Source organism: Cervus elaphus, chromosome 8, assembly GCF_910594005.1.
Source record: "Cervus elaphus chromosome 8, mCerEla1.1, whole genome shotgun sequence".
Lineage (NCBI taxonomy): Eukaryota > Metazoa > Chordata > Mammalia > Artiodactyla > Cervidae > Cervus > Cervus elaphus.
The window spans coordinates 36,134,566-36,206,654 of record NC_057822.1 but is presented as its reverse complement, the minus strand read 5'-3'; the positions used below and the strand labels follow the sequence as shown (position 1 = coordinate 36,206,654).

At 40.3% G+C, this 72,089-nt stretch overlaps 1 protein-coding gene across 3 annotated transcripts; it reads right to left on the bottom strand.

Moving 5' to 3' along the window:
• Positions 1–14,755: 14,755 nt before the first annotated feature.
• LANCL1 (LanC like 1) lies at positions 14,756–62,319 on the bottom strand. 3 transcript variants are annotated; one of them, XM_043910160.1, is made up of 10 exons: positions 62,275–62,319; positions 61,866–61,962; positions 58,315–58,432; positions 40,580–40,787; positions 29,854–29,989; positions 29,179–29,325; positions 25,903–26,085; positions 18,921–19,097; positions 18,401–18,473; positions 14,756–17,793 (listed from the first exon to the last, which is right to left on the bottom strand). In XM_043910160.1, the coding sequence occupies exons 2-10, from the start codon at positions 61,947–61,949 to the stop codon at positions 17,717–17,719; spliced, it is 1,203 nt and encodes a 400-aa protein (XP_043766095.1). In that variant the 5' UTR covers positions 61,950–61,962; positions 62,275–62,319; the 3' UTR covers positions 14,756–17,716. The 3 variants fall into 3 exon arrangements, with proteins under 3 accessions (XP_043766095.1, XP_043766096.1, XP_043766097.1); XM_043910161.1 differs by having other exon boundaries at positions 62,137–62,276; XM_043910162.1 differs by lacking the exon at positions 62,275–62,319 and adding an exon at positions 62,171–62,270.
• Positions 62,320–72,089: the final 9,770 nt, after the last annotated feature.

Genomic DNA, 72,089 nt, shown 5'->3' with positions numbered 1-72,089 from the left:
TGTATAATAATACAAAGGATACAATAATTTTTCCTTGTGATGGCTTTATAAGTCTCTTTTGGGTTTGATGAATTTCCCTTCAATTAAAAAAATGATATTTTGGGCTCCCTTTTACCTTGTCCTCTCTCCTTTTAAGTAAAGTCATGGAAAAACCTTTGGATTTCTAAAAGTATAAGAGTATGGCTTAATATTACTCTCAAGAAAGAAGAACGATCCAAATAAGTGAAAGTGAAAGTCAGTTGCTCAGTCGTGTCCCACTCTTTGTGATCCCATGGACTATACAGTCCATGGAATTCTCCAGGCCAGAATACTGGAGTGGGTAGCCCCCTTCTCCAGGGGATCTTCCCAACCCAGGGATTGAACCCAGGTCTCCCACATTACATGTGGTTTTTTACCAGCTGAGCTATGAGGGAAGCTCAAGAACACTGGAGTGGGCAGCCTATTCCTTCTCCAGCAGAAGTGAAATAAAGTCTGATCTATAGAGCCTTAACCAGCATCATAACCCACATTATATAATCTCCTATATACAGCCCTGCACTCCCTCACCTCTCACAATTTTGGCTGTGCTTAACAATAAGTTAATGCCCAATTTAAACTGCTTTGAACTTTGAAGTGGAAGAAATTCAACACTGAGGCAGTATTTGTTTTAAAGTCAATACTTGCAGCATTTTCAAGATGCCTGAATGGTTGTATGGGTTTTTTGATGTAAAAGTCATCTCCTCAAATGTCAACAGAAAAAATGCTACTCTGGCTGCAAGTATTTTCTCCCTCCCATCATCTTCATTAATTTTTCAAGTTCATTAACAAGTGAAATTATTAAACTGAGCTCTACTGACATCTGCTGGACAAAATCTGTTTTTCATTATATTAGCAACTCATTACTGCTTACTATTTAATAGTTATTAATAGATGATTGCTTGTGCTTAGTCGCTCACTTGTGTCTGACTCTTTGTGACCCTATGGACTGTAGCCTGCCAGGCTCCTCTGTCCATGGGATTCTCTAGGCAGGAATATTGGAGTGGGTTGCAGTGCCTTCCACCAGGATATCTTCCCAACCCAAGGATCAAACTCACGTCTCTTTTGTCTCCTGCATTGGTGGGTGGGTTCTTTACCACTGGGAAGCCCAACTAGATGGTTACTACCAATCAAACAAAGCTGTATTAAACAAAATAGAAAAGAGAACTCAGCTAAACATAAATCATTCATCAACAAGCAGTAAATCCAAGTAAAGTTTTCTAAATCCATTTCTCCAGTTGGTTGAGCCATGTTCAGTTTGGTGGTTTAATACACACTTTCTGAGGGCCCTCTATGCATTGCCCTCTCTATATACACAGTGGGTTCAGTACTTGGACAGAGCCTTTTGCAAGAAGTGGAGAGTCTGGTGGGGAAAAACATATCTAAACAGATGATTTCAGAATGTGTTATATCCAGAAGGCTTCCTTTTTTAGCAGCAGGGCAATCACATGGTACACATTATTCCAAGACCATCTTTGCAGAAAGAATAAACCAGAGCAGTCTTATTTTTCCCATTAGGCAATACATAGTTCCTTGGGCCTAGGTATTCCCCCCCCCCTTTTTTTTGTGCCCCTTTCACCTGGGCCTTTTTATTTTTTTTATTAATTTATTTTAATCGGCTGCTAATTATAATATTGTGGTGGTTTTTGCCCACTTTGACGTGAATCAGTCACGGGTATACATGTGTCTCCCTGTCCCAAACCCCTCTTCCACCTGCCTCCCCATTCCATCTCTCTGGATTGTCCCAGTGCACAGGCTTTGAGTGCCTTTTCATGCATCGAACTTGAACTGGTCATCTATTTCACATACGGTAATATACATGTTTCAATGCTATTCTCTCAAATCATCCCACCCTTGCCTTCTCCCACAGAGTCCAAAAGTCTGTTCTTTACTCTGTGTCTCTTTTGCTGTCTTGCATGTAGGGTCGTGGTTACCATCTTCCTAAATTCCATATATATATGTGTTAATATACTGTATTTGGTGTTTTTCTTTCTGACTTACTTCACTGTGTGTAATAGGCTCCAGTTTCATCCATCTCATTAGAACTGACTCAAATGCGTTCTTATTTATAGCTGAGTAATATTCCATTGTGTATATGTAACACAGCTTTCTTATCCATTCATCTGCCGATGGACATCTTGGTTGCTTCCATGTCCTAGCTATTGTAAACGTGCTGCAATGAACACTGGGGTACACGTGTCTCTTTCAATTCTGGTTTCCTTGGTGTGTATGCCCAGCAGTGGGATTGCTGGGTCATATGACAGTTCTATTTCCAGTTTTTAAAGGAATCTCCACACTGTTTTCCATAGTGGCTGTACTAGTTTGCATTCCCACCAACAGTGTAAGAGGGTTCCCTTTTCTCCACACCCTCTCCGGTATTGTTTGTAGACTTTTGGATAGCAGCCATTCTGACTGGCATGAGATGGTACCTCATTGTGGTTTTGATTTGCATTTCTCTGATAATGAGTGATGTTGAGCATCTTTTCATGTGTTTGTTAGCCATATATATGTCTTCTTTGGAGAAATGTCTGTTTAGTTCTTTGGCCCATTTTTTGATTTGGTCATTTATTTTTCTGGTATTGAGCTGCATGAGCTGCTTGTATATTTTTGAGATTCTTTGTCAGTTGTTTGTTTGCTATTATTTTCTCCCATACTGAAGACTGTCTTTTCACCTTGCTTACAGTTCTCTTTGTTGTGCAAAGGCTTTCAAGTTTAACTAGGTCCTATTTGTTTATTTTTGCTTTTACTTCCATTACTCTGGGAGATGGGTTATAGAGGATCTTGCTGTGATTTATGTCAGTGAGTGTTCTGCCTATGTTTTCCTCTAAGAGTTTTATAGTTTCTGGTCTTACATTTAGATTTTTAATCCAATTTGAGTTTATTTTTATGTATGGTGTTAGAAAGTGTTCTAGTTTCATTCTTTTACAGGGAGTTGACCAGTTCTCCCAGCACCATTTGTTAAAGAGATTGTCTTTTCTCCACTGTATATTTTTGCCTCCTTTGTCAAAGATAAGGTGTCCACAGGTGTGTGGATTCATCTCTGGGCTTTCTATTTTGTTCCATTGATCTATATTTCTGTCTTTGTGCCAGTACCATACAGTCCTGATGACTGTAGCTTTGTAGTATAGTCTGAAGACAGGCAGGTTGGTTCCTCCAGTTCCATTCTTCTTTCTCAGGATTGCTTTGGCTATTCAAAGTTTTTTGTGTTTCCATACAAATTGTGAAATCATTTGTTCTAGTTCTGTGCAAAAATACCATTGGTAGCTTGATAGGGATTGCATTGAATCTATAGATTGCTTTGGATAGTATACTCATTTTCACTATATTGATTCTGCCAATCCATGAACATGGAATATTTCTCCATCTATTTGTGTCATCTTTGATTTCTTTTTATCAGTGTTTTATAGTTTTCTATATATAGGTCTTTTGTTTCTTTAGGTAAATTTATTCCTAAGTATTTTATTCTTTTCATTGCAATGGTGAATGGTATTATTTCCTTAATTTCTATTTCTGTTTTCTCATTGTTAGTGTAGCAGAATGCAAGGGATTTCTGTGTATTAATTTTATATCCTGCAACTTCACTATGTTCATTGATTCGCTCTAGTAATTTTCTGGTGGTGTCTTTAGGGTTTTCTCTGTAAAGAATCATGTCATCTGCAAACAGTGAGAGTTTTACTTTTTTTTCCTATCTGGATTCCTATTATTTCTTTTTCTTCTCTGATTGCTGTGGTTAAACTTCCAAAACTATGTTGAATAGTAGTGGTGAGAGTGGGCATCCTTGTCTTGTTCCTGGCTTTAGGGAAAATGCTTTCAATTTTTTACCATTGAGGATAATGTTTGCTGTGGTTTTATTGTAGATGACTTTCATTATGTTGAGGTATGTTCCTTCTATGCTGACTTTCTGGAGATTTTTTTTTTTTTTAATCATAAATGGGTATTGAATTTTGTCAAAGGCTTTCTCTGCATCTACTGAGATAATCATATGGTTTTTATCTTTCTATTTGTTAATGTGGTGTGTCACATTGATTGATTTGAGAATACTGAAGAACCTTGCCTCCCTGGGATAAAGCCTACTTGGTTATTATGTATGATCTTTTAAATATATTGTTGGATTCTGTTTGCTAGAATTGTGTTGAGTATTTTTGCATCTATGTTCATCATTGATATTGGCCTGTAGTTTTCTTTTCTTGTGGCACCTTTCTTTGGCTTTTGTATTAGGGTGATGGTGGCCTCATAGAATGAATTTGGGAGTTTACCTTCCTCTGCAATTTTCTGGAAGAGTTTGAGTAGGATAAGTGTTAGCTCTTCTCTAAAGTTTTGGTAAAATTCATCTTTGAAGACATCTGGTCCTGGGCTTTCGTTTGTTGGAAGATTTTTGATTACGGTTCCAATTTCCATGCTTGTGATGGGTCTGTTAAGATTTTCTATTTCTTCCTGGTTCAGTTTTGGAAGGTTATGCTTTTCAAAGAATTCATCCATTTCTTCCAAGTTGTCCATTTTATTGGCATATAGTTGCTGATAGTAGTCTCTTATGATTCTTTGTATTTCAGTGTTGTTTTTTCATTTTCATTTCTAATTTTATTGATTTGATTCGTCTCCCTTTTTTTCCTTGATGAGTCTGGCTAGTGGTTTGTCTATTTCATTTATCTTCTCAAAGAACCAGCTTTTAGTTTTGTTGGCTTTTGCTATAGTCTCCTTTGTTTCTTTTTTATTTATTTCTGCTCTGATTTTTACAATTTCTTTCCTTCTACTAACTTTGGGGTTCTTCACTTCTTCTTTTTCTAGTTGCTTTAGATGTAAGGTTTGGTTATTTATTTGACGCTTCTCTTGTTTCTTGAGGTAAGCTTGTATTGCTGTGAACCTTCTCTTAGCACTGCTTTTACTGAATCCCATAGGTTTTGGGTTGTTGTGTTTCATTTTCATTTGTTCCTATGCATATTTTTATTTCCTTTTTGATTTCTTCAGTGATCTGCTGGTTATTCAGAAGCATGTTATTTAGCCTCCATATGTTTGTATTTTCGACAGTTCCCCACCCCCCATAGTTGACATCTAATCTTACTGCATTGTGATCAGAAAAGTTGCTTGAAATGATTTCAATTTTTTTGAACTTACCAAGGCTAGATTTGTGGCCTGGGATGTGATCTATCCTGGAGAATGTTCTGTGTGGACTTGAGAAAAAGGCGAAATTCAATGTTTTGGGGTGAAATGTCCTATAGATATCAGTTAGGTCTAACTGGCCCATTGTATCATTTAAAGTTTGTGTTTCCTTGCTAATTTTCTGTTTGACTGATCTAACCATTGGTGTGAGCAGGTATTATTATTGTGTTACTGTTAATTTCCCCTTTCATACTTGTTAGCATTTGCCTATGTATTGAAATGCTCCTATGTTGGCTGCATATATATTTATAATTGTTATATCTTCTTCTTGGATTGATCCTTTGACCATTATGTAGTGTTCTTTGTCTCTTTTTCACGGTCTTTATTTCAAAGTCTATTTTGTCTGAGTATTGCTACTCCTGATTTCTTTTGGTCTCCATTTGCATGAAATATCTTTTTCCAGCCCTTGCATCTGTATATGTCCCTTGGTTTGAGGTGGGTCTCTTATAGACAGCATATATAGGAGTCTTATTTTTGTATGCATTCAGTCAGTCTTTGTCTTTTGGTGGGGGCACTCAACCCATTTACATTTAAGGTAATTATTGATAAGTATGATCTGATTGCCATTTACTTCATTATTTTGGGTTCAATTTTATAAACGTTTTCTGTGTTTCCTGTCTAGAGAAGATCCTTTAGCATTTGTTGAAGAGCTGGTTTGGTGGTGCTGAATTCTCTCAGCTTTTGTTTATCTGTAAAACTTTTGATTTCTCCTTCATATCTGAATGAGATCCTTTCTGGGTACAATATTCTTGGTTGTAGGTTTTTCTCTTTCATCACTTCAAGTATGTCCAGCCATTCCCTTCTGGCCTGAAGAGCTTCTATTGAAAGATCAGCTGCTATTCTTATGGGGATCTGCTTGTGTGTTATTTGTTGCTTTTCACTGGCTGCTTTTAATATTTGCTCTTTGTGTTTGATCTTCATTAGTTTGATTAATATGTGTCTTGGGTGTTTTGACACCTGATGATGACAGAGGATGAGATGGTTGGATGGCATCACTGACTCAATGGACGTGAGTTTGAGTAAGCTCAAGGGGTTGGTGATGGACAGGGAAGCCTGGCTTGCTGCAGTCCATGGGGTCACAAAGAGTTGGACATGACTGAGCAACTGAACTGAAATGAACTGGGGTTTTTGTCTTGGTTTTATCCTGTTTGGGACTCTCTGGGTTTCTTGGACTTGGGTGGCTATTTCCTTCCCCATTTTAGGGAAGTTTTCAACTATTATCTCCTCAAGTATTTTCTCATGCCCTTTCTTTTAATCTTCTTCTTCTGGGACACCTATGATTTGAATATAGAGGTGTTAAACATTGTCCCAGAAGTCTCAGAGATTGTCCTTATTTTATTTTTTATTTTTTTTATTTTTTGCCTCTCTGCTTCATTTATTTCCACCATTCTATCTTCCACCTCATTTATCCTCTCTTCTGCCTGGCTTATTCTACTGTTGGTTCCATCTAGAGTGCTTTTGATCTCAATTTTTCCATTATTCATTATTGATTGACTTTTCTTTATTTGTTCTAGGTCCTTGTTAAACATTTGTTGCATATTCTCAGTCCTTGTCTCTATCTGTAGCTCCATTTTGTTTTCAAGATTTTGGGTCATCTTTACTATAATTATTCTGAATTCTTTTTCAGGAAGACTTCTTATCTCCTCCTCTTTTCTTTGGTTTGGTGGGTATTTAAAATGTTCCTTTACCTACTGAATACTTCTCTGCCTTTTCATTTTGTTTATATTGCTGTGTTTGGGGTATCCTTTCTGTAGGCTGGATGTTCATGGTTCCTCTTTACTGTGGAGTCTGCTCCCTATGGATGGGGTTGGATTGGTGGCTTGTCAAGATTTCCTGGTTGGGGGAGCTTGTTTCTCTGTTCTAGTGGGTGGAGCTGGATCTCTTCTTTCTGGAGTGCAATGAAGTGTCCAGTAGTGAGTTTTGGGGTTTCTATGGGTTTGGCATGGCTTTGGGCAGCCTGTCTTTTAATGTTCAGGGTTGTGTTTCTGCTTTGCTGGAGAATTAGCATGGTATGTCTTGCTCTGGAACTTGTTGGCTCTTGGGTGGAGCTTGGTTTCAGTGTAGATATGAAGATTTTTGGGTGAACTCTTGTCTATTGATGTTCCCTGGAGTCAGGGGTTCTCTGATGTTCTCAAGTTTTGGAGTTAAGCCTCCTGCTTCTGGCTTTCAGTACTTCTCTTTCAGTAGCCTCAAGACTTCTCCCATCCACACAGCACAGATGATAAAACATCTAGGTTAATGGTGAAATAATTCCCCACAGCAAGGGACACCCAGAGAGATTCATGGAGTTACATAGAGAAGAGAAGAGGGAGGAGAGAGATAGAGGTGACCAGGAGGAGAAGAGGGGGAGTCAAAAGGGGAGAGAGCAATCTAGCCAGTAATCAATTCCCTAAGTGCTCTCCACATCCTGGAACACCCAGAGAGATTTGTAGAGTTACACAGAGAAGAGAAGAGGGGGAAAGGAGATAGAAGTGACCCGGGGGAAAATCAGTTGAGTCACTCAGTCATGTCCTGACTCTTTGTGACCCCATGGACTGCAGCATGCCAGGCCTCTCTGTCCGACACCAACTCCTGGAGTTTATTCAAACTCATGTCCATTGAGTCAGTGATGCTATCGAACCATCTCATCCTCTATCATCCCCTTCTCCCACCTTCAATTTTCCCAGCATCATGGTCTTTTCAAATGAGTCAGTTCTTCACATCAGGTGGCCAAAGTATTTGAGTTTCAGCTTCAACATCAGTCCTTCCAATGAATATTCAGGACTGACTTCCTTTAGAATTGACTGGTTGGATCTCCTTGCAGTCCAAGGGACTCTTAAGAGTCTTCTCCAACACCACAGTTCAAAAGCATCAGTTCTTTGGTACTCAGCTTTCTTTATAGTCCAACTCTCACATCCATACATGACTACTGGAAAAAACATAGCTTTGACTAGACGGACCTTTGTTGGCAAAGTAATGTCTCTGCTTTTTAATATGCTGTCTAGGTTGATCATAACTTTTCTTTCAAGGAGCGTCTTAATTTCATGGGTGCAGTCACCATCTGCAGTGATTTTGGAGCCCAAAATAATATTTGTCACTGCTTCCATTGTTTCCCCATCTATTTGCCATGAAGTGATGGGACCAGATGCCATGATCTTAGTTTTCTGAATGTTGAGCTTTAAGCCAACTTTTTCACTCTCCTCTTTCACTCTCATCAAGAGGCTCTTTAGCTTTTCTTCACTTTCTGCCATAAGGGTGGTGTCATCTGCATATCTGAGGTTATTGATATTTCTCCCAGCAATCTTGATTCCAGCTTCTGCTTCATCCAGCCCAGGGTTTCTCATGATGTACTCTGCATAGAAGTTAAATAAGCAGGGTGATGATATACAGCCTTGACGTACTCCTCTCACAGTCTATTGTTCCATGTCCCGTTCTAATTGTTGCTTCCTGACCTGCATACAGATTTCTCTAGAGGTAAGTCAGGTGATCTGGTATTCCCATCTCTTTAAGAATTTTCCACAGTTTGTTGTGAGCCACACAATCAAAGGCTTTGACATAGTCAATAAAGCAAAAGTAGATTTTTTTTGGAACTCTCTTGCTTTTTTGATGATCCAACTGATGTAGGGAGAGAAAAGGGAGAGTCAAAAGGGGAGAGAGCACTCAAGCCAGTAATCAAATCCCTAAGTGAAAAATGGATACTTGAAGATTATATTTTTAAAAGTTTAAAATTGATAACAAATATCAAAAAGCAAAGATTAAAAAGCTAGAATAGAGTTTAGACTTTCAAAAATACAATATAAAAATACAAAACAAAATCAATCACAAAAATTAAAAAAAAATATATATATATGAAATTTGCTTTAAAAATAGGGTCTTTTTTGGCAAGGCAATAGTAGGTTATAAAAATGAAAATTGAAGGAGTAATAAAGAACTTAAATTTTTTAAAAAAAAATTTAAAAGTGACAATGGTAAAAACATATCTAGGATTTGCTCTGGAGCTGTTGTGGGCAGTGTGGTGTCAGTTCAGTTTCAGATAGTTCCTTGTTCCAACCTGTACTTGTTCTCAAGGACTATAGGCCCCCTGCATTGCACAGTCAGTATCAACTACAGGATTTTAGTCTGTTGCACCTGTTGCTTCCAGAGCAGTTCCTTCTTCTTTATTTTGGCTTCCTCTGTCTGCCAGTCTCTTCAGTGTCAGATTTCTGCCCTGACACAAGGGGGCGAAGGTGGTCACTTATTTAGCATCAGTTTTGTTGTGGGGAGGGAGGGGCACTGCAAACAAATGTTGCTGCCGTGTGTGGGGAGTGCTTGCAGTGTATGGACCACACTGGGTTTGTTTGCCCCATGCCAAGGCGGCGTGTGCTTCCCACGTCTACACTGCTCAGGCTTCAGGGTGCTCTGCAAGGGCACTGTCGCAAGTGGGCCCTGCATTTTGTGCCCTTCCCAGGTCGAAGCCACTCAGGGTCTTGGGTACTCTGCAAGGGCTCAGACGCGGTTGGGGTGTGCATTTTGTGCCCTTCCCAGGTCTGAGCAGCTCAGGTGACTGGGTGCTTGGCAAGTGCACTGCCCCAGGTAGGCCATGCGTCTCAATCACCTCCCTGGTCCAGCCGCTTGGTTTCCCGAGTGCGCCATGAGAGCTGTCTCAGGTGTGCCGCGTGTCTCCTCTGGGGAGCTGATCTCAGGCTGCGACCCTCCTGGCAGATGTCAACCGTCCAGGATCCCAGGAAGACATGGTTGGCAACTGGGAGCCTGCTCACTGTTTGGTGGAGGACGGCTTTTCTGGGGCCGAGATTGCAGCAGCCCTTGTCTTCTGGTGCTGGCTTTCGCAAGCCTGTCTCTCTGCCTCTAGCTGGGGAGGGGCCTATATGCAGCCAGCTAGCTCTCTTTTGGTATTTGCTCAATCCTTTGTTCTGTGAGCAGGCCAGGCTGCGCCTTAGAGCCTTTCGTGGCAAAGTTTTTTTTTTTTCTCTCTGGATCCCATGCTTTGGGTTGCTGTCTCACGTTAGCTCCCTCAGATTGTCCTCAGGGAGGTCAGGCCCAGGTCTTACCCTAGGGACTGATGCTACAACCCCCGCCTCCCTGCCTAGCCCCTGCTCATTGGTGGGGGACATGGGCCTCTGGGCTACTTCTCTGCTGGCAGTTGCGATTAGGCATGTATTCTGTGGGCTTTTTTTTTTTCTCCTGGTTATGTTGACCTCTGAGATTCCAAAACTACCCCCAGACCCACCTGTCAAAGGGTTTCCTATTGTGGAAACTTCTCCTCCTTCACAACTCCCTCCCCAAGACGGGTCTCCATCCCTGACTTTTGTCTCTCTCTCTCTTTTTTTTTTTTTTCCTATTTTGTCCTACTTCCTTTTGAAGAGAATGGGCTGCCTTTCTGGGTGCCTGGTGTCCTCTGCCAGCATTGTTTTGTGGAAGTTGCTCAACATTCAAATGAGCTTTTGATGAATTTGTGGGGGAGAAAGTGGTTCCCTGTCCTATTCCTCCACCATCTTGGGACCACCCCACAGGCCTAGGTATTTTTCATGGGCCAACAGATTGGTGTGTGTTTTGTAAAATACAACAAGAAAACAGAAAATTGAAAACACTAAAGTTTAAATTACATTGCTACAGAATATGTAATGTTAACCTCATTATTTTAAAATTTTTCTCAAGCTTGATCAGAATCATCTGGGGTTGTTAAAGCAGATTGCTTTCTATGCCAGCATGTCTGACTTAGTTTGTCTTGGTTGGGTCCTAGAGTTTGCATTTCTAACAAGTTCCAGGTAATGCTAATTAACCTTGTTGGGCCAGAGACTGCACTTTGAGAACCAACAATCTGAGAAGTTAATTCACGTTTTTTGGCTTGAGCACCTACGTAGGTAGTAAGTGAATTAGGAAATCATTAAGTGAATTAGGAAACTCAGCAAAAAGGGCAGTTTGAAGTGACTGGTAGAAAGATGATGAATTTGGCTTTTTCAAGGAAACAGAAGAAAACACCATCAAAATAAGATCTACAGAGAGTCATTAATATATTTCAGTAATATGCAAATGAAGCTAATTCTTAACTGGACAGGTGAGAACTGGTGAAAGGTAAAATACAACATGCTGTTCTTTCACTATAGTAAGTGGTAGACAATGCATTGGCTATGTGTCATCTAATCTTACATCAATTCCTAGTACAGAACATCCCCTGCAGGAGGAAACTGGCAACCCACTCCCGTATCCTTGCCTGGAAATAATCCCATGGACAGAGGAGCTTGGTGGGCCACAGTCAATGGGGTCACAACGAGTTGGACATGACTGAGTGACTAAGCATGATCACGAGCCTACGTACAGAACGTGCAGGGAACACACTAATGTGAATAAGAGTGTCTGCCCAGGCTCACTTGTATCAGTGTTTCAATTTAGAAGTTAAAAATGAATGAGTTTTTCCGACTTCTAGTGACATTTCCAAGCTTCCTGGTTCAGCCCTGTTCTCATGCACTTAAGTGTCTCTGGATAAATGATCTCTGTGACACTACAGATCACTTTATGAAATTCTCATTTAGGAAACGTGGCAAGTGACAGGTGGTGGCAAATAAAGTGTAAATGACATCTCCGGTGTACATTTACTACTCAGAATGTGCTAAGAAAAAAAAAAAACCTGAAGAAAGGGACATGATTGATCATTTTTTGTATTTAAATACCTTTAACAATTAGTTGACTAATCGTGGCTCCTTATAAATTCTAAACAATGGCAAGGGTCTAATTTTCCTCATACAAATCTTGATTCCAGATGACTCAAATTAATTATTTAGTATAGATTATCTTCCATATGATTCTCATATTACCAGAAGCTTAGGACTCTGAACTGAGATTCCAAACCCTTGGCAATTTTTCCATTAAAATTATAAATACATATTTGTTCCAAGTCCATTCCTTTACCTTGCTACAATCACTATCACAGACAATTGATCTCTTCTAGGCTGTACCCTTTGCTTTGACATTGTTTGGAATTGTGTCACATCAGTAATCAGACTCCAATCATCCCAGCTCTTTGATGCTCTTGCTATTAGTGCATGTGCTCTTTGATCACAACATCAATCAGTTCTCTCAATTCATCAGCCAACTCCTGACCTTCTTTCCTTCTTCTCTAGAGTCAGAATTCTGTGATGCATTATCTAGTCCTGCGGTACTCAAATGTTCTGTGGCCATCGTCTGGGAGCTTGTTAGACATGCAGACTCTGAGGGCTCACTAGACTGGTATTTTAGAATCTTTTTTTTTTTTTTTTAGAATCATCTTAACAAGATTCCTAATGATTTGTATGCAGATAAGGTGGGTTTCCCTGGTGATTTAGACAGTAAAGAATCTGCCTGCAATGTGGGAGACCCAAGTTGGGTCCCTGGATCTGCAAGATCCCCTGGAGAAGAAAATGGCTACCCACTCCAGTATTCGACCCTGGAGAATCCCATAGACAGAGGAGCCTGGCAGACTGCAGTCCATGGGGTCACAAAGATTTAGTGACTAAAAACAACTCTGGAGGAGTACTGAACTCAGTTATCTAAATACAGATAGAAACCATGGGTCACAGGAGAAACTTGGACACACTTGAAATTTGTGGTATAAGGGAAAGACTAGTTGGAAGGTGAACAGGAATATTTGAAAATGTTTCCTTGTAATCAGTTGTCTCCTCCCCCATCTTCTTCACCAGGCTGAGTTGCCAGGGTGGGGACGTGTGTCTCATGCACACAGAATCCTCCGCCAGGCATCTTGCTTATAACATACATGCTTAATGAATTTGGGGAATAAAATGGTTTTAAAGCATTTCTCAGGCATGATTAAATAAAATGGCAGTCTGAAGCATATGAATATTGCCAGCAGTTCAGATAATACCAGCAAGGGGGTGATGTTAATACCTGAATGCCAGATACTCAATCAAAATTAACCATCAACTTTCACCATGAGCCGTTATCAGTGTTTCTCTGGTTACAGATAACTTTCTTAATACCCCAGCTCCATTAGAGAAGAGAAATTATGCAACTACTTTATAAACTGATTTATCAAGAGTCCTGCTTTTCCCTGCATAATGACTAAGTGCCTCACAAATACTTTCTCTGCCACTTACTTGTAGAGTGACAGAACATTAGCTGCAGATTTAATGTCACCATGGTTGTGATTTGCATGTGGATGAAAAGTTAACATAATGTAGAACTGTGAAATTAAACTGGTCGACTATGAGCAGCAGTCCTGCTAAGATCCATTCATCTATCCTCATTATTTCACCTTGTGGCTTATTGTGTTTGCTGCTTTCTTTCATTACTCACAAAATTGTCAAATAAGTCCCAGAGGACGCACTGGCACACAGCTTCTTCTGGAAAACAGTGTTTGCAAAGCTTACATAATGGGACCAACGAAGCCAATATGTGAAAAAGCCCAATGTTCTCTTGCCTTGTTAACTGACCTGTGGCTTCAGAAGGAAGAGGGTGAATCTGGATAAGAAACAGAATGAGAAAGCAAATTATCAGGGGACTGACTTGTAGTTTTTTTACTTTAAATGATGGCCGTAAGAATCGAGAATACATGAGACTTTATGACACCGTCCACAGTGGGGAACTATCTTGGGGAAAAAGAAATGACACAAACTGAGTATTCTAGTCAGAGAATATGGGAAGCAGCGGGGCAAAGGCTTTTTCTAATGCGAAGTGTAGGAAAAAATAAACTACTGTGGCTAAGTTGCAGGAGATGAATTACTTCTTCAAGCTTTGTTTGCTCATGAGGTTACAACTGTGGTGCAACTGAAAGCGCTTGTCACTGTTTTTCTTCTGTAGGAAGATGAGCCAGGAACCAGCTCACCAGAGAACAAAGCTAGCTGCCTTACCAACTGAAATGTAATCTTGTGACAAGGTAGGGGGAATGCTCCACACAACACTTTGGAGTCTCTGGGTGGCCTCTGCAAAGCACTGTCCTCTCCACAGCCCTGAAGATGGGGTGCCCTCATTTCTACTTTCATTTGATCAAAGGAGCAAAATAAAAATAACTGAATTTAGCCTTAGTAATATAAGTCATTCAAACGATAGACAAAGGGAATGAAGGGCATTTTAATCAGAGGTACAGGGAACAAAATATAACTTGGGGATGGAAACAAGTGTTTTATAATCTGGTAAATTCTGGTGTGCCAAGTGACACTAAATGGCTGAGTCACGAAAGGAAGTAGTACAGTCATGCCAGGTGACTGAGCAGAACTGTCCAACCTCTGTACATACATTTTATAATTATGCCTCATTTAATCTCCCCCCTCCATTCAAAGTTCCCTTCAGAACTGGTCAGCAGGGAAATCAATTTCTACAACGAGACTTTTATTAACCACAGAGTGGATTCTCATATGTACGGGATGGTTAATATACTGCTCTGCTTGAAGCCTAGTAGATTCTTCCTAATTCTCTTAATGATCAGATTTTAAAATGTTTTCCTCTAATAAATCTTTATATTCATAAAGTATTTCCAATCTTGTTTGACTCGACAATGAACAAAATGTCAGCAGCAAGTCCTAGAGAATGAGTATAAAGAAAAAGCCATCATTTACCACTGAAAGAAAATATTTCTTAAGTTTAAACTAGAGCGAACAAGAAGCAGATGACAATGTATGATCGTCATAAAATTTTATTGAGAACCAGTATGTTAAATCCTTTATAGAACATAGAAATACATACAATTCCAGCCCTTTCCAATAAATGGCAATGTAACATTGGCGTAGGATTCCTGAATATCCCAAACGCTTTGTTTTGTACCTGTAGGAGAGAAACAGTTCTTCTACAGCTTAACAACACAGAAGTGGGGTGCTCTGACCTATTTAGGGTGGGCAGCACTGGAGACAGAATTCAGCATGAATAAAGAAGGACTACAAATGAGTTCAAGTGGCTGAAGCAGTAGATGAATAAATGTTCGCTCTTCTCATTTTGTATTTCAAACTCAGTCAAGAGAAGGCAAGGCATTATAAAATCAGACACAAATTAACTCGAGGACATATGAGCAAAGCATATCTTTCAATTAAGTTATGCAGGGACGCTATAATAAAAGAGAGAAAATGGCCACTTTTACCTAAAACTCTACCTACCGTGAAGGCTTTTGATGCCAAATAATTGGAACTGACATCAAAGATGAAAAGGGAGTCAAATGACTGTAAGGATTAAAGACTGACTTCTTGATGGGACCACAGATCAATAGGATTGATGTAAATAATTGATGTGACATTCACAGAAACACACGAGAGGATAAATGAATACTGCCTGACACAATTTTAAGGTTTTACTACCTAGTTTTTACATAGAGATAAAAGATACTACTGAGTTTTCTGGAAAGCAATTTTTGAGAAGTTTTTCATTTTGTTTTGCTTTTTTAACAAAGAAAAATATCTGAGGGAAAAATGATATAGCAGAAACAGAACTGAAATGATGCCTCTTCCTTTCAAAACTAAGAAAACTAGTATAAAATTTCAGTTTCTACCATGGTGTTAGGTTATTAGTCTGAGTTTTATACCCTTTGCCTGAGTTTAAAATCCTATCAAACTTTCTGAGCTCGTAAACATAAATGAAACAAACAATGGCACAAGCATAAAATCTTGCCTGTTTAATCACTGATAACTTAATCATGTCAGTAGTGATAAATTTGCTAACGGATGGCAGTAGCTAAGCTGCAATCCAAATACAAACAAGAATCTTATTCAAAATGTTCTACTCCCTGCCTTGATGTCTTCCTGGAGTTAAAACTAATTAAGATGTTTGATGAAGCACTGTGATCAGTGTCCTCTGGTTAGTAGAAAGTGTTTTTTGTTCTTTTTCCCTTGGTTAGTAAATATAGTAGCTAAAAGTGCAGGTAGAGTATAGTAAGACATTTAACTAAACCATACAGGCTCTACTCTTTCAAGTTGGACACCCATCCAAAGGCAAATTAGCTTTACAGTGAATGCTGACACCTTTGATGTGAAATGCTCACACTCAGGAGAAAGGCAAGGCTGGCACACAGCTTACCAGCAGCACTTCAAAATCTGAGAAGCACAAGCTTGTCCTGACTAACACAAGTCACAGAATAAGCTAATCCTGGGAACTGAGCCAGTGGGCTGTGTCTTAGATCCCACTGTCATTAGCCTTTAAAGGGTCAGGCAGTTTCCAATAATATTAGCTATTTTGGTGCTACCTGGAAAATAATAGGGGATTTCTACCCACAGGAACCAACATACACTCAGTGGGATTTGGTTCAAAGTTCCAGTTAAAAATAGCATATTTCTGTGACCAAGAGAGCCGTGAAATAGGCACATTTAAAATTCTTAGACCCTGTTTTTTAAAGCGGCGAAATGTTTCAAAATCAGTCAATATACATAGAAAAGATGAAACAAGCCTGGGAAAATCAGCAATGGAAGGAGGAGGAATGGGAGCTCATAAGTCATAACATTGGTATGGAATTTAAAGCACCAGGAATTCTTCACCTACCATATAAATAACCAATCCTGAGGGCTCAGAAATTGATGAGTGTTAAAGCCTAGAGTATGCAAAGAGACAAAAGCCATTTGTTCTAAGAATGATCACTGGGTAATACTGTCTCAATAAACAGCATTTCTATCAAAAGCTTAGCGATTCTGCCATATAGCATCCCTCCCCCTCTTTAAACAAGTAGAATGCTCTACTATTTAGTGAAAAGACCAACATCTAGATAGATAAGAAGGAAAATATCTTATGGCTTGTACCAAGCAGGCAACACTTCATAAAGCGTAGTCTTTGCAAGATAAGTAAAACACAAGTTAAAGTTTAGAAAGTCAGTCAGAAAGGGTGGATTCAAATCCTGGGTCGTAATACATTCACACATAAAAATCTCATTTCCTGATCTTACTAATTCCAAAGGAGAAACACATTTATATTAATTCTAAAACATATTAGCTTATCTGGAAAAAACAAACTTTTTTTTAGCTTATCTTGAAATAACCATCCAATCAGAATTTTCCTATAACAACCATCCCATTTTAGAAGTTTTTGATAAAGGCATTTGATTATACAGCCTGAATGCTCTCCTAAAAGGGGCAAATTTGAAAATATGTTTATCTCTAGTTTAGATAAAGATTGTGAATTTGAAAAATAGTGTTTAGTTGACAACTTTTTCAAATTTTGTCCCCTTTCATAATCAACCACTTAGAGAAAAGCAAAGTCATAAAACTGTTATTAAAATACTAAAGAGAAGAGGTGGAGGGCAATATCAAACAAGAAGCATGTCTTTATCTACATCTAGTTTCTTTTAAATATTTTTAGAACAGTAACAGATGATTATATTCATAAGCTTAAGTAAGAATACAATTGCCCCTAAGTTCTGAAATATATACATATATGCCCTCAAAATATTATACATATCACCTACCCTCCTTTAGGAGAAACTGAAGTTACTTAAGATTTCCTTGGATGTTTTAAAATAAAAGTCAATAACAAAAAGGAACTGAAGACATATTCTGAAAAAAAAACAGTCAACTAAATTACATACAGAGCTTGACTCTATTGTTGCTTTAGCCAAGGTTTGGTAACAGAGGTTCATGCAGTGAGCTGCAGAGGGGGAGCTTTCCTTTTACAGTTCAAACGCAGGGAACCTGGCTTTTGTGGGCACTAGGAGGTCAGCCAAGAAATATATTGTTCCAGCCATCCCTGAAGGAAAAGAAAGAGTCAAAAGTGATTATACCAAAAGATGATATTTTTTATAGAGTGGCTTCATTTTGCAGCATAAACAACATGATGATATAATTTATATGATTTAAATGAAGTAGGTGTCTGTTTTTATATGTTGCAGCTCATTAGAGGGGATCACTAGTAAGGTGGCCAGCCTCTTTATGCAGGTAGAAGACAGGAGGGAGGAGGGAGAGTGGAGGCAGGCTGGTTTAAGGCACAGCCTGACCATCGACCATATGTGAGCTCCTTCATCATGGCCCCACTTACCTGTCTGAGCCTCAGAGATCTCACCTATGACATGAGGATAATAATAATATGTATTTCTGATGAGATGATTTATGATTACATCTACAAAATGCCTAGCATGTGCCTGGCTCCATAAATAGCAGTCAGCATAATTACTACTATTGGATCCACGGTGGTCTGGGTGCTAATGGATTTTTAATACTGAGTTATCATATCAGTAAATAAAGAAGTAGTTTAAGAAGTAACTATAAAATTAATTTGTTGATAAAATGCAACATATTACTAAGCAGAGAAGTGGATGCTGATATTATAAGGCAAATAAGTAATGTGTGGAAAATACCTTCAAAGAGGGAGAAGGGGGTGTCCGGTGTTCGGCATCCGTGTTCTCCATAATCTAAGCACCATTCAGCAAACTGAAAATGAGACCAAGTTAAATTATTGAAATGATTTCTTCTAGAGACTCCTAAATGTTGACAGAGGGGTTGTCTCCAAGATTTACTCAGAAAAGTCAAAAACTATTCTAAAGGCAGAGAAATGGATGGTCTAAAAAGAAAGTACAAAGCATGGCAGGAATTCAATGAGCTTCTGAGTCACGTCTCCAGGGCTATCAAAGAAGAAAGGAACAAAACCACCTTACAGCTCCCAGCAACACAACATCACCTGCCAAGGCTGTTGAGTAGAATTATATCCTTTTAAAAAAACAAAAACAAACACTTAATTCAGTTGAATGACTTTTCTTAAACTGTGTTTGTTCTATAGACTTATGGTTTAAAAAAAATAAACAAATTAAGTCAGATTAGCCAGAGCCACTTCTAGGACCTCCTGGGCAAAGGCTGCTGTCTGGCGGCCCTGAATCCCACCTTACAGGCCCTGTACAGGTACTTCGCGTCCTGCGTGAGGTTGTAGAGCGACAGGAAGGCGTAGGCATTCCCCGCGGTGCCGTGGCACAGCCCATACCCCTTCTTCAGCAAGCCGTACTGCCAGATCACGTCGGCACACTGATAGGCATCACTGAGATACCGTTCCTCTTTGAACACCTGCAGAGTCAAGGGAGAGTTGATTACAAGGGATATAAAAGACACTTCTACTGACCTTCCTTCCTGATAGGAGAGAAAAGGAGATGGGGAAAGGGAGGAGGAGAACAGGAGGTGGCTTAGTAAGAAAGGGTAAAGAATTCAGAGACACAGAGATAAGTTATATTGGGGGGAAAATTACAATAATTCACTAGCATTTCTTTCATTTTTAAATACATAGCTGGACATAACCTCGTCTGTATGATCTGAGTTTTATATGCATGTGTGTTTGTGGTGGTGTTGTTTTTCAGTTGCTAAGTCTTTTCAGACTCTCTGTGACCCCAGAGACTGAAGCCCACCAGGCTCTTCTGTCCATGGGATTTCCCACATAAGGATGCTGGAGTGGGTTGCCATTTCCTTTTCCAGGGATCTTCCCAACCCAGGGATCAAACCCATGTCTCCTGCATTGGCAGGTGGATTCTTTATCATGGAGCCATGGTGTTTGTATACCTGAATGTTTCTGGTGAAGTAGCCTTGCAAGTAAATATACTTGCAACTTGCTATTATCCTTAGTCACTTTGCAAAGGATAAACACTATCTTCTCTGTAACATGATGTTCTTCACTATTAGAAAGTTTCTTTATACCCTGGAGAAGAAACTGTTTATAAAATTGATTATAAAACACTACACTTTGTCAGAAAAATAGAGATACATCTTTACAATCTTTTGTGACCTCCTAATTCTTTATTAAAGATGTGAAAAATATGTGTGTGTGTGTGTGTATTTTTTTCCCATGCCATATAGCTTGTGGGATCTTAGTTCCTCAACCAGGGACTGAACCCATATCCTCTGCAGTAGAAGGACACAGTCCCAACCACTGGACTGCCAGGGAATTCCTGAGAAATATTTTCTGAGTAGATATTTTTAATATCTCATTGCAGTATAAAAGTAGAGCAAGACAGTTTTAAAAGTTTTTGTATTATATTTGACTTTCTGAAGGCAAAATCTGATATACTAAGAGCTTATGCAGACCATAAGATGCCAGAGACTATTCAGAGTCTATAAAATTGTAATTTGTAGAACACGTACCAGTGAACATCAATATCTTGGTTTACTTCCATTTTTTTTACCCTCAAATAAAAACCTTTGCTTCTTTGATTATGGCTCTGTCATAACATGCTTTTTAGAAGTGATACTTGCATTTTTAAAATTATGGTAAAATATATGTATCAAAGTTACCATTTTAATCATTTAAAGTGGACAATTCAATGGCATTAATTACATCCCCTGTGTTGTTTCAAGATGGTGAAGGAACAGGACGGGGAGACCACTTTCTTCCCTCCAAATTCATCAAAAGAGCATTTGAATGCTGAGCAACATCCACAAAACAACTTCTGAACACTGGCGGAGGACACCAGGCACCCAGAAAGGCAGCCCATTCTCTTCAAAAGGAGGTAGGACAAAATATAAAAGACAAAAAGAAAGACAAAAGAGTTAGGGACGGAGACCTGTCCTGGGGAAGGAGTCGTGAAGGAGAAGTTTCCATACAGTAGGAAATCCTCTCACAGGCGGGTCTGTGGGGAGTTTTGGAATCTCAGAAAGCAACATAACCGGGAGAAAAAAAAAAAAAAAACACCACAGAATACATGCCTAACTGCAACTGCGGAAAAGAACTTTCCCGTGAGAGGCTCTAACCTAACACCTAATGCACAGTCTGGCCTGCTCACAGAACAAAGGAGTGAGGGAATACCAAAGGAGAACTAGCCCCCTGCACACGGCCCCTCCCCGCCCAGAGGCAGAGAGGCAGGCTTGAGCCAGAAGGCAAGGGGCTGCTGCAATCACAGCCACAGGGATGGCAGCCTCCACCAAACTGTGAGCAGGCTCCCAGCTGCTAAGCAAGTCTTCCTGAGATTCTGGATGGCTGACACCTGCCAGGAGGGTTGCAGCCTGAGATCAGGTCTCCAGAGGAGACACGCAGCACATTTGAGATGGTGCCCTCGTGGCACACCCAGGAAACCAAGCGGCCGGGACCGGGAAGGTGATTGAGACGCACGGCCCCCCCGGGACAGTGCGCTTGCCAAATACCTGGTTGTCTGAGCCGCCCACATCTGCGAAGGGCACAAAATGCACGCCCAACCCACAGAGACTGAGCCAGAACTGTGTCTCAGTGTCTCCTGAGGAGGTGTGGGTCAGCATGGCCTGCGGCAGGGGCAGGAGCTCTGGGTGCAGCAGACCTGGGTATGGCATAAGCCCTCTTGGAGGAGGTCGCCATTAACCCCACCATAGAGCTGCCAGAACTTACACCTGACTGGGGAAAGAGACTCTTGGAGGGCACAAACAAAATCTTGTGTGCACCACGGCCGACGAGAAAGGAGTAGTGATCCCACAGGAGACTGACCCAGACTTGCCCATGAGTGTCCAGGAGTCTCTGGCAGAGGCGTGGGTTGGCGGTGGCCTGTGGCAGGGTCGGGGGCGCTGAGTGCAGCAGTGCCCAAAAGCATGGACCTTCTGAAGGAGGTCACCATTATCTCCATTACCTCCACCATAGTTTGGCCTCAGGTCAAACAACAGGGAGGGAACACAGCCCAGCCCACCAACAGAAAACTGGATTAAAGATTTATTGAACATGGCCCCACCCATCAGAACAAGATCCAGTCTCCCCACCCAGTCAGTCTCTCCCATCAGGAAGCTTCCATAAGCCTCTTATCTTTATCCAACAGAGGGCAGACAGAATGAAAACCACAATCACAGTAAACTAACCAATCTGATCACATGGACCACAGTCTTGTTTAGCTCAATGAAACTATGAGCCATGCCATGTGAGGCCACCCAAGACTGATGGGTCATGGTGGAGAGGTCTGACAGAATGTGGTCCACTGGAGAAGGGAATGGCAAACCACTTCAGTATTCTTGCCTTGAGAACCCCATGAACAGTAGGAAAAGGCAAAAAGATAGGACACTGAAAGATGAACCCCCCAGGCCGGTAGATGCCCGATATGCTACTGGAGAAGAATGGAGAAATAACTCCAGAAAGAATGAAGAGATGGAGCCAAAACAAAAACAACACCCAGTTGTGGATGTGAAGGGTGATGGAAGTACAATCTGACACTGTAAAGAGCAATACTGCATAGGAACCTTGAATGTTAGGTCTATGAATCAAGGCAAATTGGAAGTGGTCAAACAGGAGATGGCAAGAGTGAACATCGACATTTCAGGAATCAGTGAACTAAAATGAACTGGAATGGGTGATTTAACTCAGATGACCATTATATCTACTACTGTGGGCAAGAATCCCTCAGAAGAAATGGAGTAGCCATCACAGTCAACAAAAAGAGTCCAGAATGCAGTACTTGGATGCAATCTCAAAAACGAGAGAATGATCTCTGTTCGTTTCCAAGGCAAACCATTCAATGTAATGGTAATCCAAGTCTATGCCCTGACCAGTAATGCTGAAGAAGCTGAAGTTGAACAGTTCTATGAAGACCTATAAGACCTTCTAGAACTAACACCAAAAAAAGATGTCCTCTTCGTTTTGGGGTCTGGAATGCAAAAGTTGGAAGTCAAGAGCTATCTGCAGTAACACAAATTTTGGCTGAGGAATACAAAGAAGCAGGTCAAAGGCTAACAGAGTTTTGCTAAGGGAATGCACTGGCCATACCAAACACCCTCTTCCAACAACAGAAGTGAAGACTCTACACATGGACATCACCAGATGGTCAACACTGAAATCAGATGATTATATTCTTTGCAGCCAAAGATGGAAAAGCTCTATACAGTCAGCAAAAACAAGACTGGAAGCTGACTGTGGCTCAGATCATGAACTCCTATTTGCCAAATTCAGACTGAAATTGAAGAAAGTGGGGAAAACCACTAGACCATTCAGGTATGACCTAAATCAAATCCCTTACTATTATACAGTGAAAGTGACAAATAGATTCAAGGAATTAGAACTGATAGACAGAGCGCCTGAAGAACTATGGATAGAGGTTCGTGACATTGTACAGGAGGCAGGGATCAAGACCATCCCCAAGAAAAAGAAATGCAAAAAGGCAAAATGGCTGTCTGAGGACGCCTTACAAATAGCTGAGAAAAGAAGAGAAGCTAAAGGCAAAGGAGAAAAGTAAAGATATACCTATTTGAATGCAGAGTTCCAAAGAACAGCAAGGAGAGATAAGAAAGCCTTCCTCAGTGATCAATGCAAAGAAATAAAGGAAAACAATAGAATGGAAAAGACTAGAGATTTCTTCAAGAAAATTAGAGATACCAAGGGAACATTTCATGCAAAGCTGAACACAATAAAGGACAGAAATGGTATGAACAGAAGCAGAAGATATTAAGAAGAGGTGGCAAGAATACACAGAAGAACTGTACAAAAAAGATCTTCATGACCCAGAAACAATGATGGTGTGATCACTCACCTAGAGTCAGACATCCTGGAATGCGAAGTCAAGTGGGCCTTAGGAAGCATCACTATGAACAAAGCTAGTGGAGGTAATGGAATTCCAGTTGAGCTATTTCAAATCCTGAAAGATGACACTGTGAAAGTGCTGCACTCAATATGCCAGCAAATTTGGAAAACTCAGAGTGGCCACAGGACTGGAAAAGGTCAGTTTTCATTCCAATCCCAAAGAAAGGCAATGCCAAAGAATGCTCGAAACTACCACACGATTGCACTCATCTCACACGCTAGCAAAGTGATGCTCAAAATTCTCCAAGCCAGGCTTCAGCAATACATGAACCATAAACTTCCAGATGCTCAACCTGGTTTTAGAAAAGGCAGAGGAACCAGAGATCAAATTGCCAACATCTGCTGGATCATTGAAAAAGCAAGAGAGTTCCAGAAAAACATCTATTTCTGCTTTCTTGACTATGCCAAATCCTTTGACAGCGTGGATCCCAATAAACTGTGGAAAATTTTGAAAGAGACGGGAATACCAGACCACCTGACCTGCCTCTTGAGAAACCTATATGCAGGTCAGGAAGCAACAGTTAGAACTGGACATGGAGCAACCATGGAGCAACAAGCAACAGACTGGTTCCAAATAGGAAAAGGAGTATGTCAAGGCTGTATATTGTCACCCTGCTTATTTAACTTATATGCAGAGTACATCATGAGAAACGCTGGGCTGGAGGAAGCACAAGCTGGAATCAAGATTGCTGGGAAAAATATCAATAACCTCAGATATGCAGATGACACAACCCTTATGGCAGAAAGGGAAGAAGAACTGAAGAGCCTCTTGATGAAAGTGAAAGAGCAGAGTGAAAAAGTTGGCTTAAAGCTCAACATTCAGAAAACTAAGATCATGGCACCTGATCTCATCACTTCATGGCAAATAGACAGGGAAGCAATGGAAACACTGAGAGGCTTTATTTTTCTGGGCTCCAAAATCACTGCGGATGGTGATTGTAGCCATGAAATTAAAAGACACTTGCCTCTTGGAAGAAAAGCTATGACCAACCTAGACAGCATATTAGAAAGCAGAGACATTGCTTTACCAACAAAGGTCTGTCTAGTCAAAGCTACGATTTTTCCAGTAGTCATATATGGATGTGAGAGTTGGACTATCAAGAAAGCTGAGTGCCGAAGAATTGATGCTTTTGAACTGTGGTATTGGAGAAGACTCTTGAGAGTCCCTTGGACTGCAAGGAGATCCAACCAGTCCATCCTAAGGGAATCAATCAATCCTGAATATTCATTGGAAGGACTGATGCTGAAGCAGAAACCCCAATACTTTGGCCACCTGATGCCAAGAACCAACTCACTGGAAAAGAGCCTAATGCTGGGAAAGATTGAAGGCAGGAGGAAAAGGGGACGACAGAGGATGAGATGGTTGGATGGCATCACTGACATGACGGACATGAGTTTGAGTAGGCTCCAGGAGCTGGTGATGGACAAGGAAGGCTGGCGTGCTGCAATCCATGGGTTTGCAAAGAGTTGGACATGACTGAGCGACTGAACTGAACTGATGATGTATTAATATAGCTATCACTCTTATCTATTTCCCAAACAGAAACTCTGTACCCATGAAGTAATCATCCTCACCCTCCTAGCCCTTCGTAACTTTTACGCTACTCTCTCACTATGAATATGCCTATTTTATATATCTCACATTAACCATCACAGCATGTAAGTGGAGCCATACTGGGTCTGCCCTTTTGTTTCTGGCGTGTTTCACTTGGCATCATGTTTTCAAGGCTCATGCATGTTGTAGTGTGGATCAGAAGTTAATTCTTTTTTAGGGATAAATCATATTCTGTTGCATGTAGACACCCTATTTTGTCCATCCATTTATCTGCTGATGGACACTTGGATTGTTTCCACTTTTTGGCTACTGTGAACAATGCTGCTAGGGAACACTGGTGTACATATATCTGTTTGAAACCTCATTTTCACTTCTTTGGGGTATATACCAAGGAGTGGAATTGCTGGAGCATATGTTTGATCCTGTGTTTAATTTTTTGATGAACTGCCAAACTGCTTTCTATAGTAGTTGTACCATTTTATATTGCCACCAGCAATGTCCAGGGAGAATCCTTTCTATTTTTAATTGAGCTCCTGGGATATTTATCTTGTCTTTGCCACTAATATTATAGATCTTGGCTACTCTACCCGTCAGTGAAGTGGTTCCTCGTTCCGTGAAATAATGTGTGCTATGGTATAAATGGATACTGTGAGAATGAATTATAATTCACATAGCCAAGTGAGTTTAGGTCCAACAAATGGTTTGTCTATGTATCCTTGAAGCATTATACAGAAAACTAGTTAAGGTGATAGAATTTTATATTCTGTTTGCTAACTTGTTTCTAAAAACGAGAAAATTCACATCACCTTATAGGCCTGGATGAGCATGTAGATTACCCCGGGGGCACCATGGCACCAGTGGACCAGCAGATCACGGCTGTCGTCCACACAAGGAGGGTAGTTGCCTGAAGGGAATTTCAGTCGGCAGACATAGTCCACACTGGGCTTGACCAAATTATGTAGCTTCGCATGGCTCACTTGAAGGCTGGGCTAAAAACAAGAATGGGAATTATTAGTTTTGCTGAAACAAACAGTCCTTCTTAACACTCAAAGTGAAACTGTTAGTCACTCAGTCCTGTCAGACACTTGCTCAGGGATGGGTTTAAAAAGAGAGGAAAAGATGACCAAAATGAATTGGAAGTCATTAAATGGTTTCGGATTCCAGCCAATTTTTTCACCTACTGACACAAACCAAAATTAGGCTATCGGTTTACATCTGGAACCTTATATACATATTATTTTCAATATTTATTTTTATCTAGATACATATAAAAATTTCCAAAGCCAGTGCTTAAGAATGTGAGCTAAGAGAAGCTTTCTAAGGTCTTAGTACCTTAAGCACACTTTAAGGACCACAAAGAGATGCATTAGACAAATCAAGTACAACTTTCATCCAAAGCAGTAGAGGTGGTAGTTTAGTCGCTACATTGTGTTTGACTCTTTGAGACCCCGTGGACTGTAGCCCATCAGGCCCCTCTGTCCATGCGATTTCCCAGGCAAGAATACTGGAGTGGGTTGTCATTTCCTCCTCCAGGGGATCTTCCCGACCCAGGTATCAAACCTGAGTCTCCTGCATTATGGGCGAATTCTTCACTGACTGAGCCACCAGTGAAGCCCATTTAGAGTTCTGGTGGGTGATATTTCCAACAGAAGAAGATGCTAACAAGTTGGGAGACCTAGGATCTAAATCCCCAATTGGTGTGACTCTAGATTAAGTCTTTCTGCAAAAGATGGAACTGATACTTATGAAGGCTTATTTAGATACAATAATGAACAGAATTACAGGATTTGGTGCCATATGGCGTATGAGCCTCTACTTTTGATATAATTTATAGTTTTGGTCCTGGTCCTAATTCAGTGTACTGCGTACGTCTTTTAAACAATGAATTCAGTGCTGTCTTTGCCAGGCAGGGGCTGGGCATTTGGGGTGGGAGGGAGGCAGTGTTGTGAAGTCAGGCAGGAGGCAGTGCTGGCAGGGAACGAGACGATTCCGACCGTAAGGCTTTCGTGGACACTGAACATGCATGAAGTTCTGTAGGCACACTCAGATTCCACTTGATGCACAGAATATTGTTCACATGCAGTTTAAAATGCGAGAGCTGAATGACTGGATTCTCCTCAAACTTGCAGAAGTTCTCAAAATGGCCTAAAAACTACATTTTATGTTGATACTTATGCACCTATCAGAATGGACTTTGAGGATTAAAAATTAAATCATTTCAAATAGATAATAATGTGCAAATGGAAAATGCAATACTTGGGTTTCCAGATTTCTTATTATAACCAAACACACAGAAGCAGAGGGTAAGACACCTCCTGATGATCTGCTTCAAAGAAAGGTCATGAGGCCATCCAGTCACTGACACGTATGACTAACTCACCTTGGCATGTCAAGGTTGTTGTTCTTTCCTGAAAACTTTCAAGAATCTGTATTTACTTCTGGAAATAGAGAGTCAGTGAGGGAAGTGTGCCAGAAAAATAAAGGAATTTAAGCTTAAAGTGTCACAACCCCTAATTATAAAACTCTGACTTGAGAAGTGCAGACTAAACGTCACCGTTGGTCTCTAACTGCCAGTAACACTCCAAGTATGGTTATGCATTCAAAAGCAATAATAAGGTTTTATTTTTCAGCTCTGCCTTTCTTGTTTAGTTAGACGGAAATGACACATGTGAGGTTGATTTGGCATTATTACAGTTGCTCAACCAGCTATGGACATTTATATCCAAGCTCTCTTGTTGAACGTATTAATGAAACATTTTCTGTTATGCTACACTGTAGTTTGGGAAATTGAGGTGGGGCACCTTTACCATCATTAAAAATCAGTATTCTTTTGCCATGAATTCTTATTCTTAAGCACAAGTGCCGATTTCTCCTTCAGCAGAGTTAGACAAGCCCCTGGAAATGATGCTCTCATGAGGAGCCCTCTTCTGATCTCCCCTTCCAGGTTATGCTTGCTATAATACTCGATTTGCCCTCGGTCTATCTGGCTTTGGCTGATGTCCCCAAGAGTATTAGCACCAAAGAACTGTTGAACATGGCATATGCTGTGCTTAGCTGCTCAGTCATGTCCAACTCTTTGCAACCCCTTGGACGAGAGCCTGCCAGGCCCCTCTGTCCATGGGATTCTCCAGGCAGGAATACTGGAACGGGCTGCCATGCCCTCCTCCAGGGAATCTTCCCAAACCAGGGATCCAACCCAGGTCTCCCACATTGTAGGCAGATTCTTCACCATCTAAGCCACCGGGGAAGCCCAAGAATACTGGAGTGGGTAGCCTATCCCTTCTCCAGGGCATCTTCCCAGCCCAGGAATCAAACTGGGGTCTCCCACATTGCAGGCAGATTCTTTACCAGTTGAGCTACCAGGGAAACCCCGGAACATGGCATATTCAGCTATTTTTCAGGTAAATTACACAAAATCCATTGAAAAGGCTCCTTAGTTTTGTGCTCTAACTGCGCTTTAGGCAGCAGATCCTTCCTTGTTTTCTAGTGATTTTGTTCTTACTCCTGGAATTTCTTTCAGTGGGCTGTGCCTTATAATGAGGAGCAGTACTAATTCAAGGCATCTGCTCAAACAGCAGAGCAGAGCAGAGGGCACTTCATAGAGAAGAACAGGTCAAAACACTTAGCCTGCACAAGTGGCATGAGGTGGGCACCTACAAATCAAACGGCATCTCAAAGCGCAGGGCCTTTACGTTAACACACTTCAGATACACTTTGGCAAGCACTGTTGGTGTTTAGTCATTGCACTGTGTCTGACTCTTTGCAACCCCAGGGACTGTAGCCCGCCAGGCTCCTTTGTCCATGGGATCTCCCAGGCAAGCTACAGTGGGTTGTGATTTCCTTCTCCAGGGAATCCTGACCCAGGGATCAGACCTGTATCTCCTGCACTGGCAGGCAGGTTCTTTACCACTGAGGCACCTGGGAAGCCCTTGGCAGGCACTACTCTTGTTTATCTAGGCCAGGTAATTACCAGGAGAGTGAGGCAGCCGTTGACTATGAAAAACTGAGCCAGAGCACTTGTTTTCTCACCCTAGACAGTACAGTAGGAACCACATTCTAGTTCCATCATCACCACCTCTTACCTGCATCAGGTAGTAATAAATTCCTGCCAGGCCATGAGCAGCCCCCACATAATATTCTTGGTACCATTCATACATCAGTGGAGTCTTTCCTGTGAACCTTCTCTTCCTAGCTAGGTCTTCTCCAGAAGTTAAGACTGTTTCACAAATCTACAGAGAGAAACGCAACCAGAATAAGGAAAGCATTAGAATGGAGACAAGGGATTTTTGCTAACAGGTACTGGGGAACACGGCAAGTTAGACATCATCTTGTGGCCATGAATGGGCACAGTTTGACTCTGTGCTCAGAGAAGCACATGGGATTATTCTGTCTCAAAGAGGGAGAGTCTGGAAGATTTTGAACTCTTTTTTACTATAGCTCATAAGAAAGCAAAACTCCCTCAGGTACAGAAGGAACACTTGCACCTCAGAGGTCAGCTCTGGCCCTTATCTTCCTCTGAATGGCCCCTGAAGTCTCAGATGGAGCAGCTGGACTCCTGACTGACTCATCCCCTTCAGTTTCCCACAGCACCCCACGTGAGGCTGGTGGTGCTGGGGTCATGCTTGACCTTCAGAGGTCAAGGTACATCTTCCTGGCCAGCTACCTGGGATGTGCTGACGAGGAAAACAAAACCAACAGTTTAGGCAGACAGGAAGTGGGATCCTAAAAAGACGCCAGAAAGCATAAAAACGTGGTACCTGCTGAACATGGCTCTGAGGAATCTTTTCCTCTCCAAAGTTCTTATTCACAAACAGAAGAGCACTAATGTAGCCCATTCTTCCATAGAGCATTTCACTTGGAGCACGGGAATCAATCTTGTTTAAGTGAATCAGCCTGGGAATAAAAATACATGCCTAAGATAATGTGAAAGGGATTGGGTCGAGATAGTTACTTAAAGATGGTACAATTAAAACATACACACATAAATATATAGAGTTATACATATACACATATGTGGGATTATTTATATTAAATATATCAAATAATATTTAAGTATATTTACATATAACTTACATTAGTATACTCTAAATATTAAGTAGGCTGGGCCAGACCATAAATGAGTAGTCAGGGTCAGTGATTAACCATCAACTATGTTTCTTTTCTTCAGTTCACAAGGGAACAGACAAACAAGAAATTCAAAGAATGCAGGGACACAGGATTATGGCTGGGACCACCTACAGTTTCCCGAGCCCCTCATGGCAGCACACCCGGAGGCCAGCAGTTGGCGTCCAAGAAGCCAAGAACTACTGGCTATGGTAACATTCAGTCTGAGGAAGTGTTTCCATAACATGAAATGCCTGCGGCAGCCCAGTTATCACCTTTCCTGGTTTACCTCTGGAGCGTGTCATCTGGCCTGGCTGAAGTGTTTGCTCAGCAGCCTGACCTACCACCGTCAGTTACACATACAGACAGCACAAAGGGATCAGTCAGGCCCCCTGCTTCCTCGGTCTCCTGGCATCTAGTCTTTCCTTTGAAACAGCCCTGGTTACCAATTTCTTGTGTATTCCGAGAATTATTTTATGCACAGGTAAGAATACATAAACTTATTTATAAACATGTTTCCCCAAATGTTTTGTGACTCAGCTACTTAACAATTCATCTGGACAATCATTCCTGATCAGCACACACTGAATAATCTCTGTCTTTATCACAGGTGCATAGTATTCCACCGAATGATTATAATTTATTAGTTCCCTATTGATAGACTCAGTTCAGCTGCCCCCCACCCCCCACCCCAGAAAAGTTATTTTTGGTTCTGGTCCCAGGTGAGATGGAGTAAGAATAAGCCATCCTGCCTCTCACAGCACATGTAGGACCAGAACCTACAGAGAACGTGTGAAGCTATTTGAAAACCCTGAAAGGTAAACAGTAGCCAGCAGAATGGGGATGACCAGAATTTGAAGTACTACTGCCAAACCAGTGGTGAGTTTACCACATTTTCCCCTCTGGTATTTCCCTGGCCTGAACTCAGGGCTGCCTGAAGCCTGGAAGTGGGCATCAGTGGGCTGGAAGAGTCCTGGAAGAAGCCCTTCAGTTCTGTCTCAGAAAAGAAGAGGAAAGGGAACTCTTAAGAGAGTGGTGAAACACTTCATTTTTCTGTTCACTCCCCAGGCCACCAGGAATCGCATGCTGGCAGAAGTGAAGGCACCGGGAGCCCACAGGGGCCAGAACTCTGAGAGGGACCTGCCCACGCATACTGGAGAGGCTGTAGCCCCAGGAGTGTTGAGGGGGCGGGAGGCCCTTCGCCTCACTTCTCTTTCCAGCCTCCCCATCACTTGACCCCCCAGATGCAGGCCCAATCGTGGGACGTGTGTGGCTGAGTAGGGTGACCGAAGCCTCACTTCTTTCCGGAGAATCAAAACAGGAAGCCCCAGAGAACCAGGAAGTACGTGGAGTTCACAGAGGGATACCGGCTCAGAGAAGCAACTATACTTGTAGTCTGAACTCTGAGAATGAACTTTTTTTTTCTTTTTCTCTTTTGGTGGGGGGCAGGAAATATGATAGCTAGGAAAAATGTCATTGGTATTTTACATTTTTCATCACATGAAATTTTGAAAGCACATTTCAATGATCCCTAAATTATCCTACAAATTCAATGTGAGACCATTTTAATTATTAAAATGATTTAGGCTTTGATGAAGCTTGACAAAATGATTTTAGTATACTAAAAAAGCATGAGGGAGAGAGTCAGGGACTTCTGGAAAAGAGGAATAATGAGAGGACATTAGTCTTACCAAAAAAAAAAAAATGATCTTGTCATCAGGTAGCTTATGATACTAAACATGCTATTTAATCTCTATACTTTAAATTTCTCAACTATAAGATGAATGATGCCTTCCAATTTAAACATTTATTTTTAAAGTAGTGAAGTATAAATTATGCCTGCATATGTATATTATCTAACTTTAGTCTACTTACTAAAAATGTTTAATAAGCATTTGAAGTAACAAAAAAATCATACCCCTGGAGTGACTGGTTATATCTGAAGTATTCTATAAAGAAAGCTGAGTGCCAAAAAATTTGATGCATTTGAACTGTGGTGTGGGAGAAGTCTTGAGAGTCCCTTGGACTGCAAGGAGATCAAACCAGAAATCAGTTCTGAATATTCATTGGAAGGACTGATGCTGAAGCTCCAATATTTTGGCCACCTGATGCAAAGAGCTGACTCATTGGAAAAGACCCTGATGCTGGGAAAGACTGAAGGCAGGAGAAGGGGATGACAGAGGATGAGATGGTTGGATGGCATCACTGACTCGATGGACATGAGTTTGAGTGAGCTCTGGGAGTTGGTGATGGACAGGGAAGCCTGGAGTGCTGCAGTCCATGGGCTCACAAAGAGTCAGACATGAGTGAGTGAGTGAACTGAAGTATTTTAGTAAGGAATCAACATTCAGAGATACCTGGCACTTCAAATAACTTTATAAAAATTTACACTAGAGGATTTGATAACATGAGGAGTAAAGAATGTTAGGAAATATTGGTGGAGTGAGTGGTGAAGATGGGTGGGATGTTTGGGAAATGGTACAGGCTCTAGCCACCGTCTGATGAGTAAGATCCAAGAAGAATCAGGGAGGATGTGGCTTTATCTGAGCCACAAGAACAGGGCAGAGGACTGACTGTGTGCGTGGGTCTTCTTCCTAATAAATGCAGAGTCTGCTTAACTGCTTGTGCCTTCATTTACTCTGGTAAAATGAAGGTTATAGCTGAGCGGGTGCACAGCCCCCTACCTCTAATTTCTGGAGGCTCCCAACATCAACAAACAACAAAAACAAACAGGAAAACAAGAACCTAACAACTGCTACCACCATCAGTAGATAGAGAGGCCTAGCTCTGAAGGGAAGGTACTTGCGAAAAAGAAAACAACCCTCCTCTCCCGAACCCTCCCCAAGCACTTCCACAAGCCTGTGGTGGGAGGGGAACTCTCAGGATTAAAAATGAAGAAGACACACTTTAATAAGCAGAATGAACTGATTTTTTGTTGTTGTTTACAGCAGCTTTACTCATAATTACCAAAACTCGGAATCAACCAAGTTGTCCGTCAGTAGGTGATGTGGATAAGCGAACTGTGGCACATCCAGAGGAATGCGATGATTTTGGTGAGTAAAAAGGGCTGAAACAGTAACTGAGAAAAAGTTAGGAAAGCATCCTTAAGGGAACCTACTCCCCGACAGGAAAGAGAGATTTCAAAGAGCTTGGCCAGTTGCAGTTACTGACAAAGTTAAATGTTTCCATATTTATACCTGAACAAATGGAGTCATCTCAATCAAATTGGTTAAACATGCAAATGCTGGCTTATGCATTTCTTTTCTATTACAAACACAGGCATTAAACTCTCAGTGGAACAGTGGTTATTAGTAGTATGGACACAGTGGTCAGAGGTAGATTTCAATTTTCTCGTAATACCTTGCTTGATTTTTTCCCCCTCCAATGCCAAGAGGGTTATCTGTTATCTGGTCTATAACTACAGGGTGGTTTTTTCCTACTTTAATACCCTCCCTCATCCCCACAAATCTCTAATAATTTTAAAAAATTTAAAAACATTTATTAAGAAAAATTCTATTTTTTTTCCTCACACCAGAACTGGAAGCACAGTAATGTTGAGAACTTAAAATCTGTTAACTAGATACAAACTCAACTGTTGTAGTAAACAGAATAAACATGCCAGAGTTTTCATAAGAATTTATTACAAAGTATTAATATAAATGCATCAAACTGTATAGAATTTAGAGATAGAAAAGCACTTTTCATTTTTGTAAAGGGTATTATTGAAAGAACTATTCAAAGAATGAAATGATTAGCAGTTTTTTAAATAAACACTGCTCTATGGAAGTTACTAAAAACAATTACTACATGTTGCATTAACTCCAACGACTTCTCATCTAAATAAAATGTGTTTGAACCAGTGAATTAGAAAATACCATTCTTTTATTTGCCGTTGTCATGACCTGCATCACCACTGGTGTGTGCTGCGTCTCTCAGTCGTGTCTGACTCTTTGTGACCCCATGGACTGTAGCCCACCAAGCTCCTCTGTCCATGGGGATTCTCCAGGCAAGAATACTGGAGTGGCTTGCCATGCCCTTCTCCAGGGGACCTTCGAAACCCAGGGATCCAACCCAGGTCTCCCACTTTGCCAGCAGATTCTTTACTGTTTGAGCCACGAGGAAAGCCCAGTGGCTTCCACAAGCAACCAGTAATATATAATCAGCATACCAATTATTTTGCAACCAAACATTTGGTTGTTCAAGGTAGATGGTAAGTACTTATTTTCAAATACTTGAAAATAAAGTATTGGTCAGTGCATCTCATTATAATGAGTACTTAAGAAGGAAGTACCTTATTTTTTTATGGATTTGAATTCAATTCGTTAAAACTCATTAGTTGCATGCATCTAAGTTCATAGAGCACTATTTACAATTGCCAAGACATGGAAGCCACCTCAGAGTCTGGGCATAGATGAATGGATAAAGAAGATGTAGGACATATATATTATGGAATATTACTCAGCCATGAAAAGAATGAAATAATGCCATCTGCAGCAACATGGACGGACCTAGAGACTACCACACTAAATGAAGTAAGCTGGGCAGAGAAAGACAAATATCATATGATAGCCCTTATATGTGCAATCTAAAAAAATGACATAAATGAATTTATTTACAAAACAGGAAGAGTCTCACAAACACAGTTAACAAACATATGGTTACCAAAGGGGAAAGGGTCAGGGGAGGAATTAATTAGGAGTATGGGGTTAAAATATAAACATTACTATAGATAAAATAGGCAATCAATAAGGATATGCTATGAGCACAGGGAACTCATATATATATATATTAATATATAATTGTTTAATCACTAAATCATGTCTGACTCTTTTGTAACCCCAGACTGTAGCCCACCAGGTTCCTCTGTCCATGGGATTTCCCAGGTAAGAATACTGGAGTGAGTTGCCATTTCCTTCTCAAGGGGATCTTTCTGATCCAGAGACTAAACCTGTGTCTCCTGCTTAGCAGGATTCTTTACCACTGAGCCACCTGGGAAGCCCATATGTGTATAAAATCAAGTATACTTCAATAAGCGTTTTCCTAGTGGCCCAGACGATAAGAATCTGCCTGCAAATGCTGGAGACCCAGGATTGATGAGTCAGGAAGATCCTCTGGAGAAGGGAGTGGCTACCCACTCCAACATCCTCGCCTGGAAAATTCCATGGACAGAGGAGACTGGTGGGCCTGCAGTCCATGGGGTCGCAGAGTCGGACATGACTGAGCGACTAACACATGCTATACTTCAATAGAAATTAAAAACAAAGTCAGAAAGAGAAAGACTAAAACAATTACTAAAACTAGGTCTTTTAATGTCATGCTTTTAGATGCTATATTATTAAGACAAAATGAAGAAATGACAGCATTTATCAATCATGATGGTTATTTTATGTGTTTTCAGAAACTCGCAAACCCAGAAGCACATCATTGCAGCTCCACTTATTTGTTTTGCTATGTGGATATTAATAGCAACCGATCTTTAGAAGAGACAAGTCATTGACATGTCACTGAAGCAAGAATAAAGACATAAAAACAGGATAATTCTGTTCCACTCCTAGCAGTATTTCCCCAGGGTGTTACCAGAAAGAGTTTTTGCCTTTTATCCTCAAAAGGTTTGTAACTTTTAAAAAAGAAGTCCTTTTCTTATTCATCGCTACAAAAGAGAAAGGGTATACATTTTCTGACCAGAAAGCCAAAGTTCTTCGTCACTCTAAGCACTAGCCTGAAAGCATGTTGTGTGTGAGGGTAAGTCACTTAACTGGGCACAAAACGGGCAATGCTCTTTATTCATGTAGTAGCACCAACTATCTCTGTGAAGGAGGAAGGGAGAAAACAGTATAAATCAAGCTGTGGGAAGAACTAGCACTACTTGCTATCTTTCTCTCCACTTGTCTCAGCCAACTGCCGGACAATTTTGAACAAGAACACATACATGTACACACATTCCTTTTGGGGAGTCACAGACCCCGCCAAGAAAAGTATAAATGTTCTCTCCACACTGAATATAATTTAGGAGTTTTCTATATACCTCTGGAAGCCCTAAGTTTCTCAAGATTCCAAAGCTAAGAAGCCCTACCTTTATTAAATAACTGATGTCATCAAGTAATTTTGGATTTCCTGAAGTTAAATTGAAAAGACTTTGAAATTTTTCACTTAAAAGGGAGGAGATGTGAAAGTAATTTATAAATAATTCTGTTTCTTTTTGGTCTGCCATGAACTTCAGGAATCTAAAAAACCAAACCTGAGGCCAAAAAGAGGTATTTTTCTATCATACACCTGCATTCTATATTTTTAACCTTAAGTCTATAAATAAAGTATTGCTGAAATGCTGTAAAACAAAAAATGATATAAATAACACTTTTAATACCAAGGTATCAAGAAAAAACAAATTTTATTCTAAGTGTTTTATAATAAGCCAATATTAATAAATGGTATTGTTCCCTAAAGAGTGTTTCTTAGAACAACAGACCCTAAAAAGTCCTGAGGTTGCCTAAGAGACAAGTGTGGCAAATTCTGCTCCCTAGAGTCAGCTGAGTTTCCCCTGGGTTTAAAAGTTACTGAAGACTCTGAGAAGCCAGTAAAAGCATGCTGTAACTTTAATTAGTATTTCCGCACTGCATCTGAATACACAAATCTTGTTTTCATTTAATACCTAATAACATTCGTCATTTATGAAACTATTACTATTTGGCTGTACATATTTTGAGAGAGGCTGACATTATATGGAGAATATCAGTTCAGTTGCTCAGTCGTATCCGACTCCTTGCAACCCCATGGACTGCAGCACACAAGGCCCCCGTGTCCATCACCAACTCCCAGCGTCTACTCAAACTCATGTCCATTGAGTCGGTGATGCCATCCAACCATCTCATCCTCTGCCGTACCCTTCTCCTCCCGCCTTCAATCTTTCCCAGCATCAGGGTCTTCTCAAATGAGTCAGTTCTTTGCATCAGGTGGCCAAAGTATTGAAGTTTCAGCTTCAGCATTACTCCTTCCAATGAGTATTTAGGACTGATTTCCTTTAGGATGGACTGGTTGGATCTCCTTGCAGTCCAAGGGACTCTCAAGAGTCTTCTCCAACACCACAGTTCAAAAGCATCAATTCTTTGGCGTTCAGCTTTCTTTACAGTCCAAATCTCACATTCAACACGACTACTGGAAAAACCATAGCTTTGACTAGACAGACCTTCGTTGGCAAAGCAATGTCTCTGCTTTTTAATGTGCTATCTAGGTTGGTCATAACTTTTCTTCCAAGGAGCAAGCGTCTTTTAATTTCATGGCTGCAGTCACTGTCTACAGTGATTTTGGATCCCCCCCAAAATAAAGTCTGTCACTGTTTCCATTGTTTCCCCATCTATTTGCCATGAAGTAATGGGACCAGATGCCATGATGGTAGTTTTCTGAATGTCGAGTTTTAAGCCAACTTTTTCACTCTCCTCTTTCACTTTCATCAAAAGGCTCTTTAGTTCTTCTTCGCTTTCTGCCATAAGGGTGGTGTCATCTGCATATCTGAGGTTATTGATATTTCTCCTGGCAACCTAAGTCCAGCTTGTGCTTCATCCAGCCCAGTGTTTCTCATGATGTACTCTGCATGTAAGTTAAATAAGCAGGGTGTCAAATATACAGCCTTGACGTATTCTTTCCCAATCTGGAACCAATCTATTGTTCCATGTCCAGTTCTAACTGTTGCTTCCTGACTTCCATACAGATTTCTCAGGAGGCAGGTCGGGTGGTCTGGTATTCCCATCTTTCAGAATTTTCCAGTTTGTTGTGATCCACACAGTCAAAGGCTTTGGCATAGTCAATAAAGCAGAAGTAGATGTTTTTCTGCAACTCTCTCGCTTTTTCAATGATCCAACGGACAATGGCAAATTAGATCTCTGGTTCCTCTGCCTTTTCTAAATCCAGCTTGAACATCTGAAAGTTCACGGTTCATGTATTGCTGAAGCCGGGGTTGGAGAATTTTGAGCATTACTTTGCTAGTGTGTGAGATGAGTACAATTGTCCAGTAGTTTAAGTGTTCTTTGGCATTGCCTTTCTTTGGGATTGTAATGAAAACTTACCTTTTCCAGTCCTGTGGCCACTGCTGAGTTTTCAAGGCTACTACAATTTATTTTTATGAAACTTAAGAGTGATTCATTGAATGAGACTTTCTTGCGAACCTCTAAAGCAGAGGGATCCTCAGCAAATAAAACCAGAAATACTAATGCTATTCTAACAGTAATTTATAGGAATGAAGAGTGAGAATCAAAAACCATGGTCAGTTCAGAGATGATCACTTACTAAAATCATGGATCCACTTGAAAAACAGGCTAAACCTTTACCAGAGAAGATATTAAAATGGTGCACTGGGATGACCCTGAGGGATGGGATGGGGAGGGACGTGGCAGGGAGCTTCAGGATGGGGGACACATGTACTCCCATGGCTGATTCATGTCAGTGTTTGGCAAAAACCACTACAATACTGTAAAGTAATTAACCTCCAATTAAAAAAAAATGGCAAATAAGTATATGAAATGATGCCCCTCAACATATGTCATCACAGAAATGCAAATTAAGACAATGAGATACCAGTACACATCTATTAACATGGCCAAAATTTGGAACACTGACAACACCAAATGCAGACAAAGATGGGAGCAATAAGAACTCTTATTCATTGCTGGTGGGAATGCAAAATGGTACAGCCACTCTGGAAGACAGTTTAAGTTTTTTCCAAAATGAAACATAGTCTTATCACACAATTCAGCAATTATGATCCTCGGTATTTTACTGAAAAGAGCTGGAAACATATGTCCACACAAAAACCTGAATATGAATGTTTTTCACAGCTTTGTTTATAGTTGGTAAAACTTGAAAGAAACCAAAGTGTTCTTCAATAGGTGAATGAATACATAAGCTATGGTACCTTTAGACAGTGGAATATTATTCGGTGCTACAAATAAGAGCTATGGAGCCATGAACAGACATGGAGAAATCTAAATGCATACTACCCATGAAAGGAGCCAATCTGAAAACGCTATATACTATACGATTCCAACTCTATGACATTCTGGAAAAGGCAAAACAATGGAGATGGTAAAAAGAACAATAGGAAGAAGGGAGGAGAGATTAATAAGCACAGCACAGAGGATTTCAAGAGCAGTGAAACTACTCTGTATGATACTGTAACGATGTATACCTGTCATTATACGCTTATCCAATCCCATAAAATGTACAAAGCCAAGAGTGAACTACAGACTTTGGGTGATATGACGTGTCAACACAGGTTCATCAACTGTGGCTAGCGTACTCTGTGGGGGATGTTGATAATGGTGGGGGTGGGGGAGCGGTGGTGCTATGCATGTACAGACCAGGGGATGTAGGGGAAGTTTCTGTACCTTCCTCTCAGTTTTGTTGGGAACTGAAAACTGCTCTGAAAAGTCAGGTCTGTTAAACAACAAAACAAAAACCTCTGCTGGAATTGCAACTCTCTGTGTGTAAGAATATTTAGGGGGAGCCTTGGGATTCCCTGGTAGCTCAGCTGGTAAAGAATCCGCCTGCAATGCAGGAGACCCTGGTTCGATTCCTGGGTCAGGAAGACTCCTGGAGAAGGGGTAGGCTACCCACTCCAGTATTCCTGGGCTTCCCTGGTGGCTCAGCAGGTAAAGAATCCGCCTGCAATGTGGGACACCTGGGTTCGATCCCTGGGTTGGGAAGATCCCCTGGAGAAGGGCGAGGCTACCCACTCCAGTATTCTGGCCTGGAGAATTCCATGGACTACAGTCCCTGGGGTCTCCAAGAGTCAGACATGACTGAGTGACTTTCACTTTAACAGTACGGCATGCAGAGTTGCAAGGCAGACAGATTTCTTAGTAGAATTCTGAAAGTGTTCAACAAACTTTACTAAAGCAAAAACTGTAGTTTGTTAGTATAAAAGTTTCATAATTCTTCATTATTCACAAGCTTCTCGGGGCTGCCCTGATTTATATTAAAATGAAACTGGATTTGCAAGTCATTAGTTCTGTAAGAGCCATTTTGGCTCTGTGATCCCTCGGGAGGCCTCTTCCGCCCACTACAGCACATGCACCACATTTCTTCGAATTATTGATCCTGGATAGCACCCTGGACTAGTAATCACATGACTAGGCTTTTGATCCCATTTACCTTAAGGAACTGAGGTTTGATCTGGAACATGTCAGTGTCATTACATCTTGCAATAAATAAGGATTACAATGGTTGTTCCTTAACTACAACTCAGGAATAATGTGAGACTTGATCAAATGACAGCAGTAAGATTTACTGCTGAGAGAAAAGTAAATTCAATAAAACGTTCTTCTGCTAACACACACGGAGTTAAGGCAAAACGTGTAGATAGTAATTCTCAAAAAGAAACATGAGTACCGGGTGATGCACTCTTCCGCCTGCTTCTCGTTGTTCATCTTGTGATGCACCACAGCAGCGGCCGCCAGGGGGCCCCCGTCCCCGCAGAGGAAGGTTATGGAGTGCTTGCTCAAAGAGTTCAGACTCTGCTTTACGTAGCCATGTGCCATCTGTAGGTAGGCAGGGTCCCCGAACACATCGTAGAGATGTAAGTAAAGCACAGCAATACCTGAAAAGCAAAAAGAAAATCATGTACAGATAAGGAAAGGGCAGTTGACTGTATTGTTCTGGGGTATTGTCTACTCAGCACTGTTGATTTTTGATAAGCTAACAGCAAACATGTAAATTATCTAAAGTTCAGATGACCTTAGTTCTAGACTCAGCTTTATTACTAAGTAGCTCTAAGGAAAATACTCACTTTTTCTCAGTTTCCTCATCAACTCAAAATTAAAATAGGAACTCTAAGAACGCTAAACCCAAGTTTACTACGAATCCTTGTTACGCTCCAGCTATTGTGTTCTTTTCTTTTGAGAGTCCTCCTATTTTATTTATTTTTGGCTGTCATGGGTCTTCACTGCCGCATGGGCTGTTCTCTAGCTGCGGCGAGCAGGGGCTACTCTCTAGCTGCGGTGCACAGCCTTCTCATGGTGGTGGCTTCTTGTGCTGCGAAGCGGGGACTTCAGGCCACGTGAGGTTCAGTGGTCGCGGCACGTGGGCTCAGCAGCTGTGGCCCCCCGGCTCTGGAGCACAGGCTAAAGGGTTGTGGTGCAGGGGCTTACTTGCCCCACGGCATGTGGGATCGTCCCGGATCAGGGTTGAAACCTGTGTCTCCTGCATTGGCAGGTGGATTCTTTAACACCGAGTCACCAGGGAAGCCGCTGATAGTATTGTTTTTGATGACAAAAATTATACGTCACCAATTTTTGGTATAATAAATCATCACCTATCTATTTTACAAATAACAATTTACTTAATAATAAACAAGAAATGTTTGTTCTTATGAGCTGAAAAAAATTCAAAGACTGGGGAATGAAAAACTCAATTTTTCTTTGTATAGAAGATCATGTTTTGCATGAGAAGGTAGGTAGAGTAATAATCAAATCCTCCATCCCAGTACCGTTCCAGGCAGGGATTATATGAAAACTATTAAGCTATTTGAGATCTAAGAAAATAAATTCAGTTTCTCAATTTTTTTTTTAACCCTGTTGAAGACCCAGCCACTTTAGGAACTATACTAGAAAAGCTGCCAATAACTTTTGCTTTGGGCTTTGATTTGCTTCTTATCCTGCTCTTGAAGGTTGCTACATGTAATTGAGGCCTTGTGTGCATGTCCACATTCCAAATGCCTGTCACAGTAGATAGAGCCTTTTCTCGGAAGCCGACTGGTCTCAGGGCAGACTCAGAGTGGTGGGGTAGAGAGCCTGCCTGCCTGCAGCATTTCCAGAAACTCATTTCTTCCCTTAAAGTACATTTTCCATCTCATTTACCATTTTTAGAAGATACAGAGCCTCTGTTTAAATCTAAATTAATAGAGCCAATCTCTTCATGGATTTCGGGGCTGTAAAAATGCAGTTTGCAAAATTACTTTTCACTGTACTGAGGACAATTTTAAATTTAGATAGTTTTCTCATTTTGCATGGGTAACCTCCAAAGCTTTGTGCTACAGACAATTCAATTTCGCATGTATATTAAGGCCAAATTTTCATTTCCTGCCAAAGTTAATAACCTTGTCTGCTCTTTCAAAGTGGCCTGGTGTTAGTAATTCCATAAGCTGCTGATCAGACATACCAATACTTAAGGTTTATAGACATAAGTGTACAAAGCCATGCATGTGGGTTAGAAAAAAAAATTCTCCTTTTCACAAATGATCAACGTCAAGAGCTTCTTCTAGAATTAGGTTCTTAATAGGCTTCATCTCCATCCATACCAGGCGTCTGCAGACAATCTGTTTAAACTGTTACTCTTTGATTTTGCCCTCCTGTTCCCATCACTGCCTGAACTCCCCTAATTAAGTTATGTAGGCACCAAAGCCAGATAATGACATGACTGAGGTCCAAGAAAATAAAAAGTGATTAAATACAAGCCCGATGATTGTTTTCCTTTTCAGACCTTTGTCTCTCATTATCAACAATTCCTTTTGGACTAAACATTTAACAAACAAAACTCATTAAAGGTGTGTGCAATTTTAAAGTCTGATGCATTTCTCGTGAAAAAATGTAATTATTTACAAGTCTCATGATACTTCACTTAGATGGAAATTTTTTTTATTTCTTTTTGATCAGCAGAAAATTAGCTTTCCACAGCTTCAGGTTCTATTTCTGTGTTTTCATTCTGGGCCTCTGTGTCCACATATTTTGATTAAGCAATCTTCTGCAGGTTTATAGTTTACACTACCTACCTTCTTCCCTGCTATGAGACACTGAAGGAAGAGAAGGGTTTCGAGTGAGGAGTGCTACTGCCAATTAGAAAAATCTACCTGGGCAAACTTATTATAAATCAGTCTGTGTGTGTGTGGTAGTCGTCAGTCATGTCAGACTCTTTGAGACCCCATGGAATGTAGCTGTCCACGGGGAATCTCTAGGAAAGAATACTGGAGTGGGCTGCTATTTCCTTCTTCAGGGGATCTTCCCTGACCCAGGGATCGAACCCAGGTCTCCTGCATTGCAGGCAGATTCTTTACCATCTGAGTTACCGGGGAAGCATAAACCAGTCTAGGTCAGGAAAAGAAAGCAAGATGCATTATAATAGTCAAAGACATTTAATGTTCCATCAATATATTTTACCCCAGGGAGCCTAATAAAAGAAAAAATGAGGGAATTGTCTGTGACCAAACATCTTGAACTTGATTCTTATGATCTTCTAACCTTTGACAATAGTCATGTATACAACATCATCTTTGCATAATACTGAAGGCTGACTGATAACTGGCAAGGTGGGAAATAAAAGATACAACCTCAAGGGCTCTCAGGGTAAACTCATCCAGTCCTTACATTTCCTCACAACCCTGGCCTCAATCCAGGCTTTTAAACTCTCTTTTCAAATGGAATTTTTAAATCAAAATAAATGTGTCCTTCATGGAAAAAGTCAAACAGTACTGCAACGCTTAATATACATTTGCAGTCTCTTGCCCTACTTCTATTCCTGCCTCCCAGAAGCAACCACTTTCAATAATTTAGTTATTTTCTGTTGTATCTGCCTCATATTTCCAATAACAAGCTATGTGCTTTGTCTCGATTTTTCTTCATCAAATACTTCTGATTCACATTTCACTCCAGAAAAATAAGGGCTTAACTCTTGCAATAGAGACAGCTAAATGGAACCCCGAAATTTATCTCCCTTTTCTGTAAACAATACTGCCTTGGATTTTAGCTAGGCACATGGTTACCCAGAACAGTCTGGGTAAGAACATGTGCATGGGTAAGTTCTGACCAATGAGACAAAGTGGAAATAATAGGGGTAACTTCAGAAAATGTTCTTGAAGGGAGCAGACCTGCTGTTTCTTTTTTCCTGGTTGGAATGTAGAGGTGATGGTGTACCTAGAGCAGCCACTTTAGGCCATGAGGTGGTAGTTCTGTGATGAGGATGGTAAAACATCAAGATCAAAGAAGTTTAGAAGCCAGAGGACTGTGAAGGTGCCACATTATGACTATCTTACACAAGACAGAAATTCTGTTGTGTTAAAGCCACTGTTATTTTAGGTGTATTCCCCTTACGCGAGCAAGCCTAATCCTAAAGAACAAAGCTCTCTTCAAAGCTCAGGAGGTAGGCAGAACGTAGACCACATAGGGTCTTGTAAACCGGTTAAGGATTTGGGGCTTTATTTGAAAAGCACCATTTAAGAGCGTAACTAAGTTTGTGTTTTTAATATTTCACTGCAGAGGGAGGTGGGAAGGATGTTCAAGTGGGAGGGACATGGGTAAATCTATGGCTGATGCATGCTGATGTTTGCTAGAAACCAATGTAATACTATAAAGCAACTATCCTTCAGTTAAAAAAAAATACATTAAAAGATATTTTATAAAAAAAAAAATTTCACTGCAATTGCACTGTAAGATTTGGAAAAGAATATACAGAACAGTGGATGCAGGAGCAGTTAGGAGGATGGCTGAGGAATACAAGTGAGAGGCACAGTAGTTGCAGTAGAGATGAAGTAAGACTGAATGGAAAAGACACCTGTCTGGAAGGTACAAGTCAACAGAACCTGCTGGGGAATGATTGAGAGGGAAATACCAGGAGGACTCCCAGGTGCCTAACTTCAACGGCTGGATGGGCGACGGTGCCACCTCTGAGATGGCCAACACCTCGAGGGGAGGGCCACTTAGGAGGGAAGACTACAGCTGTATCCATTCATAAACTCACTCCCAAATATGATTCCAATTCCTAATGGACATTTGATGTAATGAGAAAGAATGTTTTTAGTGGTTTCTAGGGTAACACCCATCAGAACTGGTCATGAGGCTCAATGCAGGATGATATATGGAGTTTAAACTTTTTAATGTTTTCATCAATCACAGAATATGTTACGAAATCAAGACTATTCTTGGGCTCAAATTTGAGCAGCAGATAAAATGTCCTTCTCTATTGTTTGGTAAGCAAATGGTAGAATAATCAAGATTTCCTTCCTTTTTCTACCCTTTCACCTTTTCTTCTAGACCAGAAAAGACTGAAATGAGATTTAAAATTTGTTTGCAGTTAATTGTAAAAATATGCTCCAGATTGTTTTAGACTTTAGAATTATGTTTTTAAGAAAAAGGAAAGACTGCCCCACCTTTTATGAATCTGGATGAAGTTTTCATTGATATAAAATTTAAGTTAAAATATTCTTCTATTATTTTAGCTGGCCCACTCCATGATGACCACCGTCATTAAACTATGAAAACTAATGCTTTTTGGTCTTAATTTGACTATCTGGTTAGGAAACATACTGACCTATTTTAAAGAGAAGATAACCCACATGAAGCTATACACTGAGATTATTAGTAAAGCAAAATCTAATCCATTATTTTCCCATTAATCTTCAAGTCATTAAAGGTGACTTTATAAGAAGTATTGGGGAAAATATTCTAATTCTGTCAAGCAATGAGTACTTTTCTTCAGGAAGAAGAGACCATTCCTGCTCTGGATGGTGTCTTTACTTCCCAAAGGGAACAGGAAAGCTGTTACTGGGCCGCCACCTCCAGTTTACATGTAAAGTCAGACACGTTTAAGTAATATCAGTAAAAATGAATCAATCAAGTGCCATTTAGAATGAAGCATGATAAGTCAGTAATTGCTTTAGAAACAGCATGTTAATTCTGTGGTTATTCATAGCCTCGGACGCTGACCTGGTAGAGGAGGAACAGACAGGTGGACACAGTACCCTCTATAGCACCCTCTTCTACCCCAGAGATAAAAAAACATCATCAGGAAGGAGGTATGGGCAGAGTGTGGACTGAAAGGGAAGCTTCATTTGTGGGAAGCCTGAAACAGAGCAAACGCAGAGAGTGCTCCCAGCACATGGAATCATCTAAGCAAATCCACGTGGACAAGAAGACCAGGGGATGACCTGGCTAGTAAGACTGGACTCCTTGGGGGTTCAAATTGTTAAAAACGAGACACAGAAATTTAGATTTAATGCTAATTTACTGTCAATTTATGTGAAGAAGGAGTATTCAAAAACACTATTTTTCAAAGATAAATTCAGCCATATGTGTTAGTCTAGGTCCTGCAAGATGGGACTGAACATGCAGGACTTCACTAGGGACACAAGTAACATGAAGGGTACCGCAGGGCCTCATGCCAGCAACTGCATGCTGCTCCCACGTGCGGCCCCTGGACCAGAGGGGGTCTCACCTAACTAGAAAGAAGTTGAGAGGTCTAACCCTCCTGGAAACCAAGAAGGAGAGGGGCAACCAGATATGAATGAGCACTAGAACTGTCTGATACAGGGCCTGGTGGGGAGGTGGCAGAAAGAGGAAGCCAGATCTTGGACAGGTCAGTTCTGAGATGTTCATCAGACATCTCAGTGGAGATATCAAGCAGGCAGCAGGATGCATGGGTCTGAGTTTAGGGAAGACAGGTTGGACAAATGTCCTCCAGAAAATAAAAAAAGAACCTACTTATCTCCTATGATCTCAGAGGCCAGTAGAAACCCAGATATCTATTACTTTGATCTAATAACTTGTGGAATCTGTCTGGTTGCTCAGAACTACAGTGTTCACTATGACAGACTGCAACCATTAAGTATCTACAGAAACCTAAGTTAGTTAAAATTAACAAATTTAAAATTCAGTTTCCCAGTCACACTGGCCACATTTCCAACACTTGGAAATGTAATTAACATATGGCTAGTGGCTGCTGAATGGACAGCAAAGAAACATATTCATCACTGCAGAAAGGTTCAAGGACATTACTGCATTAGGGACAGATGTCCTTCTTTATATAAAAAGTTCAGGATGTCTGGCACTGCTTACAGATCATCCCAGGAATCTCTCGGTTTTAAATTGTTGAAAACTAATTTACTTGAAAGACAAAAAACAAATAAAACTTTGCTGTAACGGATCCTGGCTTTCAGTATAAATGCTCTGAACCAGATTTTTTTCTATTCTGTTTCCTTCTGTAGCTACAACTCTGGCAAGGGAGGGTGAATTGTTTAGGGGCACTTCTAAATCTGCAATTTCCTTACTCAGCTACTTATCCCCAGCAGTACTATAAATATAGCCAGCTGTTGAGAAGTAATTAATAGGAAGCCTTTGAATTTCTGAGGGATCATTAGTCCTATTCATCTTGACCAATCAAGACCTTGATGCATCTCAAATGTCTATGGAGATGATAAAAATCTCCACAGATGTATGAAGCTCTCAAAGCACTTCTCCGTAATTCTGCATTTGAGATTATTCCTTAACATTATTCATTTATTTTACAACCAGCCTACGCTGACATAAAAACCTCTGCCTTGGTAGTTCAGCTCTGCAAGTTATTTCCTTACAGGTTAGGTGCTTTTGAAGATTCTTCTTCATGTATGCTCTGGTGGGGAAAATCACGTTCAGATTATGGATACTGCTGCAACCACTGGAGATGTTCGGTCAACGCCCAAGAACGGGTCTTAATAATTTTGAGTGATATGGAGACAAGAACTTCCTAAAGGAGGGGGAATGGGTTGCTTCACCCTAAGTTTCAAATGAACGGTTCTCTAGTTGAAATTTCAAAAGCTCATCAATTTTTTTTTTGTTCAGATTAATAGACATATGAGAAATGAAAGTTTTCTCTAAATAACCCCATCTAGTATGATCACCTGCTTTCTAAGCAGGCTGGTATTTTCTAATGCATTATTTTTAATAATTATCTTAACCGTGTGTGTTTTGAGTCTGTGTGTTTCCATTTCCTCAGCAAAACGACAGCATCTTTAGGGCGGGGTTCCCGGTCCCTGCAGTCATTCCCCACAGAGTCTGGATGCAAGCACTGGACGGACCAGTACATCCAGTCTGTCTTCAGACTGAAGCTGGGCGTAGCGCAGGCTTCCCAAATACTCCAGCACTTTTAATACAGGTAAGCTGAGGAGGAAACTAGTTGTGACTTTAAATCCTTAATTTAAAAATACTGACCCAAACGAAGAGGTGGAATTGTAAATAAAAAAAGGCAAATGAGCACGCTGAAGAGGTGTCTTCTTTTCTCCATTATCTATTTCCAGAACCAAACAGGAAGAGAGATTAAAATTGAAAAAAAAGAGGGATATTATACTTTCCTCCTTCCTTCCCTCAGTGCCCTGCAGAGTACTGTTTCCTAACTGTCAAATTAGGAAGCGCTCCTATTCGTTATTCAGACTACCATGGAAAGTGAAAGTGTTAGTCGCTCAGTTGTGTCTGACTCTTTGCGACCCCATGCACTGCAGCCCCCTGCTAGGCTCCTCTATCCACGGCATTCTCCAGGCAAGAATACTGGACTGGGTAGCCATTCCCTTCTCCAGGGGGTCTTCCTGACCCAGGGATTGAACCCGGGTCTCCCACATTGCAGGAAGATTCTTTACCGTTTGAACCATCAGGTAAGCCTTAGACTGCCATAATAGGTGATAAATCCTTTAACACAATAGTTATTAACAGTACAGGTTCGTGACTCACTGCTTGAGATCGAAGCCTATTTATGCTACTTCCTAGCTGTGTGATCTCACTCCACTTACTAAACCTATGTGTGCCTGAGCATCTTTATCTATTAACTGGAAATAACAGTAGCTACTCCATGTATGTGTGTGTGCATGCTAAGTCGTCTCAGTCATGTCTGACTCTTTGTGACCCATGGACTGTAGCCTGCCAGGCTCCTCTGTCCATGGGATTCTCCATGCAAGAATACTAGAGTGGGTTGCCATGCCTCCTCCAGGGGATCTTCCAGACCCAGGGATCAAACCTGTGTCTCTTATGTCTCATGCATTGGCAGGCAGGTTCTTTAACAATAGCGCCATCTGGGAAGCCCAGCTACTCCATAATTAACTGTAAATCATTCTGATCAGTACAACAGTCTTCAGCACCCAGTAACTACTCAATGAATGCCCAACTCCCATTAGTCTGTGATTCTCTCTGAGTGCTGAATGAGTTGCTTTGTCTCAACACTGATGCCTGATCTAAAGGGACAGAAAATACAGAGGGAACCATATTCTTCTTCCTCCTCCTATCTCCTGCCTCTCTCCTCTCTCACTGGCTCCTCTGAGGAGGGTTAGCAAAGTGTTTCCTGCACATGTTCTGAAAATCTTCCCCGAATAAGGCCGTCTCTCTTCTCCTCAATCCTGTTTTCATGTTGTCATCTACTCCTTGGCTGTCCAGAGGCTCTTTAAGTCTAGGGAGTTCTCAGGTGGCATGGTGGTCAAAAATCCTCCTGACAATGCAGGACATGCAGGTGACTTGGGTTTTGATCCCTGGGTCAGGAAGATCCTCTGGAGCAGGAAATGGCAACGCACTCCAGTATTCTTGCCTGGAGAATCCCTTGGTCAGAGGAGCTAGGTGGGCTATAGTCCACTGGGTCGCAAAGAATTGGACACAACTGAGCATGCACGCACATGACAGCAGGTAAGTTTAAACTGGGGGCAAGAAGGAGGAAGCCCACTTTATGTCCAGGTCTAAACGATATGCTCTTTATCCAATCCTGCCAAGTATAAAGTGAATATTATGTATGAGCCCTGTCTCATTGCTGAGTTCATTTCTCAATTGCATCAGAGGTTGAAGGGAATGGGATGTAATGAACTCTTTCACATCCTTGAGACATGAAATGAGTTGGATTCTCACTCTTTCCCCATTCTAGTTTTGTTTGTTACTGCTTTTAGTTTGCACAGATGGTAGCTAGAGTAGTAAAAGACAGGTCATTTCCCTTTCACTTATCCATTCATTCATTCAACAAATATTTATTAAGCACCAACTATGGACTTGGCATTGTGTTAACTGCTAAAGTTAATGGAATGAAATTGACAAGACATGCCACCTGGTATTGTGGGTAAAAATCAAATGCTTAGATGTATGTCTTCTTTCTTTACCTCCTGTCAATTCTTCTGATCTACCTACAAACACTCTCACCCTGCTTCCCCCAAGCACACTGGTGATATCTAAACCCTACAGCTGTTTCAGGCCTCAGTCTCAGCCATTTATTAGTAAGATCACTGACAGTGCAATGACATCCGCACCTTATAAACTGTAGGCATAAAGAAAGCAGGCAGCATTCACGGTGCATGCATCTATCCAGTGATCATCGTGAAGGGCCCTCACAGCCCCACTGGAGATCCACGCCACTGATTCCTTCCATTTGTCCTAACAGTGTTGGGTGGGAGGCACCGATGCCTCTCATGACAGTGAAGGACACTTGGTCAAGGCTCAAATTAGACACTGACATGCTGGCTTTGACAAAGAGCTACTTAGAAGAATATCAAATTGCAAAGAAAAGACACCTGGCCAGAGCAATTCCTTTCAAATATCTGGTATCAGCAGAAACTAAGACCCACATGCTAAAACTGTAGCTCAGAGGCTATACATTTGGCAGATCAGAGGAACAGCATCTTGAAACACTTTAATAACTTGCATTTAGAGCGTGAGTTAATATTACTCTAGGGATTATGCTGCACATCCTCTTATTTAAAATGTTATCTAATACTTGAAAAGAGGAAATATATGCCAATCTTAGCCTCATTAACTTTGCGAGTTGGTACAGAAGATTGGGTCATGTCTTTTAGAACTAAAGCCGCTAGAGTCCTGTGTGTATTTTTTAAATGTGAGTCGATCATTATTTCCCTTGGGAATTATCATAGTTAAGAGTGGGGAAAAATGAAATTAAATGAGGGCTAGCACCTTTCCTCATTCCCTCTTAAAGACACTAGTGAGATCAGCCATCCCTTGGGTTTACTTTTCTTACTTTGTTATCTGCAAGGGAAGCAATCTTTCCTACTAAATGCTAATTTCTAATGTGAGAAAACTTCATCTGCTCACTAATCCTTTATAATAATAGTACCTCACCAGTGCTTCACGTTTTCCATTTTATAAAGCACTTTACAATCTTCTCCCTCCTAGAACAAATCGACTTGGAGCAAAACCCAGATGGCAGGGGGCATCATGTCCTCTGGTGAGTCCCCACAGATCCCTGGACACCACATGTGTGCATGCAAGCTCAGTCCTGTCTGACTCTTTGGGACCCTGTGGACTGTAGCCCACCAGGTTCCCCTGTCCATGGGATTTCCCAGGCAAGAATACTGGAGTGGGTTGCCATTTCCTTCTCCAGGGGATCTTCCTGACCCAGGGATTGAACCCGTGTCTCCTGCATCTCCTGCAGTGGCAGGCAGATTCTTCACCACTGAGACACATGGGAAGCCCACTGTCAAGGAAGTCCCTATTCATTTTTTAAATGCGAGCAAGTTATTAGATGAGTTTTTTTTAACTTAACTCATTTAACCATAATTTACTTAAAAGTTATTGAAAACTTGCCTTCTGTTAGTCCTTCAGGATGGTTCAAAAAACAAGCTACTGAACAGAAATGGACTAACCCTTGCTGGGTCTTTGATCTGGAGTTATCTCTGAAAAATAACCTTTGAAAACAATCTCAATTTGTGATTAAGTATATTTACTAGGATAGGAATTTCCTGGCAGTAAGTGGTTAGGATCCCATGATTCCAGTGCAGGGAGCATGGGTTCAGTCCCTGGCAGGGGCATCACCTACCATCACTTAATAGCTGGACTTCAGATTTGATCTTAAGGGGTTTCCATGCCTGCTATGCCAGACAGACGCACCGTCTGCTGTGTGCATGGGCACAGTGAACGGTTCTTGAAGGGGCACCTAAAGATCTAAACGGCTTCCCTTGCCTCCCAAGCTGGCAGTGTATAGCAAAGAATTCTTGAAACTCTACTGGGAAAGGATTAAAGCTAAAAATGAACAACTCAATGCTTACTGCTGGTGTATGTCATACATCAATATCACGATGCAGTACACTTCTGTGTATTCGATTTTACAGGGGAGGATTTCAGTGAAAAGAGCTGAGGCTGTTCATGTCAAATATTGCTTATTAACAGTTGCAAGAGCTACTGATTGCTTTCAGACTATGGGTAATGTTTTACACAAGAGGATCCTCAACAAGCCTTTTCAAATACAAGCAATTATGAGGAAAAGCTTCTGTTTTGGCCCAGTTAATTTTCTATCCTGAAGCCATGCTCTGAATATATTAATTTAGGATTAGAAAGCGGAAGAACACTCTAAGGAACAAAGCTGCAGATTACACTTTTCTAGCTGCAAATGCCCTTAAATCTTTCTAGGGTTTTTACTCTATGTCCAGTCGCAAATAACTTTTTCCTGTAGACATTTTAATAGTAGTTATTCTTGCCTTTCTAACAAGCCATGATTCCCTCAATCTTTCCAAATTCCTGTCATGTTTTTGCAGGGCTTATTCTGACTTTTTCTAAAACACTTATAATTGACTAGTCATTAGCCATGTCTAAAAAGTTGGTATGGCTCACATTACTTCATCTCATAGCTTATGTGTTGGTCTTCTTCACTTGTCTTTTTTACCTATCAAATGTATGGAGTAAACCCAATGTAGGAGTGGAGAGTAAACTCCACCCACCCACCCCCGCCAACACACACACACATTCTCAGAGCCCAAAGAGCAGGGCTCTATCTTTGTCACCAACTAGCTGTGTACCCTTGAACAAGGTACTCAGCCTCGCTCTGATTCAGTTTCTCATCTGCAAAATCAGGGTATGAATAGTATGCATGCCATGGAGCTGCCTTGAGATGTAGAAGCGTTATTTAATGCAGAGCACCTACCCGAAGCCTGGCATATAACATCGGTGACTGGCATATATGCACACACACACTCGCTCCTGTCATTCAAATGTAAATCCTATTAGCACTTTATTAACAAGAATCAAATTTTAATTTTTCCCCTTATCTTTCCACAGTCAAATGATCATGAAATTGCATACTGACGATCCTCATTCCTTTAGGAGCCAAAATTCATTCAGTCAATGTATTTTATTATTAAAGTATTGAATTGTGTTTTGAACATTAATGTACAGTAATAATGTGTTAATTCTCAATTACTGACTGAAAAAATTGATTATTCACAACACTTCATTCCTGAATAAGTAAAAAAGAGACCAGAGGGATTTGTGGTAAAAATTGCTTCATTTGCCAATAAGAGATAGTTATGAGATTTTAAAATTATTCTTTCTTTCCTACCTAAGGATCAAAGCATATCACTTCTCTGCAGTGAATAAAAAAAGATAAACACCAAAGAATACACCTTGTAAAACTGCACTACGACAACCCACAGGTATAAATAAAGGCTTCAGAGATGATATCTGAATCCTATTAAAAGTTTATGTTAATCACTCTCATCACCATATTATATATATCCTCTGCTTTCATTTAAAAATAAAAGCCAAGATAATTTTAGTTGTAAAAGTTTGTAAAGTCGATGTTAAGTACTTTCTAAAGCAATGATCTACTTCTTTTGAGTGTCAATTTAAACTTGTATATGTCACCCTTACCAGTAAAGCAGTATAGTGTCTTCTAAAGCACATACAACACACAGAGGTACTCTAGCAGAAAAGTAATCTATCACTATTAGTCTCAGTTTTTGTTGGAAAATTAAAAAATGATTCGAGTCCCATTTTTCATATGTAAACATTAAAACTTACATATGTAAGTTCATATATAAACATTAAAAACATATGGGTGCTTTTTCTCTTCACTGAAACTCTTTCAAGATCAAGCTGAACAACTGAGACAAATCTAGGCATAGCATGAATGAAGTATCATGAAGTTGGGCAGCCTAGCCCTGTGGTTTTCTTTGGAGTCATGAACCAGAAACACAGATACAGGACTACAGGGTGTACTGAGAATTGACAAATGTTACAAACAAATTAAGGACTTTATAACTCTGTGACAAGCCAGCGAGACTTTGAGAGGAAGCGGAAAGGAGAGGCAGAGAGCTGTCTACTGGGGCTGAGAAACCACTAATGTTTCACAGTGTTTAGAGCCTGCTATAGCCCCATTTCTAAGTTTAAGTTATACTTGGCTCTAGAAAAATGATTTATGATTTGGCATTTCTAGAATAGTTCCTTTCTATGGCAGGTTTTATGAAAAGACTATTACTTATAGAAATTAAGGAACTTACAAGTGAGTAAGAAATTTTCAGTCAAAATCCAAATATTAATCTCCCTAGAAATACAGAGTAGGCAAAATATTGCTTAGCATATTTCAAACATTTATCAGTTCAGTTCAGTTCAGAAGTTCAGTCTGAGAAATAGTCAGACTCTTTGTGACCCTTTGGACTGCAGCACGCCAGGCTTCCCTGTCCACTGCCAATTCTCGGAGCTTACTCCAACTCATGTTAATGATAAATTTATCCTTATAAAAATTCTCCCAAATTAGAGAGCCAGGTTAGAGAGCCTTTTGCAGATGGAAAAACTGTGGCTTACTGTCTACATGCCTTGTGCGAACAAAGGAACAAAAAAGGATCCTTTTTCATGTTGTACAGAACTTAGAGATTTCTAGGTCTTACCCCATATCCACGCTCCTCTTTCCTTCAGTAACAGACCCCAGCTTAGACTACATTCACCATCCTTCCTTGTTAAGGGGTATGACCATGTGACTATGTTCTACCCAATGCAAAGAAAGTAGAATTGAAATGCTGAGTAGGATTTCCTGGAAGTCTTATTTTAAAGGAAGAAATGCATTTTTTCTTTGCCCTTTTCCTCCCTGCAGCCTTGAAAAGCCCATATAATCGCTGGATATTCAGTTGTTATTTGGTCAAGGGACAGAAGCTAGTGCTGAGGGATGTTGTAGCTATTGCTGAGTCACTAAGTGGCATCTGACTCTCTGAAATCCAAAAAAGGGCAATGCCAAAGGATTGGCTGAGGGATGATGGAGAGAAAGAAATGAGCCTGGGTTCCTTTTGACATCCTGAGGCTATCACCGTAGCTCTGGACCACCTCCCTCTGGCTTTCCTTTACATCTTTTTGTTTTGTTCAGTTGCTAAGGCATGTCTGACTCTTTGCTACCCCACAGACTGCAGCAGGCCAGGCTTCCCTGTCCTTCACTATCTTCCTGAGTTTGCTCAAACTCATGTCCATTGAGTCAGTGATGCTATCTAACCATCTCAACCTTTGCTTCCGTCTTCTCCTCTTGCCCTCAATCTTTCCCAGAATCAGGATCTTTTCCAATGAGTCGGCTCTTCGCATCAGGTGGCCAAAGTATTGGAGCTTCAGCATCAGTCCTTTCAATGAATATTCAGGGCTGATTTTCTTTAGGATTGATTGGTTTGATCTACTTGCTGTCCAAGGGACTCTCAAGAGTCTTCTCCAGCACCATAGCTCAAAAGCATCAATTCTTTGGTGCTCAGCCTTCTTTATGGTGCAACTCTCACATCCACACTTGACTACTGGAAAAACCAAAGCTTTGACTATACAGTCAGCAAAGCGATGCCTCTTCTATTGCATCAGAGAAAAAAAAAAATTTATCATGTTTGAGCCACTGTAATTTTGATTATTTTGGGTATATGAAACTGAACCCAATCCTAGTCCAAAAACAATCCTATCCAAATCAGCAAAGAAATCAGACTGTATTTCTACTGGGGAGTGCAACTTAACAAAATAAGACAGAAATTTAAGGTTCTAATTGTAACAACCATGTTACAATCATAGTTTCTCAAATAAACCACATATCATATGAAAAGAGTTTTACTGCATATGATAATAAATATTTAATAGACGTGAATGCTGAAGAAGGAAATAAAGTTTTAAAAAGTTTCTATAATTAGTGTTTCCCAAAGGAATGTTATTTTGGCAAAATTAATAACAAGAGGAAATAATAATATTTATAGAAATATGATCCTAAATTTGGTGACCAAAGTTAAAAATATACAATCCTCCTCAAAAGAATTACTTTTTGAAAGATAATAAGGCACAAAAGTAACACACAAAGCTACCCATTAGTATGTAAACACTGCTTTGAGACAGAACACAAAGTATTTTTATTGTGTTAAGATGCTCATGAATGTATTTTTGCTAATAAAAGTGCAGTTATGAATAGATGATAGTTGATAAAACATAATATGATATTATGATATTCTGTGGTTGAATCAGCTTTAGTTTCTCCCGCAACAAATTTTATGTTGTTCAGATGGAATATTTGCATAGGAAAGCATTTTACTTAGGAAAACACTGGAGGAGACAATCCATTCTATGTGGCAACAACGGCTTTATAGCAGTGCTTGATCAGGAGGCATTAGGAACCTTGCCTTGAAAGCCATTATCAAATTTATCTAGAAAATTTAATGCTACATCATAAAATAACCAACAACTGCAGAAATCCTTAACTGCTTACTATGCCAATTTGCCCCTGCTTTCAGGAGACAGCAATGAATATCATAGATACGGAAGGATAAAAGAGTTGAAGGACACAGGCAATTCAAAGAAAATGATGCCCAAAACTCCATATTGCCAGAAAAATTTTAAACAAACTTGCATTCTACTTTGGAGTAACTTTTTCTTTTTTCTATTTCCAAAGAAATTTTAACTTTGATTCTCAACCAGCTCTGCCAATAGTGAAGTTTTTCCTTAGGTTGTCAAACGATCAATTCAAACTTGAAATCAATCACCACTTCTTTTGCTCCTAAAGCAAGGTACCTTATGATATATAATAATATAAGCTCACCTGAAGGAGGTGAGTTACAGATTTATGTCATTCTTTTAACAATCAGTTACGGAATGAGATCCAGCCATCTGTCTCAGTTGTCCTGTTCTGTTCAAATCCTCATAATTTTAAATAAAGAAGAGCAATACTAATCAATAAGATTTATTTACCAATGACTTCACACCTGGAACACAGCATAGCTACTCAATAAATGACAGCTGTTGCTATAATGTCTCTCTTGAAACAAAATACTTTCATTTTATTGTCATCTTAACATTTCTTGTGTTAAGCTTCTAAATCCACAAAAATTGTAACACTATACTATAAAAAGGAGGGTCCAACATGTAGCTCAGATGGTAAAGAATCTGCCTGCAATGCAGGAGACCGGGTGTGACCGGGTTCGACCCGGGTTCTGGTTTGGGAAGATCCTCTGGAGAAGGGAAAGGCAATCCCTCCAGTATTCTTGCCTGGAAAATCCCATGGACAGAGGAGCCTGGCGGGCTATAGTCTGTGGGGTCTCAAAGAGTCAGACACAACGGAGCAACTAACAATAATACTATCTAGACCACTCCTTCTGTTTTATAAAATACTGACCTTAAACATCCCTGAGAGATTAAAATTTTACTCTGCCTTCCCATACTCAAGAGAAGGAACAGAATCACTTGCCATAACAGAGGATTACTAAGAGACTGCTACTATTAACAGTAAATTCCTCTACTAGAAAAGCTCTCAAAGTATGCTCTGAGAAAGACCATCACCATCTGCATCAGGACCATGGAGGCTTGTAAACTGCGGATTCCTGGGTCCTGCTCAAGAGTACTGAGGCAGAATCTTGCCGTGAGGCCTAAGAACCTGCATTTTTATGATAAGCACCATTGCCTTAAAATCAAATCCAAACCTCTTAAGCTAAAAACCTATTCCTCCTTGTCTGCTTTTCAGAATGCCTGGGAAACATGAAGTCTCTAAGCTGTGTTTCCTTCAAGATTAGAAAGCTGTCTTCCCTCTCTGCATTTGTAAGCTAGCTGCAGTTCAACTTTCCTTCTTTGGTTTCCCTCTTTCTCACTTTTTTGACATCTATGTACAGTTTCCCCCCAAACTTTCTCAACCTCTCAATGGCCAGCAAAACAGTGAATGCACATCAATGAGCAATGACTATAAGGGAGGATTAGTTCATGGAATCTATACTCTATACTGAGTTCCCGTATGGACACTTGTTATATGGTAACTTAAAAAAAAAAAAAAAAGACAATTTTGGACATGTTTTATTTTCCATGGGTAAATTCGCCTGTTTCATGCACTGCATTTTGGGAATCTTTCCAACTCTTCTCAGTGAAACTCCGTTTCTGAATTAACTATGTAACACTGAACATCAATTTTTCACCCAAGTATGAAAGCCACCCAAATTTGTGTCAGGCACGAATTCTAGGAATATGCTTACTCTGCTCTAAATTCTGGACACTGTTAAAGATCCAGAAGATACCAGGCTAGGCTGAGAGCACAGCCTTCTCCCCAGAAGCAATTACTCCTATGCAGATGCAGGAAGCACTTAAGGGTGTACCATTCAGCCAGGCAGCTCTCCTCTCCTACGCTTGAGCCAGCTCCCCGTCAGCACTTCATACCTGCCCAACCAGTGTAAACAGTGCTATCCCGAGGGTCTGCTGACTTCAGGCCTCTCTCCATTTGCTGAAGAAGCTCTCGAATCTTATTGTTCAAGCGTTGTGAGAACTCAGGAGTCAGCTGTAGATATTAAAGGGAAAACAAGTGTCAAAAAATATAGGCCACTTGGTGTCCTAGACTATAGGCTGTTAGAAATAGGAGGGTACTTCATTTCCTTTCAAGCTGCAGTTTTTTGCCTGAGAGAACAGGACAATTATTTTATTCTTAAACAACAAGGATGAATGAACAAAATGTAAAAGTGCTACTGTATTTTCTTACTCAAGTAACAAAATATTTTTAATGTAATTTAAATGTTTTACATACAAATTTTAATTAAATATTAGACTGCCAGTGATAAACAGGATCACAGTTATTTCCATTTACTAGGAATCATCTATTATTTAACTCAATATTTCTTTTTATAATAAAAACCATTTTATTAAACTAAGCATAAAACAGAAGATATTTGCTGTTTTCAAGCAATTGGATTTTTAGTATTCAGGCAGATGCAATGTTAATTCCCTAAAAAAATACTAATTGCTTCTGTTGTTTAAAAAGTGATGATAAATATTTATAAAAAATCCATTTAGAAAAAAATGTATAAACATTTTAAAAAAAACTGTAGAAGTAGCATAAGAAAAGCTAAATAAATTCACAGATATTAGGAGCCTTCAGCAGAGTGGAAAGAACATTGGATCAAAAACCCACATAAAAACCCATGCCCAGCACAGTGCCTGGCAGGCTACAGGCCTCACAAATATCGCTCAATGAATGAGCCAGGCTACATCCTTGTCTGCTATTAGCTGAGTGACCATGCTCAACCTGTAACTTCTTTATGCTTCAGCTGCCTTGTAAAGTCAGGATAATAACACCTGACCCACCAATGTCAAAGGTGCACTGAGGACCAAATGAGATCATGGGTCTCATATCCTTTGCATTCAGGGATTTAAATGCTGACATTTTTACTATTTTAAGCAATCCAATGGTCTATAAAAATATTTTGGATATAGACTGAAAACACACTAAGACTGGGGTGTGGGGTTGGTGACATCCATGTAAAGGACCACAGATGAAGGGCAAATGGTGAGGCTTACCAAAAAGTTATGTTATTTGTTCTAATAACTGAAAAACATTTAGGAAGTTCTGGATATGTTGAATCATTAAGTGTATTAAAAGGTCACTTTAATATATACCTCTATTTTTAGTAATCTGCTCTGATTCTCAGACTTGGACTTCACAAAGCATTAAAATAGTGAAATAATGTTGGGGAACATTACAAAGGTACAAACATTTCATCACATAAGGATGGTAAAAACATATGTAACAATGACCTGGAAGCATCATAACCTCATTTTTTTTAAAAAGGCATTTTTAAAAAATGTAGGAAGGCAGTAGGAAAAAAATGTAGGAAAGAAAAATGTAGGAAAGGCAGTATCAAAATTATTAGTGGTAATAAAAGACATTAAATTTTACTGATACTTTGAAGACTACCTCTGATAAGGCAAATTAGATGATCAACCATACCTGGGTTATTTATTCTAAAGCATCACTATGATCTGCATCACTATGATCCCTTATTTCACACTCTGAAGAAGAAACCACATTGACGGACACATTCCCATCATTTAACAATGTCTGCCAAGACGTTAAGATTTCAACAAGCCTTAAAAACACATTTAGTAAGATAAAATATACTTCAGTATTAATATAAAAGGCCTATAAATCTTAACTAGATAGAAGAGTGCATCTACATAAGAACATGTCATATTCTGTTCGTAGATCATGGATAATTTATCATCTTGCCTGACCTTACTGTAAGCGACCAAGAATAATGAGAATGCCTCAGCCTCAAGAAGGGACGTTACCTTCCATTTGGCACATAATTGCATTTAATAAAAGCGACCTGCCTAAGAATATTGATTGCTTGTGGCAGACCAAAAAATTATTCAAACCTAGCAAAAATATGCAGAGTTTCTAAAAGCCCTTTTTCAATAGATGCCAGAAAACAGAGCAGTTCCTTATTGAAATATTTGCATTAACAAATTAAGGAGGACAGATCTCCAGGGTCTGTTTCTTAGTGTTCAACATTAAACAATTTTAGGAGTGGGAAGCGGATTGTCCAAAAACCATGTGTCAGGCAATAAATTACACTTATTATTTTGGTGCCAGAGTTCAAATTTATGAGTATTGTTATTTTTCTCCCTTAGATACAGACTTAAAATTTGTAATTAGCATTTACTTTATAAGCAGCCTAAACAGCGAGCTACGTTCCATTGAAGGCTTCTGTCATTAGGATCTATACTCAACTGTTCTCTTTGCCAAGAAACATGAAGCTGCAGATCTTCCTCCAAAAAGACAAGACAAGACAAATGCTTCAGCTTCAAGATCTGCAGAGCTAGGCAGAACCCAGGTCCAAAAAGCCAAAAGGAAGCCATCTGGCTTCAAGGTAGTGATTAGAGGCCTTGTTTCGGCAGTTCAATTCTGGTCTTAAAAGAATCATATTAATTCCAGCTCTATATACACTTAGGCAGCCTTCTATCTTACAACTCTCTGCCATCTCTTCCATTCCTCCTACTTGCACTACCCAAGTTAAACTACAATGCTTAGTGTTTTAAAGAATCAACAGAATTACTGAAAGTTCACTTGGGGCAGATATGGAATCTCTAAGGCCCTTCAATCACAAGCAAAATGCTTTCTGTATGGCTGATGAGCCTAGAAGAAATTAGCTGGTAAAATTTAAAAATGTGTGCACATTTAAAGAGATCACTCTTCCCACCTAACACTTAACACTTCCCACCCAACACTTTCTCGACTAGGTGTATATCCTCTTAACAATTATGTTCACAGGCATGAGAAAACACAGGCCTCTGGAATCTCAAGCCCAGGTTCTCTTTGTAACCCTACGGTGACTTGTGAGGTGCCCATCAGTTTAACTGACCACTTTCACGTATTCATTCATTTATTTATTTTCCAGTCGTGGGGCTGAGTGGAAATGGGACAAAGATTTCAAGCCTGTGTCCCAAACCTCTCTTAGCAGCTGCAGATTAAAGATGTCTTCATTGCATTCTGGTTTACCCTCGTCCTTATCCTGCCGGTACTCCTGTTCAATGAGAAAACAGTAACACTGCCCATGTGAAAAGCCAGCACGATTTCTCACCTCTCTTTAAAAACAAACCAAAAATGATTAAAAAAAAAAAAAAAAAAAAAAGCAAGATTACACAGTAAATGGCAGAGCTGCCAATTTTGATAATTTAAATATCAATGGCTGAAGTTATTTCAATGATCAATTACTATTACAAATATTATCAACAACTTCTTATATAAGTTCAACATGTTAGAGCTCAAGCTATTTTCATATGTACTTTATATATTTGAAGTATTTTATATGTTTATACTGAAATTATGTATTTTTTAAAAAAGGGATGGTCATCCCTTTCTTTCAGGCAAAATCGAACTACTTTCCAAACACTGCGGTTTGGAGGTAGGGGTGGAGGCAGAAATTTCCCAAACTCACCCTCCCAGCAGAATCAAAGTAGCCTTCGGCCAGGGATTTGTTATAATCGGCATAAGGATTCGGGAAGGCCCTTTGCGCCATCATGCCAGAAACGAGCCTGCAGAACAGGGGAAAAAGAGAATCTACGTTGAGATACGGGCCAAGGCCGCGTTCCGAAGGCGGCGGCCAGCGCCCGGGGAACACCTTCCTTCCAGTCCCTCGGCCACTGCGCGGTCCTGGCGGTTCGAGTGGACCCCTGGCCCCCCGCGGCCCAGCCGTCAGGGTGTGGCACCTCCGCAAAAGGGCTGCCAGGGCTCCTAACCCACCGCGACGAAGGGGGTCCGTTCTGCACCCCACGTTCACACTCTTGCGATTTTAAGCAACTACCCGTCCAAGGTCCCAAAGCCCCGTTCGGTCTCTGGCCACTCACCCCGCCGCCTCCGGACAAAACTGAAGCGACGCTTTCACTGCCCACTTCCTGCCAGCTGGACCAATCAGAGCCTTCGCTACTCCGGAGGCCCGCCCCCTTCTCATTTTCAGTTGTTAAAGAGACAGAAGCGTTGTTTCTAAAGGGTGGGACAGGTGATTTAATTCTTGGAGAGCTGGAGATAGAACAGATCTTAGAGTAATGTGCAACTGTCGGCAATGTTTCCTACCTTTATTCTCCTTTAAATTAAAAAAAAAAATCAGGTAAACTAATTTAAGTCCAGATGATTCTCAAGAATTCATTTTTTTTTTTTTTTTAATTTGGAGAAGAAAACTTTGAGATCTAAACACATTCATAGTCCTACTGCTAGGACTGAAGGACTGAATAAAATTGAGGAGGATTATGTCTCTCCAGAGATTTGCCAAGCTTTTTTTTTCTTAAACAAAAAATGTAATAAAACACCATCATCACTCTTAGTGACAAAGATCTTTGGAGATAATTTATGATAATTTAACCTAAGAGGCACCCAGTCAATGTGAGTGGCCAACGGCAAGGTGTCACATGGCAGCTGCTAAAACTTCAAGGAAAATAACATGAAAGCACAAATCACAGCTCTTAAGAACTTTAATCTGCTCCTTTAGTTTAAATTAGACCATAATACTGTATACCCAAGCCCTTTAAAAAGATAACAATGTCCAACAGAGCAAGACGTAACATTCAATTTCAATGCTTAACAGTCTCTAGTATTTGAAAAATTTTGCTTTCATTTAAATCCCACCTGGTACACATTAGGCCCATTCTGTTGCTCAGAGAATTCTGAATTTCAGTTAAATGATCAAAAACGGTCACTTTCTCTTCTCTTTCCTTCCTCATGTTCCAATGAAGGTCCCTGGCCCCAAACCTCTTGTGGAAGTTCAATCCCCAGCCCACCCCCACCGTGGCCTAAGCTTGTTCCTCTGTGGCTGTCATCCCAAAGTCTCCTGCCCTTGCTCTGGCTCAGCTTGTTCTTTTGAACCACTGCCCTACTAGGACACTTGTTAGCTCCTTCATCAAATTCATGAAAATTTAGTAGAAGAACCTCAGTGAATCTTAAATTGGAACTCTTCTTATTGTAATAGATGGGTATGTGGAGGAGCAACTCGTAAGAGGAAAGAAATGGAGTGAGAGCCATTTTCAATTATTTTTCTTTAATTATTTAAGGCTTACTATCAGTTTATCCTATTCACAGTCTTTGAGCAGTTAAAATCAGAGTGATATTTATTTATACTCATGACTACTAGAGGAGTCAGGCTTCCCAGGTGACTCAGTGGCAAAGAATCCACCTGCCAATGCAGGAGACTGGGAATCTATCTCTGGGTCAGGAAGAGTCCCCTGGAGAAGGAAATGGCAACCCACCAGTATTCTTGCCTGGGAAATCCCATGGACAGAGGAGCCTCGTGAGCCCCAGATCATGGGGTTGCAAAAGAGTCAGACACAACTTAGCTACTGAGAAGAAGGAAGGCATCATAAAACAGTAGATTGAGCTTGAGCAGAAATGTAAGAAGAGTGGAAGGAGGATGCAGGGAGAGATGGCAGAAGAGGAAGATGGGAAAGAAGAAAGAAACATTTTAGTCAGCTTGAAAGGCAGCCTCTCAACCAAAGAAGGGAATAAATAATGTGGTGAGATAGTGTAGGGGCCCTCATGCTCACACTATTGACATTTTGGAAGGGATGACTCTTTGCTGTGGAAGCTATCCTGTTCACTGTAGTGTATTTAGCAGCATCCCTGGCCCCTACCCGTTAGATGACCGTAGTACCTTGTCCCCGAGTGGTGATAACTAACAATGCTTTCAGACTTTGCCAAATGCCAAGTATCCTGGGGAAAAGGAAGTACAAAATTGACTCTGGTTGTAAACCACTGAAATGCATGAAAGACCATGTTCTATTTCAATTTTTCCCTTAATTCCCTTTTCTCACTCATTTTTCTCCTTCAGGAGGCAATCATAACATTATGTTTACTTTAGATAATATTTGGAAAATATGTCATGGGTTGTGTAGGTGTGCATTTTTAATAAGTGGAGTAGTGCTATAAATAACAACTTGTGCTTTATATCTATTCATGTTGCTCTTGGTTGTTTTAGATACTTGTATACTTAATCTTTTTATGATATGTCTCCAACTCATCTTACTTATCCTTCCCCTCAAGGATAGGCATTGATTCTAACTTCCATATGGCAAATAATACAGCCAGGAATATCCGAGTACTTGTGCTTAAAAGGATCTGGTTGTGATTTTTTTCTGAGATATGTACCATAAATGGATTTCTAGATCATAGGATGTCTTCATATTTAATTTTCACAGTACTGTTAGATTGCTCTCCAGAACTAATGGACAAGTTTATATTCCCTCCAACAGTACCTAATAGCTTCTGACATTCCCATGGCCTCTCCAACACTTGATATTATCTAGTATTCTGTTTTTTTGCAATTCCAATGGCAATGTGGAATCTCATTGATTGTTAAACTTTCAGTATTTTTATTGCTAATAGTGTTGAGTTCTTTGTATACTTGTTAGACAATCTGTCCTTTCCCTAAGATTTACCTACGTACATATTTTACCCATTTTTCTTTGGGCATTGTATTATTTTTTTATTGATTAACAGCAGTTGTTTTTTGCTTTTGTTTTTTTGATGGAGGGAGAGTTTATTCCAGTTATTAATCTCCTTTGGCTTTAGCTGTTACAGATATCTTCTCATCTGTTAACTTTTTCTAAGATTTTCTCCATTGAACCACAATTCTTCATTTTGATGAAGGTAAACCAATTCAACTTTAACACTGTAATTTCAGGATTAACTTCATGCTCAAAAAGTCTTTATCCATTCCTAAGTTTCAAAGGTGACTTACATTTTATTTTATTAGCTTTTTACTGTTTTTTTTTTCTTTTTAGGTTTTTACTTTAATGTTTAGGTCTTTAATCTATCTGGAGTTCAGTTATGAATATAGTATAAAGCCTGGGTCCAAAATTATTTTGGAAGGGTGTAGAATTGTTTTGAAAGTTAAGATATAGTCAAAGCAGGACAAGTTCTCTCTTTGTTAATCAGAAAAAAACCAAAGATTGGAATGACCAGAAATCAAATAGAACTCATTTGTCTTGTTTTAGAAGCAACCCAAAGAATTTCCCCTTGGTTCTGACATAGTTGTATAAGCCTTCTGGGGTGGCCATAACAGAGTACAATCAGACAGATTGGTTTAAACAGCAGAAATTATCATCTCAGAGTTCTGAGGTTGGAAAGCCAAGATAATGTTCCAGCAGGCTTGATCTCTCCTGAATCCTCTCTCCTTCCTGGCACATGGTTGTTTTCTCCTGTGTCTTAACATGGTCTTCTCTCTGTAAGTGTCTGCGAACTAATCTGCTCTTGTTATAAGGACACCAGTCATATTGGATTAGGGCCCACCCCATGACCTCATTTCACCTTATTTCCTTGAAAAGCCTATGTCTCCAAATTTAGCCATGTGCTTAGGTGCTGGGAGTCAGGGATTCAACAAATGAATTTGGAACACAATTCAACCCATAATAGTGCTTATGTTTTCATATATGGCAATAGTGTCTGCATACATCTGTGGTTAATACCAGTTTGGTTGTTGATTATTGTTCAAAGACCATTCACTTTTGATAAATTTAGATTTTTTGAAAAAACAATTAGAGTGTTCTTTCTCTTAATTTGTGAATCTGTTTTGTGTGGACCCTTAGGAAACAGTTATTGTATTATTTCCTTTAAAAAAGAATACCTCTAGAAATCTAGGAAATTATATTAAACTTCCTTGAGAAAACATGTATCATTAGTGAGCTCCTTAGTTCTCTTCTAAGATCTTAATTTCAAAATGCTATGATGTGTATTAGGGTGAACACTAAGTTACAGTTATAAAGAGGCTCAAAAGCACAATCACTGACATAAATAGAAATTTAGTTTTCTCTTATTTGAGCGTAGCTTTGCTCAGTGTAGCCGTTTATGATCTTAGGTTCCTTCCATCTTGTTTTTTTTTCCTCCATTAATGAGCCATCCTCATCTGCAGGATCCATGCTGGCCATAGGCATGTCTCTTCAAGGTTGTGGGAGGGTCAGGAAAACAGAGAAGTACCCATCTGATGCCTTCACCCTCAGCAGGAAGTGGAACCAATCACTTCCCACAGTATTCCATCTGTGAGAATCCAGGCACATGGCTACCTCCAGCTGCCTGGGTGGTTTGGGATGAAGTCCTTTGCTGAGCTGCTTAATGCCCACCTAGAATAAAAGAAAGGGAAGACCCGCTGTGGTGGACAGTTGATCTCCAATGCAGAATGGAAATTCTAGTTATTGATACTCTGTGTCTCCCATCAAAGGGGCAACATGCTTAAATTTCTGTGGTGTTCTCTTTTCCTCTGACCTCCTAGCAACCACATCATCTGTGGTTCCTCCTGCATATTCCCTTGAACTTTCTGGGTCATTGACTGGGTCACTGACTTATGATAGAAGACAGATTGTAAGACTCCATATCTTTTTTTTTTTCTAGAAAATTCTCCCCTTTCAAAACAAAACAGATTGAAACATATGCACAAAATCAGGCAAAAGGCTATGATTTTTTTTTCACTTTTCACCTAAGTATTATCTTTTCTGTGAAGAGTACCCTATTTTAACTTCAGCTCAAAGAAGTATAAAGCAAGTGTTATCTAAGTTTGAGTTTAATATCACTATGCTATTGGTTTAACATCCATCTGGGACTGTGTAATATTAAAACAATTTTCTATTTTGTTTACAGTACAGAATTCATGGATTGACAGGAACTATATTGCCAGAGGAGGAAACAAGAACATAAACAGTCATACACCACACACACTAAGGTACACTTTTAATTTCCCAGAGACAGTATTTCCTAAGGTACTGGTAGCATTTCCTCCCTCCCTTGTCAGGAGTGTTGTCAGTGTGCTGTCAGATTCCTTTCTCTAAGTGTACCTGCTGGGTGAGAACCAATATTATGTGAGACAGGTGTGCTGGGGTTTCCTTGCGAGATTAAAGACTGTGTATAGAAAGTTGATAAAAAAAGTATAGAAAGTTGATAAAAAAAAAAGTACAAACATTTAAACTGTCTTTTCCTCTCTATACTTCACATTTGAGAAGGGATCTTGATCAACTGTGTTAGTTCATGTCTTTACAAGCAAAATAAAAAAAGAGGTTTTCTCTGTTATTGTTGGACCCCTGCTGCTGCTGCTGCTGCTAAGTCACTTCAGTCGTGTCCGACTCTGTGCGACCCCATAGACGGCAGCCCACCAGGCTCCCCCGTCCCTGGGATTCTCCAGGCAAGAACACTGGAGTGGGTGTTGAACCCCCTACTGGTTGTTAAAATTATGCAGATCTCCATTTTCTATATGCTTAATATGCATAAGGAAGGTAGAAATGAGCAGCCTTCTCATGACAACGAATCATTAATCAGGTGGTTTATATTTGCTTCCATCCTCACTCAAGCATGTAAAACTCACCTATGGAATGAAATGATTTATTACCAAAGCCTTGGAAAATGTTGTCCCATTTCAAGGTGTTCTTTTGGCATCTCTGGCAGTCCTGCTTCCCAACAGAGAGACACTCTGGTTCATCCAGTCCTTCATTTTAAGCTCCAGAATTGCCTCACAGCGGGTACTTTTCAATCATTTGAAAGAGAAGCTTCAAAATTTCCCAACTTGCCTGGTAGCCACGTTATTTGTACTTCATCTTTCCTTTGTATTTGCCATAAGAGGTGACAGTTCAGATGGATCAGGGAGTAACTAGTTTATAAAAAGAGATGAGAGAAACTGCTACTTCAGGGTATATGAGCTTTGCTATACAACTTAACAGATTTAGAAGGAAACTTCAAGAATTCAGCTGGGTGCACCTGAAACTATCACAACATTGTTAATCAGCTATAATCCAATTGAAAATAAAAAGTAAAAAACAGTTCAGCTGACTTGTCCTGCCACTGCCACGTGGGGTTATCTGGAACTGACCACATTGCTGGTCAACCAGTGGCTTTGGTGCAGAGAAGAGCTGAAGACCCGGGATGGGCTGGCTCCTTCACCACTGTTACAACATCTGGGTTGAACCTTGAAGCCTAGAAGCTGCCCTTTGGAAGTGGCTGAGAAAGCCGGGAGCAAATTCTTAGGCTGATTTCCCAGCCCTGAGGGACAGGCCTTGGAACCTAAGGAGTGACTTTTCCCCCAGGTAATTGCAAGTTCTAAAGCAATTGACACATTATGTCACCTCGGAACTTATTAAAAATGCAGCTTTTCTAACTTCACTGCCAGAGATTGATTCAGGAGTTTGGGGTTGAATCTGCATTTTTATTTATTATTATTTTTTTTCCATTTATTTTTATTAGTTGGAGGCTAATTACTTTACAATACTGTAGTGGTTTTTGCCATACATTGACATGAATCAGCCATGGATTTACATGTGTTCCCCATCCCGATCCCCCCTCCCACCTCCCTCTCCACCTGATCCCTCTGGGTCTTCCCAGTGCACCAGCCCCGAGCACTTGTCTCATGCATCCAACCTGGGCTGGTGATCTGTTTCACCCTTGATAATATACATGTTTTGATGCTGTTCTCTCGAAACATCCCACCCTCGCCTTCTCCCACAGAGTCCAAAAGTCTGTTCTGTACATCTGTGTCTCTTTTTCTGTTTTGCATATAAGGTTATCATTACCATCTTTCTAAATTCCATATATATGCGTTAGTATACTGTAATGGTCTTTATCTTTCTGGCTTATTTCACTCTGTATAATGGGTTCCAGTTTCATCCATCTCATTAGAACTGATTCAAATGATTTCTTTATAATGGCTGAGTAATATTCCATGGTGTATATGTACCACAGCTTCCTTATCTATTCGTCTGCTGATGGACATCTAGGTTGCTTCCATGTCCTAGCTATTATAAACAGTGCTGCGATGAACATTGGGGTACACGTGTCTCTTTCAGATCTGGTTTCCTCGGTGTGTATGCCCAGAAGTGGGATTGCTGGGTCATATGGCAGTTCTATTTCCAGTTTTTAAAGAAATCTCCACACTGTTTTCCATAGCGGCTGTACTAGTTTGCGTTCCCACCAACAGTGTAAGAGGGTCCCCTTTTCTCCACACCCTCTCCAGCATTTATTGCTTGTAGACTTGTGGATAGCAGCCATCCTGACTGGTGTGTAATGGTACCTCATTGTGGTTTTGATTTGCATTTCTCTGATAATGAGTGATGTTGAGCATCTTTTCATGTGTTTGTTAGCCATCTGTATGTCTTCTTTGGAGAAATGTCTGTTTAGTTCTTTGGCCCATTTTTTGATTGGGTCATTTATTTTTCTGGAATTGAGCTGCAGGAGTTGCTTGTATATTTTTGAGATTAATCCTTTGTCTGTTGCTTCATTTGCTATTATTTTCTCCCAATCTGAGGGCTGTCTTTTCACCTTGCTTATGGTTTCAGAACGAGTTCTTGATAGGATTCTCTTGCAGAATAAAATTTGAAAAATGCTGGAAAGAAAGAGAAGGAGGAAGAATATAAAAACTATGGTTCTAAATGGTAACAAGTAGACTGAAATTTTGTGAGTTATCATATTCTCCAATTTATATTCAATATGTCATAATGCTAAAGTATTTCCTGGGGCTATTGCTAAAAAATAGAAAAACAACCCCACCTAACCCCCTTAGAAAATAAAATAGGAAAAAGAAATGTCCATTCACTCTAACCTATACAAACTGCACTTACAGGGAGCTATTTCACCCTAGAACTTTCCAGATCACAACTTCTTTTGACAGCCAATTAGGATTTTAAATATCCTTGATGGTGTTAGTGGTAAAGAATCTTTCTGCTAATGCAGTAGACACAGGTTTGATCCCTGGGTCAAGATGATACCCTGGAGGAGGAAATGGCAACCCACTCCAGTATTCTTGCCTAGAGGGTCCCATGGACAGAGGAGCCTGGTGGGCTACAGTCCATGAGGTCACAAAGAGTCAGATATAACTGAGCAACTGGGTACACACACATATTTCCAGGAGTTCTTTCTTATGTCTAACCTACCTATTTCTGTTTTTTTTTTTAATTTTCAGAGTTTATTTATTTATTTTTTCATTTATTTTTATTAGTTGGAGGCTAATTACTTTACAATACTGTAGTGGTTTTTGCCGTACATTGACATGAATCAGCCATGGATTTACATGTATTCCCCTTCCCGATCCCCCCTCCCACCTCTCTCTCCACCCAATTCCTCTGGGTCTTCCCAGTGCACCAGCCCCGAGCACTTGTCTCATGCATCCAACCTGGCCTGGTGATCTGTTTCACCCTTGATGATATACATGTTTCAATGCTGTTCTCTCTAAACATCCCACCCTCGCCTTCTCCCACGGAGTCCAAAAGTCTGTTCTGTACATCTGTGTCTCTTTTTCTGTTTTGCATATAAGGTTATCATTACCATCTTTCTAAATTCCATATATATGCGTTAGTATACTGTAATGGTCTTTATCTTTCTGGCTTACTTCACTCTGTATAATGGGCTCCAGTTTCATCCATCTCATTAGAACTGATTCAAATGAATTCTTTATAATGGCTGAGTAATATTCCATGGTGTATATGTACCACAGCTTCCTTATCCATTCGTCTGCTGATGGGCAACTCCTGCAGCTCAATTCCAGAAAAATAAATGACCCAATCAAAAAATGGGCCAAAGAGCTAAACAGACATTTCACCAAAGAAGACATACAGATGGCTAACAAACACATGAAAAGATGCTCAACATCACTCACTATCAGAGAAATCCAATCAAAACCACAATGAGGTACCATTTCACGCCAGTCAGGATGACTGCTATCCAAAAGTCTACAAGCAATAAATGCTGGAGAGGGTGTGGAGAAAAGGGGACCCTCTTACACTGTTGGTGGGAACGCAAACTAGTACAGCCGCTATGGAAAACAGTGTGGAGATTTCTTTAAAAACTGGAAATAGAACTGCCATATGACCCAGCAATCCCACTTCTGGGCATACACACCGAGGAAACCATATCTGAAAGAGACACGTGTACCCCAATGTTCATCGCAGCACTGTTTATAATAGCTAGGACATGGAAGCAACCTAGATGCTAACCTACCTATTTCTTAACCAGAAGTTTAAACATCTTTTGAGCAAGATAGAGAACAACTTGTCAGGACAAGTCTTTTTGAAACTTTAGCTTGCTTTTCTTCAGGCAGTGTTTTACATAATTGCATTTTACATCTTTTCATACTGGGGCTAACTAAGAGCTCTTTAATAAAGCCCTGACTCATCCAGCTGGGAACCAGGCAGATAGTGCTGAAGGGAGCAGGAGGTTGCTGCCACTCATAAACCTGCTGGAGCATTTGGTGTTTCTGATGGGGCTATAAAGAGGCCAAGGAAGAGAGAGACTGGTCCACAGTCCCATTCTAATAATAATATCTACTGTATACAAAGCCTTTATACTGTGTGCTGTGAACTTTACTGGGCTTCCCTGGCAACTCAGATGGTAAAGTATCTGCCTGCAATGCAGGAGACCCGGGTTTGATCCCTGGATCAGGAAGATACCCTGGAGAAAGAAATAGCGACCCGGTAATTCTTGGGGCTTCCCTTGAGTTTCCTTTGATACTTGCAACAGTCTTGTGAGTTGTCACTACTATTAATGTCCTGCTTTTGCAAATGAGGCAAGTGAAACTTACAAAGTGAAGACACTTTCCCAAGGCCACCATGGAGCAAGAGGTGGCCCTAGATCTTCCAAATGGACAGCAGTATGCTCCCACATGATCCCTGTCCCTGGACTCAGGCAGCTCCAGCCCTCAGAGCTTCTA

Bases quoted from the DNA above. Each gene is read 5' to 3' on its own strand.
- LANCL1 (XM_043910160.1), bottom strand. From the start codon at position 61,949: ATGATGGCGCAAAGGGCCTTCCCGAATCCTTATGCCGATTATAACAAA. The intron at 26,086-29,178 runs GTAAGAGGTGGT...TCTTGTTTTTAG, and splicing joins TTTATTACTACCTGATGCAG to CCCAGCCTTCAAGTGAGCCA. The intron at 17,794-18,400 runs GTATTTTCCACA...CTTTTCCTTCAG, and splicing joins CCCCTTCTCCCTCTTTGAAG to GGATGGCTGGAACAATATAT.